Genomic DNA, 70,795 nt, shown 5'->3' on the forward strand with positions numbered 1-70,795 from the left:
TGGGGATAATAATAGTGCCTGCTTCATGGGTTTTTGCACAATTAAATGAATTAATAAATCTACAGCATTTAGCCCAGTGCTTGGCATTTGGTAAGTGCTCAATCAATATCAGCTACTGTTAAAATGTGAACCTTTGAAAGAGCTGATTCCAATCAATTGGTTGCTGCTACGTTTTGACCATAGCAATCCCTTGTACTTAGGATAAACAATCAGATGCCTGATGGGATGACTTTCCTCTGCTGTATGTTGGGGTAGAAGAGCTTTTTGAGAGCCAGAGCTTCCAAGCCCACACGTGTTCTGAGGCCCAGAGAAAATGCCTCTTGATGGGACCATGCCAATGAATCAGGCAGAAAAAGCAGTGATGTATATGTCTCATTTGACTGAGTGACCTGGCAGGTCCCTCAGTCCCCATTCTTTCTTTCACCAACCAAGCATGTGGTGTTTCTGATGTCACTCTGGGGAAGAAAGCTCTGTGTTCTATTAAACTAAGGTTGGTGTTCAAGCTTAAGGTGATCTTACTATCTTTTGACCATAGCAACCAGCCTTGAGTGCCATGGGCTGTTAGAGGAACTTGGACATTGTGCTGTATACTTAAAATGCATGTAATACTTATTGGACATTCTCCCAAATAGTTCTAATGGCATTATTGTGTTTGGAATTTATGCACATATACATCAAAACAACTAGTTTGCATTTCAATTTAGGATTTTTATTTTATTTATATTTTGGGTGGGCAGCAAAGCAGGTTTATTGAGTGATAGTACAAAGCTCCCAAAGAGGGGGGGGACCAGAGAGGGTTGCCCTAGGATTTTTTTTTTAAAGGACATATTCTTTTTAGGCCCTAAGAATCTTAAATGATATATATTGCTTACAGGTAGTGAGTGCCCTCAATAGGCAACTACACTTTCCCCTCCCAAGAAGATTTATCCATGTCACCCCACTTTCACTGATAATGATCACTGTGATAGAGGACATCCTACAGTGCTAGATGTGAAAGTCTACCAAGGGCTCACATGAACATTAAGCTACATCATTTGAACGTCACAGCAGCCTTGTCAGATAAATCTGAGGCTCTCAGAGGCTGAGTCCCACTCAAGGTTTTTCAGTTGGTAAGCAGCTTAATTTGGACCCAGCTCTTTGGCTTCAAAGCCATACTTGATCCTTTTAAGTTTGTTTGTTTGTTTGTTTTTTAAGATTTTATTTATTTATTTGGCAGAGAGACAGCGAGAGAGCTCAAGCTGGGGGAGTGGCAAAGGGAGAGAGAGAAGCAGGCTCCCTGCTGAGCAGGGAGCCCGATGTGGGGCTCAGTCCCAGGACCCTGGGATCATGACCTGAGCCAAAGGCAGACTCTTAACCGACTGAGCCACCCAGGCATCCCTTGATCCTCTAAGTTTTAACACTTTCTCCCTTTGCTCTATGTGACCCGGTGGCTGGAGTAGGGATCACTGGTTGTACTTCTAAGAGCCCACTTCCTTCTTCCCTGGCAGGGGCAGAGCCCCAGTTTATTTTGTTCAGGTACCCATGCCTCCTCCAAATGACTAAGCCAATCACCATCATCCCAGCACCCTGGCCAGAGACAGGCCTAGAGGTGGGCATGTGACTCAGTCTGGCCAATGTGATGTGAGGGGAGGCCTAAGAAAGAGGTTTGTCACCTTATACATTGAGTAGGGAAAAGAAACTGTCTTCTTTCTCTGATGGGCAGAACTCTCTATTTCCACTGGACTTGCTTTATTTTGATTCCTACTTTATGTGGTCCTCTTTTGAAGAGCCCCTGGCTAACTTCCTCTGAGTCTGGGCCCGCAGGCCTTGGCTCATCCCTGGATGGCACCGAGGCTGGGTCTATGGTTGGATGGCACTTGGCACCATTGCACCCAGGCCAGAGGCAGGGAGCCTCGCCACCCCTGGGAGAGGGTGCAGCTGTCCAGGCTCGATGTGCCTGAGTGGCTGGCCCAAGGGGAGCATTGTGGACTCAGGACCCCTGGTTGCTCTCAGAGGAGGCTGACAGCCAAGCCCCAGACCAAGCAGGCACTTTACCCTGATGCTTCACTAACAGCGGGAGGAGGGGTGACAGGCAAGGATACCCTCTTTAAGTGAGTTTTCTCTGAGACCATGATTACTAAGCACTGTGGCTTGGAAAAACCCTTTCTTCTTTGAGAGGCTCTGTCCCAAATAAGAAACCTCCAATAATCAGAAACTAAGTTTTTATACATGGACATCAACCCCTTTGTTCCTAGTACCCTGGCCAGTTTCTCAAATGGGTTTAGTAATCTTAATTGGAGGATAACATTAGCAGCACAGAATGATCGCATGGAGTTTCCATTTCTAGAGTGAGTCTTCTATTGGTTCTATTTATTCTTTTGTCAACCCAATAAAGAAGATAAGGAAGGAATTACCAACAAGTCATGCGACACTGGGAAATGCCCTTATGAGTACATACCCAACCGTCTGCAGACTGTGGGTGAGGCGCATCATATGTGGCACCATTAGTCTTCATGGCGACCCTACTTAGTAGGAATTCCTACCTTCACTTTACCTAAGTGTATAATGAACCTCAGAGAAGACACTAAGTCTTGGGGCTGGGATCCCAATCTAGCCTCTGCTGCCCATGTCACATGACATTTCTGGGTCTCAATTTCCTTAGATGGGAAGTAAGGGGTTTATAATATGGACTCTCTAAGGTCAATTTTACTCCAAACTCCATGATTCTATGAATATTCTCCTCTGCCATAAAAAATGGAATTGAAGTATAGAAATGATCTTTGCCCAGCACCACATAAGATGCTAGACGGGTAAGTGAGCGCTCCTCGAAACCAGATCTCTGGGCTCCCTTCTCCTTGCTCGAGCAGTGAACAGTTGGAGTGGTTCCTGGTATTAGGGAACTGAGATCAACTTGTTGCACATCCAGCTGGCTTTAGCGTCCTTGTCTATTTAGCTTCTGGGCAGTCTTCATTGCTGCCAATGCCTTGTCTCTTTAAAAAAGCTCCAGCTTCTCCTCCCAGGGAAGCAGCAGCCTGATGCTGACCCAGGCTGAGTTCCAGGAGCCAAGACTGGACACCTTGTCAGGGGAGATCCAAACTCTAGCATTCAAGAGGCCCCTTCCTGGGGCGCCTCAGTTGGTGGAGCGTGAGAATCTTGGTCTCGGGGTTGTGAGTTTGAGCCCCACATTGGATGTGGAGCCTATTTAAAATTAAAAAAAAAAAAAAAATATATATATATATATATATAAAAGAGCTCCCTTCCTGAGCCCTTACTTGTTTTAAGCACTGTTCCAAGAGCTTTCCAGACGGTAACTCTTTGTATATTTATATATTTAAATCTTTTTTTTTTTTTAAAGATTTTATTTATTTATTTGAGAGAGAGAGAATGAGAGAGAGCACATGAGAGGGGGGAGGGCCAGAGGGAGAAGCAGACTCCCTGCCGAGCAGGGAGCCCGACGCGGGACTCGATCCAGGGACTCCAGGATCATGACCTGAGCCGAAGGCAGTCGCTTAACCAACTGAGCCACCCAGGCGCCCTATATATTTAAATCTTTATAATACCTCTCTGAATCCGATGTTATCACACTCACCCCATTTTAATAATGATGAAATTGAGCACAGAGAGGTTAAGTAATTTGCCCAAGACCACACAGCTAGTGTGCATCAAAGACAGGATGCAAACAGGGATAGTCTGGTTCTGGAGTCCACACTCTTTACCACTAGGCTTTATGGCCTTGCATGCTGCATTAACCTTAAAAGACCAGGTAACTAGCTGAAAACCACACCTATGGCCATGGGTGACAACCTGAGACACCAAGATAGTGAACAAGTCTGAGAGAGCTAGGGCTGGGCAGTGGAGATGCCCTGGAGCACTGACTCTTTGACCTACCAGAAGAAGGAGCAAGTCTCCAAAAAGGTGTTTTTTGTTTGTTTGTTTGTTTGTTTTTTTAAAGCAGGCTCCACACCCAGCATGGAGCCCAACACAGGGCTTGAACTCAGGACCCTGAGATCAGGACCTGAGCTGAAATCAAGAGTTGGATGCTTAACCGACTGAGACACCCAGACGCCCCTCCAGAAAGGCTTTTAAAGGACACTTGCCCCTGTGCCAGGGAGTGGAATAGGCCTGGGGGCACCAAGCTGATTTTGATAAGAGTTTCTGACAAGTTGAGGAAGGTTGATTCTGATGGTTTCTGTCTCTGTCTCATAATAGCCCTTAATTCTCCTTTGCACACTTGGAATCATATAGTTAATTAGCTAATTATTCATTCACCAAAGAACTGGGCCAGTCTTATTCTTAACTGTATTGCTACAGCCCTGCACATGTAGATAATCCAGTATTTGTTGAATGAATAAATGAATGAGTGAATGAATGAATGAGTGAGTGAAAGTCCAGCCCTGTGGTCTGAAGTGCACTTTCAGCCAGAGCTCTTGGGGAAGGCTCTTGGAGGGGAGGGCGCAAAAACAAGTTGGCATTTGAGGAAGTATTTAAAAGGAAAGGCAGGCTTTAAAAAAGAGGAAGGAGAGGATTAGGGAGGTGTATTTAAGAGATAGAGAAACACTGGTGGAGGCGAGAGTAGGGAAACGTGGGCATGAAACCTGAAAGGGAGCCTGTGAGCCTGGCCAGGGCTACCAAAGAAGCCCTTGTCCGGAGGCCTCCCTGGGCAGGACGTGAGGCCTCCCTCAGAGCCTCGTCCTGAGACCAGCCCAGAGATTTCTCCTGGTACAGAAGTGAGATCTAATTGTAACTGTCTTATCCTCAATTACGCAAGGACAGCAGATTCCCCCTCGGTTCCTGGTGTGGGAAACTCTTTTGGTCCCTGGCTGAGTTTCTGTGAGTCTGGCCCAGGGACTCCCCCAGGCCAGGTACCAGCTGGGTGAGTGGTGCTCTCTGGAAAGCCCGTTTGGGCCAACTTAGGGCCTTGCTTAGAAAAGCAGGCGTCAAAACCTGGCCTGGACTACCTGGAGCTGGAAGAACTTTCCTAGAAGTGAAAATCCCACCCCTGCCCCACACACCCGGCCCACACAACAGCCCAGTCATTGGGCCCCCTTGGCTCCTTCCCACACCTCTCTCTACCACACCACCAAATTGTTGAGTGTAAGAGGAAACGCCACCTCCCACAGAAAACCTAGGGGACTTTTTTTTCCCTTTGAATAAACATTTGCTGAAATAACTTTTTATTGGTGGTTGTTTTAAAACACACAGCATAAAAAGCGTCCTGAGAATGATTCCCATCATAACTTTTGTTCGGCTAGATCTGTGTCATCAGTGTGGGCCTCAATTTCCTCAACTATAAAATGTGGCCCCATTCTCATTTAATATCCTACCAGCGAGTGCTGCACGGGGAGTGACTGGTCATCACATTCTGCCCAGCACCTGTTTGGTGAATTTTCAAGTGCCAAGAGCCCAGCCTGCTTTCGGCATTACTGGAGATACGAAAGAAGTTATTTGTTATTTCCTAGCCCCCGCCTCTCATTTATTAGAGTGCCAACGGTAAGCTCAGTCTATGGTAGGTGCTATTGAAGTTTTAAAAATGTAAGGTGTTGTCGCTATCTGTAAGGGAACTTCAAGCCCACTGGAATGACAATACGTGTATGAAATAAAGAGAATAATTTAAGATAGAATATGATTTTTTTTAAAGGAGATAGAAGTTTATTGACTACACCGCAGGGAGCAGCGGGTGGGACAGCAAAGGAGAAGCTGTCTGCTAAAATAACATATGGTTAATGTTAGATGGGCAGGGAGGCGCTCCTTAAGTTTAGAGGATGGAGAGATCACTGTGGGTTTGACAGATCTAAGAAGACTCCATAGAAGTAGGGCTTGGGTTGGCTAAAATATGATGTTGATGGTGATAATGATGATAATGATGATGATGATATGAATATAGCCACATTTATTGAACTCTCAGCATGTGGCAGGTATTGATATGGTGCTTTATAAGTATCACATTTAATCCTCACACCAACCCTCTAAAGCAGGCACCGGTATTATCCCCATTTAACAGATGACGGAACTGAGGTCCAAATAGTTTATCGAGGAATCTGACCAACCCATAGTAACACCTTCTGGAAGCAAAGCAGATCGGGCTTGAGAAAGAAGGAAAGAATGGAGAAGGGTCTTCAATCCCTCTAGGAGCAGTATTAATGTGGGTGCTAGGTGGAAACATCTTTGTAACATAATGTCTACATTTTTAGACTAAACTTCCTCTTTTAAAAATGGCTTGAGGCTTCTTGAATACACATCCCTAAGGTTATAATGTACCTTTCCGGTCAGAACAAATGCAACTGATTCATCTCAAATCTGATTTCTCTGTTTTATGTGACCATACTGACAACCCATTTTGGCTTCCCTGACAGTGGGAAGCCCACTCCTGTCGTCGAGGGAGAGAGAGGACTTGAGGAACTTTGAGGTTTTGTGATCCCGTGTCTGTGCCTTCCTCTCTTCTATCTTCTGCGGCACCCTTTGTCTGCTAACTTCTTTGCTTCCTCTTATTTCTCCAGTTTGTTCATTATTAGCATCTCCTAAGACTGAGTCATAGACCAGCCTCTGCTTATTCATTAACTCAAAACTTTTTAATCACCTATCATTTGAAATTTAATATTTCTAAAAATCATCTTTGATCTGAGGGAGTTTGGTGATTCTATCTAACAATGCTGGTGTTAATTTCAGGGAGCACCTACGTATGAAGGACTTACACAATGCCACCCCCAACATGATCTTTCATCTTCTCCCCGGGTGTTTTCAGGACAATTTCGAAACACAATATTATGGGTGCAGAATGTATCACATTTCCCCCAGATCACTCAGGTCCTCATTTCCCCCATTTCTATGAACATCATTCATCTTCCTGGTCTGTCATCCTTTCTAGGCAGGGATGATACCTTCTTTTTGCTTTGCATCCTCAAACAGAATGGCAAATGGTGTGTGGCTCATAGCAATATTCAAACAACGTTGTCTGACTAAATTATTTAAATGACTAACTGAACCCTGAGCTGTAAGAAGGCAGCTCGGTGCAGTTCTGTATTTAGTCTCAGATGGTTGAGTGGCATTTGATGGATGAGGCAGGAATAGTAAGCAGATAAAATTCCCCAGTGTCAGTTCAGCTGTCCTTTATAAGCTTGACTTCGGGCCATTTTATTCCTGTATTCTTCAGTTTTTTTTTTTTTTTTTTTTTTTTGTGGCAAGTGTCAGAAAATCCAACTTAAACTATCTCAGCAAGCAAGAGAAAGGGGATGTATTGACGCCATCACTGTGAAGTCCAAAGACTAATTCAGCATGTTTTTGTGGTATGTTAGGTTCAGGGATTCAAATGATGACCTCACAGCTGTTTCTCTCTTTGTATGAGTCGGCGCTCTTTTCTTCTGTGTGTTGAGTCTATGCTCAGTCAGGTTCTTGTCACATGACAGGAAAAATGGCCACTGACAGCCACAAACTACATGTGTTTTAAAGGAAGGGAGTGCCCCTCTTCCTTAACATTCACATAGCAAATCTCAGAGAAGACTCTGATTGGCCCTGTTTGGATCATGTGCACACCCCTGAACCAATCACCACAGCTTTGAAAATAGACTACTCTAATTGGCCAACTCCAGTCACACACCCACATTTGGTGGGGGGATAAGAGGACCAGGACTGAGACTCCTCCAGGGCCACAGAGAGAGGGAGAGTAGTGGTTCTCCAAATAAAAGGAATGCTGAAGAGAACAACATACACCCACTATACTTCTCTCCCTAATTCCACCTGGCCCAGGATTTTAACCAGGGAATTTACTATCTCTTCACCCTCTAAAGACTTATTGTGCTAGATTAAAGAGAAAGTGTTGGGCTTTCCCCAGAAATGGCTGCATTTCTGTGGGTGCCAATTTATTATTAAACCTTTAGATAGGGGCACCGGGGTGGCTCAGTCAGTTAAGCGGCTGACTTCGGCTCAGGTCATGATTTCAGGGTCTTGGGATTGAGCCCTGTGTCGGGAGTCTGCTTGTCCCTCTGCCCCTCCCCTTGCTCATGCTTGTGCACTCTCTCTCTCTCAAATAAAATCTTAAAAAAAAAAAACCTTTAGACATACCTGTTGTTTTATAAAACTCTCATCGGTGGTTATTGGAAGAAAAGCATTCTCAGTCTCAGCTCACAAATTTTCGTCTCAAATACTTCAGCCTTGAAAAAATATATATATCATACATATTTTAATCTGATATATTTTATCATATATATGATATATTTTATTACATAGGATAATATATATTTTAATAATATATAATATACCAATGTATATTTTATTATATTTTATCATATATCATACATACTTTTTTAATATATCAAATATGTATATCTTTGAAAACTTTAAGCCAAACCACTCCCCAAGATCACTACCATGTAATTTCTTCTCCCACCTGAAGAAAGAGAGTGGGAGGTTCATTTCTCCTGGTCTCTTCTGGTAGGTGTCTGCTTGAGCAAGAGAAGAGCAGGAGGAAGAAACCATCATGAATAGGTCTCTGTAATTTGCAGAATATATAACAGCTAGTTTCAACTTTTTGTTTGATTTCATAATACCATCCTGCCCTGGACCAAAGAATTCTTTATGGCATTTTCTTTAAAATTAGCAAATTAAAAAAAAATACCTGCTTTTGAAAAGTTTGTGATAATTCCATGAATCACCAGGGACACAGAAAAATTAATATTGAAATTGGCTTTGTCTGTACCAGGAACTGCAAAATCAAATGCCCCCCACCCGCCCTGGAGCCCAGCTGGTCTTCTAAAGGACCTGGCAGGCTGGGTGGAAACTGTCAAACTGGGGTGTTTAAGTCTCATCTCAAGGGGCAGCTTCTAGTGGGCTGCAACCCACTACCGCCATTAAGGAGTACATGCTGTGGTAGATATTAATTATTCACTAATACATGGTTCCCTTCCCCTCCATGGTACCTGGGATGACTGAACTTCCTTATCTCTTCGAGATTAAAAATGGTCATGTGACTTGCTTTGGCTAATATAAGCTAGAGTGACATATTTCTTTTTTTTTTTTAATTTTTTAAAAAATATATTTATTCATGAGAGTCAGAGAGAGAGAGAGAGAGAGAGGCAGAGGGAGAAGCAGGCTCCCCGCCTAGCAGGGAGCCCGATGCAGGACTCAATCCCAGGACCCCAGGATCGTGACCTGAGCCGAAGGCAGACGCTCAACCATCTGAGCCACCCAGGCGCCCTAGAGTGACATATTTCACTCCAGGAGGAAACCTCTAACTGCTGGTGCCTGGCTCTCTCCAACCTCTCTCTCTCTCTTTCTCTGCCACTGCGGCCATGGATATGCTCGTTGATATGGCGGTGCAATACTGAGCCATCCCCTGTGGGACTTCTGCCCTGGACAATCACCTGGACCCACATTTGTCTTGGGTGGGTAAAAAAATAAGCCTTTCTTGTGTCGAGCTGCTGAGTTTGGGAGGATGTTTCGTACTGCTGCATTACCTATTTCATCCTATTAAATGTTGCCTGACTCATCTTTTTCAAGAAAAGTTAGAAATCTAGATTTTTGTGTGACATCTTTGATATGTTAAAAAAAAAAAAAAAAGGTAAGGTTGAGTCAGCAAAACCAAATTCAACCTGCCAGTTTGCAACTTTTGGCCTACACGGTTTGAATGGAACAACTGATGACTGCCTTTCCTATGGTGCAGCAATCCTATCGGAACCCTACAGTGCTCATCGTCTGTCACACACCAGCTCTCCGTGACTCCCGGGCTTGCTGTTCGTTAGTGTTCAAGACCGTGTTCCTAACTAAATAGGAGGCGGGGACAATGAGGAATTGCGTCTAAAACTCTGTGGACCTCACAGGCACACGATACAGAACCAACAAATACTAGTACAAAGACTCGTGGATTGGCTGATTACTCAGGACTATCATTTTCTTCTTTAATATTGGAGAAACAGGTCTGGGGAATTAATTATTTCAGCTTACCATTTCACTTTCTTCCTGTCTGCAAAGAGCTTGGGAGTCATGGATGTCCATTAAGCTTTCAAATGCAATCGTCTAAATAAGTCGGAGATGCAAAACTCACTGTGTTAATCAGGACTTTTCTAGTTGCACTACAGATCTTCCTTGACTTACGGTGGGGTTACATCCCAATAAACCCATGATAAGTTGAAAATATCAAAAGTCGAAATGCATCTAATATACCCAATCTACGGAACGGCATGGCTTAGCCTCGTCTACCTTAAATGTGCTCAAACGCTTACATTAGCATACAGCTGGGCAAAGTTATCTAACACAAAGCCTATTTAAATACTAAAGCATTGGATAGCTCATGCAGTTTGTTGAGCACTGTACTGAGAGTGAAAAGCAGAACAGTTGTATGGGTACAGAATGGTAGGTCAGTGTAGTGGTTGTTCACCCTCGTGATGGCGTGGCTGCCTGGGAGCTGCGGCTGGTGGTCGCTGCACAGCATCAGGACAGAGTATCGTGTGCATGTCACTAGCCCCAGAAAAGATCGAAATCCAAACTATGCTTTCTAATGAATGCATATGGATTTTGCACCATTGTAACACTGAAAAATCCTAAGTCGAACCATCGTTAAGGACTGTTGTAATAGGAAATCTAAATTCAGACTGCCTTAGGTAGGATATAATTCACTGATTCCTACAGCTAAAAACTCCAGAGGGAGGGATAACATCAGGCATGGCTGGCAGTGCCATTTGAACTTGATCTGTCTTTCCCTCCCTTGCTTGGCTATACTCTACTCTTCTTTGCATTAGCTTCACTCTCAGTAGTCCCCTTCTGGCAGTTTCAGGTCAAGCTTCTGGCAGCTTCTCTTCCCAGCAGAGCCTCAAAATTCCTAGCCTCATCAGACCCACTTAGGATATGTGACAATCTCTCACTCAGGCCATTGGCCAGGGGTGGGTGTATTAATCGGGCCTCTTTTAGTTGCAAGTGATAGGAAAGCTAAATTCGAACAGTCTTAGGCTGGGTCTCTTGCCTGTCCCTAAGAGTCAGTGGTAGGTCAGCTCCATCCAGCAGGGTAGGAAGAAGCAGGCCAACATCTCCATAGATGAGCCAGTGTGTGACCTCTCCCTCCAGCTACTTCCAGAGTCAATGACTATGTGGAGATCTGGGAGGGGGCAGTGTGCCTGGAAGGGAGGGCTTGCAGCTGTATTTACATGGCATTCCATATATGGCTGAAAAACATCCATATCAAATAACGGAGAAGACCTAATGGACAGTATAGGGAGGTGGAGGGGGCCGAAGATCCCCTATTTACCCCTCGGTGCCACCCCTGTAGCATATTTAATTTGTGGGGGAAGCAAAGGCCCAGTAGGACTGCCGGTGGCCCAGCCACGTCCAAAGCAGGCCCTGGAGAGGACTCGCTCTAACCACACACACACTACTTATTAGTCCCCACACATAGATCAGTTTAGTTTTTTCAAAGTCCCAGATGAAGACACATAAAGTAACATTGCCCCTGTTCAATGTTTTCTTCCATATAAACGTCCAGACCTCAGTCTCATGGGGGAAACATCATAAGGCAGTTTCATAAGGCAGCTTTGATCTTTATGCTGTAGTAAAGGTGTAGTTGGCCTTTCTGGGGCTCAGAGTCATGTTCTTCCACAAGACTATCAGATTACTACTCATTTTCCATTGTATATTCCTTGAGGACCTTACTTTGTTTTTACTTGCTCACTTCAATGTTTTGAGGGAGAGAGCTGATGGTGAAGGTGAACCCCCGGTCAGTCAGTGTCATGGGTGCTTGATCCGTCGTTCCCTGGTAAGACCAGTCCTGTCATCCAGAAAGATTCCACGGTAATGGGAAGTAAGGAGAATAAAACCTGACTGTACTCACGCTGAAGAGACAGGCTCATTCGGTTTTGCTCATCTGCTCCCATCTGTCTCAAGTCTTGTTGTTTCTTTCACTCTGAGCATCTGCGCTCCAAGAAGGCATGAACTTTTTCTTTCACTTCCTTTCTTCTCTGGGTGATGACCTGACATCACTCTGGGAAGGAGGCTGAAGGTTACCGAATATAAACACTGTCACTCCTATCTGGCTTAGGCAGAAAGGTAGGCTGGGCATCCAGGGGGTCTGGAGGTAGGAGATGCCAACCAGGGTGACAAGGCCTCGGGAGCCACATGTGTGCAGGAGGGCTCTGTGTCTCTGTGCCTTTACTTACTGGAGGGCATATTTCCTCTGGAGTCGCCATTAACCATCTACCACTCGAGGAGGATGAAAGGTGGGAGTATGTTGGCACTGGAAGTCCTAACGGGGAAGAAGAGGCCATTTGGGGTCGGCCGAGGGCCGGGTCTGCTCACGGGAGTGTCCCTGAGCCGAAAGAAGCCTGCTGGAGTGGGACAGAAAGCCCAGGGGTCAGCCTGTCCCCAGAGAAAGCGGTGGGCTCCGGCCGCAGCCCCAGAGGAGGGCAGCCCCCTGCAAGCGAGCCACCCCGGGCCGAAGGGCGCCTGCGGTGGCCAGGTGGGCTAGTAGGTGGGGGCAATCCTCCGCCCATCCTCTCCACGTTAAAATAAAAGCGGCTCGCGAGATCCTTGCCTCACTCCCTCAGGCATGCAGTGTCCAAGGATGGAAACGCGCTGAGATCCCCTCTCGGTCTGGGGGGAAGCTCTAAGGCCTGAGGAAGATGGTTCCAGGCAGGCTGCGGATGCCTCCGGGAGCTTTGGGGCTTGTCCCGCCGCGCCTTCTCCCTTCCCGCTGCCGAGCGGCGGCTCGGGTCTCGGGGTGGAAGCGGCTGTGCGCGGGGATGCCCTTACATAACCGCCCGCCGCGTCCTGCTTCCCCGCGGGGTGGGCGCCAGGGGACGCGCGGGAGCCGGGGCCGCCTCTGCCCCCGCGGGGAGAGCAGCGCGACGAGCGGCGGGAGGAGGGCGCCCGGGGCGGCGGGGGGAGGTGAAGGTCAGTGGGTGTGAGGCGCCGGATCCACACCCCCTCCTCCCTGTCCCCTCCTTCCCTTCCTCTCCCGTCCCCCTCTGACGTCTGGAGCTGGCAGCTCGGCGGGTTCCGCATTCCCGACCCCTCCCCGCCGCCCGGGGGCCGCTATATAGCCGGGGCTGATGCAACCCGTCCCGCCGCCCGCCACAGCCTGCGGGAGGGACGCTCGGCGGCCGCGACGGGGGGCGCTGGCGGCGGCGGACGCTGCAGCGGCGGCGGGGCTGGCGCCGCGGCGGCTCCCGGGCCGGGACGGGCCTGGGCACCGGGCGGAGCTCGGCGGCCGGGCGGCAGCGGCGCTGCGCGGGCACGGCGCCCGCAGCCGGGCCCCGGCCCCGGGGGCGCCGCCTCCGCCCGCGGCTTGTGCACGGTGGGTGCGAGGGCGCGCGCCGGGGGGCGCGGGGCGGGGCGGGGCGGGAGGGGCGCGCCGGCCGCGGGCACCTGGGACGGCCGCCCCCGCGCGGGCCGAGGCGGGGAGGCCCCCGCAGCCCCCGGGGCCCGCGAGCCTGTCCCGGGCGGGGGCGCTGCAGCCCGGGGCCCCTCCGGCCGGACGCCGGGGAGCCGGTGGCTTGCCCTTTGGTTCCCGCCCTGGGACGGTAGGCTCCGTCCGCTCCCGGGGCAGCCGGGGGCGCTCCCTCCGCCTCCCTCCCGCGCTCTCCTCCCAGTCCGTTTGCAGGGAGGTGCTCCCCTCGGGCGGCGGGGAACGCGGGTGAGTGGGGAGAAAACTGCCCCGGGGGCAGGGTGGGGGAAGACGGGCGGTGGAGGTGGAGATGGAGGCCGAAAGGCCAGGGAGGTGCAGGGTGCTGGCGGTGGAGGGATGACAGGGACCTGCTGGCAAGTCGTGCCGGCGCCCACCCCCCTCGTTGGGAGGAAGCGCGGCTCTCAGAGGACCTGAAGAAGCGCTGGGGCTCTCGATCCAATGGAGAGGGCTTCTCTCAGGGCCATTGCCCCGGGGTACTGGGCTGGGAACGGGCGGGGCGGGGGGGGGCGGCGTCCCGGGTCCCCTGTGGGCTCCCCTGTGGGCTCCCCCTGGCTCCCAAGCCAGGTTACATAAGGAGGCAAGCCTGCTCCTCTAGGTAACCTGCTCCTCCTCTCCCGCCCAGCCAGGTTTAGGAGAGTCTCTTCTGCCCCGCCCCTCAAAGGAGGTTGAAGGATTGGGCCACAGGGCCTGGATCGCCGGACCCTGGGGTAGCAGACCCAGGCTTTGCCTGGGTCAGTGGGAGGAGCTGGGAAGATGGGAGGCCTTGGCTCTTCGGCAGGGATGGATGGGCCATCCTTGCGGCTGGAGTGGCTGGGAAGAGGAACTCAACTGACCCCTTGGGTCAGGTCCAGCTGCAACGTTGCCTGACCCTTGCTCAGTGTAAGGCTCTCCCTACAGTCTAAGTCCAGGGCGGCCGGCTATGACCTGACCACATGTGCTCAGGGCAGATGTGCTCAGGTCTGTCTCTCAAAAAAGGGCTTGCAGACTGTGTGGGCGTGTGTACCCAGGTCTAAATCTTGGTGGACTCCCCTCAGGGTCTTACTTTGAGGAGCATCTGATCTGAAGCTTTGAACCACAATGGGGTGCCCGCTTGTCCTTTAAGCCCTTGCTACCAACTGTGTTCCCAGATCATCTCCCTTCCCCCCCCCTCCCCTGAGGGTTTTTAAAAACACCTCCCATTGCTTTCATCTTTCCAGCAAATCTGGCTGCAGCTTGAATGGATGCCTTATCTTCCTTTGCAGGTTTCTAGGGGAGAGTTTAACCAGGTATCAGGTGTGAGCATGGCTCTGGTTTTTATATAAACCTGAGGACCAAAGAAGAGAAGCAAGATCTATTCTCGTGCCTCTGGCTGGTGAAGGTTTTGCCTTGTTCAGAATAGGGAGGACAGATTTCTCAAAGACTCTTCTGTTCCTCTTCTTCTTTGGCTTTGGTTCAGAGCTGCCAGCACTCCAGAATCTTCCTGAAGAGCTGGGTGCTGTGAGATTTGAAGGGCTGTTGGAAGGCATGGGCGTTGAGGCCTCTGCCTTTCCTCCTAGGTTGGTTGCAGCAACCTCCAAGGAGATGTGTTGGCAAGTGCTAAGTGTCCCCTAAGGAAGGGTTTGGATGAGGATCTCTCTTCTCACTTAGTGCCTAGCTTTTGCAGCCACCAGGGTCTGCTGTCTCCCCCACCTGTTTGCGGGACCTGTAGGCATCCTTTCCAACCTGCAGAATCCTTGGCAGGATGGGAAGGGCCAGGATCTCCGGGCCGTCTGTCGTGGGGCTGCTGGTGTTGCGGTGGGCCGCCTCTCACACCCGTGTCTCTGTTTCCAGCCCGGCTCTGGAAGAGGGGGGCCCGTGCGATTCCAGGTTGGCCTGCTCTGTGTTCATTCTGCCCCAGCTCAACTTGAGCAACCAGAGCCAGGGCTGAGGGCAAGCTACATTCTTTTCTGCTTTTCTGCTGCAGGATGCAGTTTGCTTTTTTTCCATGTGAATGAATTATGTTTGAAACTGAAATGGGAGGAAGAGAAAAATAGAGTGAGTGTGTATGGGTATGTGTGTGTGCAGACCTATATAGGCGGGGGGGGGGGGCAGCAGACACATTATTTTTCCATTTTCCTTTAATTAAGGCTCTGTGGAGGTGTGTTTGAAAACAGAGGGTCTCCTATGCCTTTGAGGAGGGTGAGAACACTGTTTTGGCTGCGTCCCGGGCCATATGCAGCGTATGGTGGCCAATGAAACTGGGCCTGGCTCATTCTGTTGCTTGTCTTGGCAGTCGGTTCCGTGGCTTGTGTTACCAGCTCTGGAACTTACGGTCTGCCAAGCTCTGTGTGCCTGTGTGTGTGTGTATGTGTGTGTGCACACTCGCGCGCGTGTGTTCACTCTTGTGCATGTGTGTGGTTTGGCCTCTCGAAGCTCAGCAGAGACAAATGCCTTAGCGACCCAAGGTTGGAACGTTCAGTCTGTTTCTTTACACTCATTGCTGGCTGTGGGAGGCCCGGCCAGAGCCCACTGTTCTGGGGTGGGGTTTTTTTTTTTTTTTTTGTATTATTATTATTTTTTAGTCTGTTTTCATGCTGCAGCTCATGGGATTCCATTTGTGGAGCTCGATTTCCAAAGCTAGAGCTGGCCAATGGCATTTTTTTCAAAGGGCCCAGAATTTGTCACACAGTATGTGCATGTCCGTGTTATGTACCATACGATGAACTACAGACACCAATGAGCAGAGCTAGGGTGAGGTGGGAAGAGAAGAGGGAAAGCTGTCCAACGGTAGTACCTTCCCAGCTCTTCACTGTTCGGGATAAGGACCTTGGCAGAAATGCCTTAAAGTGTATTTATTGAGCACCTACGTTAGGCAGGGGAGAAAGCTGTATTTACAGTCAGGGCCTTATCAAAAACATTTCTCTGGTCCCCGGGGAAGAATCTTTCGGGGGGGGGCGGGGAGAGGTTCCAGTTTCTTCTGTGGCTGGGATGGCCATGCAAGGATCTTGTGGAGGTGGCTTCTCCTGATCCTGCCACCCCTCATTCTCTTCTTGGGAGGAGGTAAGGACTGACCCCTTCTAAGCAGTGCAGGGATATAGGAGATGCTGGCCCGCTGCTTCAGGGTGGAAGATCCTGGTGGTGTCTTGTTGCCAGTGATCTATGCAGCTGTGTTCTGGCAGATGGAGGAAACCTTCGGAGAAACCAAGGCAAAGGTCAGGTGCTGGGCCTCATTTCTGCACCTTTGTACCCAGCACTGATCTGGCATCCTTTTTTTTTTTTTTTTTTTTAAAGATTTTATTTATTTACTTGAGAGAGCGAGCCCAGGAGAGAGCACAAGTAGGGGGAGTGGCAGAGGGAGAAAGAGAAGCAGGCTCCCCGCTGAGCAGGGAGCCCGGCACGGGGCTCGATCCCAGGGTCCTGGGATCGTGGCCTGAGCCGAAGGCAGATGCTTAACCCACTGAGCCACGCAGGCGCCCCTGATCTAGCATCCTTTGTTTCTCTTCTGCAGTAATGGCCTGGATGCAGGATGGTCTTGCGCCCTTAGGGTTCACAGCTGGAAAGTGGGACAGCAGAGAACCCTCCGGGGAAGAATCCTCTTCACAGTCCTAGGAAAGGGAGATCAGTGCTAGGTGGGAACCGTGTGGAAGGGAGGTCGAGGGGTCACCCAGCACTCGTGTCCCTCCAGGAAGGAAGGTCTTCGTGGCTGCACTGACTTCACGCTCACCGGGTGCAGGCGCTGCTCCAGGTACTTTCCAAGTATTAACTAATTTAATCCTCTTCTCAGCCTTACAGGGCAAATAACATTATTTATTATTCCCACTTTATAGCTGAGGAAAGTGAGCTGTGGAGAGGTTAGGGAATTCGCCCAGTGTCACACAGCTAGGAAGGGGCAGAGCTTGGATTCACCTTCAGATGATTGGGCTCTGAAGTTCCTACTCTGTACCACACTGGGGCCATGCCCCTGTTCTCAGTCTTAGAGATTTCTCCATTCCTTTGCCCCTTGCCTTCTGGATTGTCTTATCTTTTGGAAGCTGTTTTACCCACCTCATTTCAGATTCCAGGAGTGAGATCATTCCAGATGATTCCTTAGCTCCAAGAACAGGTTTGGTAGTTAAGTCACTGAGATTCACGGTAGTTAATACTCTGTTTTGTGATCACTGGCCTGGCACCTTTCTGTCTGCCACCCTTCACCCCTTCCTGCCCATGGACTTCTGTCCCCCCCACCCCTCTCCCATTTTCCTCCAGGCTGTGGCTCCCAAGACCTCCCACCCCGTCATGCTGATTCTCAGTCGCTGGCTACCTGCTCTGTAACCCCACTAGTGTTCCTGGGCCCTGACCATGAGCAGCCTTGCTCCTTGACCTGCCCCCACTCACCTCCACTTTCTCTTAGTGCTGAGCCTTGGGGCCTCAGGCCTTTTGCACTCTTTACACACCCATTCCTGGCTCCTGGTGCCAGCCCAGGCCAGCTGTTTGCCTGGAGGGGGGCTGGCCTTCCCAAAGAGGCCCAGGGACTTTAGAGCCTCCCTTAAACTTTTATTTCTATGGACAGAGAGTTCATGATGCAGATCCTAACTTTTTATTAACCTACCCCTCCCCCCTTTTAATCTGTCTTTGCCATTCTAGATGAAGAAGACGATTAATGGGCACTTTCTAACAAGAATAGCCCTGTACAAGCTTGACCTATCACAGCAAGACTGTTATTTATTTGTAGATATTTCCATTAAAAAACTATATCTTACAGAGTTACATACAGTACACAAGAGAAGAAAATAAGAGGGGGAAACTCTACCTTTCCTTCTTTGGGCTGAAATGATTCTTCATCTTAGTATCTTCCAACGGGACCCGATATCTGGAATTGAAGCGTACTGTGGCTTTTCTTCTGCTTGTATAAGGCAGTGCCCCAAACTGTGTGCCCACAAGCCCCCGAGGAAGTCAGAACAGGGAGATACAAGCTGTCGGATCTTTGTTTTAGGTTCTTGCCTCTTGGACCCATCTGGTCCCTATCTTCTCCAAGCCCGCTTTTAGGGAGCTGCATTAAGCCTCCCAAAATCTTAGGCTCCAGAGCAGCTTAGGGTCCACTGTGACCTCCTGAATGCTTTCTGTCTTATTCGTGCCTTACTTGTCAGTCTCATCTCGGATCTGTGCATTACCCAGTTTTTCTTCATTGGCTAGTTTCCAAGTTGTTCCTGGTCAATGTCCCAAATTGCCCAAATCTTCTTGGATTCTGGGCCTGTCTTTTGAGGTCAAGCCCCATTTGCCAGTTTTGGTCTTCTGCCAACATATAGAGCTTGCTCTTTATTTATGCATCCCAGTTACTAATGGAGACATGGAGGGTGTTTATCTTCCTTTCCGACCTCCTGGGCCCTGAAGGGAAAAATCTCTGGGTTCTTCCCCTAAAGCTTTTAGTGCATAGCTCTCCTTTTCCTCCTAAATTGTTTCCGTATGGAAGAAGCAGTTTGGGAGATGATTTCACCTCTTGTCATCTTTCCTATGTCTTCCTTGAAGTGGGTAAATTCCTCCTGGCTGTTATAGGTTCCCTGCCACTGCCCCCCTCCCCCATTTTTATAGATCCCTAAATCACATCAAATGGTTTTATTTTTCAAATCACCAAAGTTGCCTTTCAACCTTGGCTTGTCAGCCAGCTCTTTCCAGTTAATGAGGACCTGGTTATGAAAGGCAGCCGCTCTAGCCCCTCCATCTTCTGCCCCCCCCGCCCCCCCTGCCCCCCCAGAGCCGTTTAGGATGACTTCGCACTGGTGAATGTCAGCTGTTGGGATTGTCTCCTAGGAATGGCATGTGTTAAGGACTTTGTGGTTTGTATCTGAGCAGTTAGGGGCGCCCTTGCCAGGGGGGGTGGGGGTGGGGTGCGGGGTGGGGAGGAAAGAGAGGGGGATTTTTACTTCTGCAGAGGAAAGCCTGGTGTCTGATCCTCCAAGTGAGGCTTGCCATTGGGATGGGTTCACAGGGGAGCAGGAATGGCAAGAATTTATGGGGCTGCTGCTCCCAGGGGGCGGTTACCCCTCTGAGGGGGTTCCACAGTAGCAAAGCATCCATTATATTTTGGGATCATTTGTTAGTGTGTCATTTATACTGTCTGTATGAAAATAAACAGAAGCTGCAAGCAGAGCCTATCATTCCCGGAATAGATCGGGGTCTGGCTTCCATCCTTCTGAGATGGCTTAGGCAGAGAAGCATACAGAAGCCGCTGGAGTATTTTTCTTGGGGTCTACTGTGGGAACAAATAATCTGGAGGTGGATAACGAGCATCTAAACTCCCAGAGACAGATCCTTACCCCACTCTCTGATTTTTGCTCCACCATGAATTTTTTTTTTATCACTTGTTCATTCATTCATTTTTATTTATTAATTCAACAAGTATTTGTTGATTACCCTTTCTGTGCCAGAAATGATGCTAGGCACTGGGGTTCCATGGGGCAGCAACTAGCCATGACTGCTGCTTCCCCCTTGAAATCACCCATATGCTTGCTGAGTGCCCACATGGCACATTTTGCCCCGTAGGAATTGGCCCTTACAGGACAAGAAGGTTCGGGGGCTTCTGGCGAAGGAGGAGATTCTGTATTCTTGCTTGACTGTATAGCAGGGGTGTGATGCCTCCATCCCGTTAGGGGTTTGTGTCCAGCTGAAACACCAGGCACAGGGCGTTTCCCCGCCTCCCATTACCCATCTGTTTTGACTAGCTCAAGCATCCTTTTGGTGGGGGGGCACGGGGGGGCACTGACTCCTCGTGGCATGAGTTCAGGTCTGGCAGAGGGCATTTTGTAAGTTTTTCTCCTCTCCTGGAAAGGAGATGTCAGTTTGGCTCAGGTAGCCTGAAATCACTCCCCTCTGCCTGCCAGGTGTACCTATAGCTGGGCCCAGGCATCATTTTGCCACCTAGGAAGGAGTCCTTCCATTGGCCCCTTTCTCATTCTCCCTGGGGGAGGCCCCAGGATATATGCAGCTTATCCACTCGGCCCCAGAGCCACCTTCTGGTGTGGAAACCTGCAGCCCTCTCTGCATTGCAGGCCTGGCTCTGGAGGGTGGCGGGGTGCCTTCAGTACAGTTTAGGCTTAGGGAGGGTCACAACACCTTGACCCACTGCGTACGAGATGTCTTAGGGGCCATGTCCATGTCTGGGCTCCCACCCAGCCTACCATGGGTTGTTCAGGGAACTTCCTAAACCTGGATCTGCGTGGAAGGCAGAGTAGAGGGTCCTCGGTGCAAGAGAGTGATCCTCCGCTAGGGGCTGGTGTCTCAAAGTCCACCATTGGAAGGTCATTAATATCTGCATATATATCTCTTGAACCCCAGGAGGGGAAACAAAAAGGGCAGGGTGAGAAAGCTCTGGTTCTAAAATCCAGGGACCAGGAGTCCAGCCCTGGCTTTTCCTCTGTGTGACCTTGGGCAAGTCATTTCACCCCTCTGAGCTTTAATTTCCTCATGTGCAAAATGAGGATGTGGTTTAGATAAGCACAGGGCCTCCTCCAGCTCTAAGACGATGACTTGATGTGAATGAGTCTCAGATCCTTTTCTGAGACGGCCCGGGGGACACTAGGTGCTAAGGAGGGGTGAGGGGCTGGGTGTGGGAAGCAGAGCAGGTGGAGCACAAACAGAGGGCCTGGGGTACCAAATGTGAACTTGGGTGCCCGGCAAGGAGCTCTCTGCAAACGGCTTCATAGGCAGGTGCGCTAGGGTGCTGAGGGCGAAATGGCAGGTCCATCGTCCACTCACATGCACCTTTCTTCAAGGGAAGTGATGTCCAGGGGAAGTCTTTGTGGTTCAAGGGTGCAAATCCCTCACATGCTTTTCCCCTCAGAGTGCAGAACCTGTTGAGAAAGGGATATAGCGTTGGATGGGGAAGCAAATTTCACCTTTAAAAGAGAACAGAGATGGAGAACATGGTGTGTGCTTGTGGCCGACAGGGCCTCCCTAGTGGGCCCCTGTCCTGTACTCTAGACCTGGCAGCCTGGATGGGGACAGACAGTTGTGGATTACCCCCCAGGGCCACTCTTATGGGAGGCAGTGAGCCCAAGACAGCATGGCCATAGGAGAACATGAATTCTGCCCAGCAGGGAAGTGCGGTCCAATGGATGTCACATCTCCCCTATCTCACCAGGTACATCCCTCTCCATGGAAGAGACTGATAGAGGTAGAAGGGTAGGACAGAGGTCCCCCAGGATTTCCAGGACAGTTGAGGTTTTGATTTTATGGCCCTATGCAGAGAGGTAGGAAGGGAGAGAAGTTCCCTTTTGCAGGACTGGAATCCAGGAGCAGCTCTGTACTAAAATGTGACTTACAAGGCTGTACACATCCGATCTCCATATTCTCAGTGACTCCTGGCTCATAGGTGGTCAACAATTGGAAGGGTGAATGGATGGATGGATAGATACGAGTCCTCTAAGGGACCAGATGAGTCTGGCTTTCTTGGCAGACATGCTTTCTTCACTGCCATCTGTGTCTCAAAGTGACCATTTCTTATCCACCAGCTTCTCCCCGTAGGGAGAAGGAATAAGAGTTCTCTGGTGTTGACCTGTCTAACTTCTGTCTTTCTTTCATGCCTGAATCTGTCTTCCTTTGCACACCTTCTGGGTCTGGCTGAGCCAGAATATGTGTTTGCTCTGAGAATGAAGAGATGGGGAGGACTTTTCTGATCCCTTGCTGCGCTGGGAAAGCACAAGCTAATGCATTTCATCTTTGCCTCTCTGTCTTCCCCATAGACGCCAGATGCACACACTCACACACACGCTTACCTTGAACTTCGATTTGCTTCATTTCGTATTCAGGGTGTCTTAACAAGTATGCAGAACGGGATGTGTGATTTGAGGGGAGGCACCGTGCCCGAGCAGAAATAGCTCCCTCTCAATCAGGTGCGAAGGGGCCTGAGACGCCACCGTTGTAACCCGCTTTCTTCGGAGGCAGCATGGTGCAGTTTAAATCCCGGCTACTCCAGTTTTAACTGTGCACAATCTTGAGCGAGTTCTCTTTCTCAGCCTTGGCTTCCTCGTCTGTGTAATGGGTCTGACTCCGTCTCGTGGGGCTACTGGAAGGATTCCCGCAGCGCCGAGCACATAGCACATACCGAATCAATGTGGCCTGTGCTTGGGTTAAGCCTTGCCTTCAGTGCCAAGAATAACTGCTGGGCATTAATTGATCAGAGTTCTTCTCTATAGCAGAATGGATGGAAGGGCAAGAGGAGCAACTGGGTGGGGAAGGGGTTCAGGGGAACATTAGTGAAAGAAAGGAAGAGGCCCCAGCAAGGCATGGGGGCTTAAGCCCCTCACGGAACCCCTCACCTGGCTGATGGCCCGTGTCCCGATCTTCTCGCACCCACTCTAGGCTGGGCTGCCGCTCCTCCTGCTATGATGCCTGGGCAGATTCCAGACCCTTCCGTGACTGCGGGCTCTCTGCCAGGGCTCGGCCCCCTGACCGGACTCCCCAGCTCAGCTCTGACTGCAGAGGAGCTGAAATACGCCGACATCCGCAACATTGGGGCCATGATCGCCCCCTTGCACTTCCTGGAGGTGAAACTGGGCAAGAGGCCCCAACCCGTGAAAAGTGAGGTGAGCAAGCCTTGTTCCTCTAAGTGGACTCCAAGGGGAGGATGCCTGGGTTACAGCCCCAGCTCTAGCCCCACATTCGCCGAGTGACCTCAGCATTGCTGTTCTGCGTGGGGTCTGAGGACCAGTAGAATCCATGTCACCGTGCAGCTCGTTAGAGATGCAGCGTCTCGGGCCCCGCTCCAGAAACTTCTGCATCAGAATCTGCATTTTAACAATCTCTCCCGGAGGGTTCATGGACATGTTAAAGTTTGAGAAGCTCTGGGCTAGGGCAGGATGCTGAACCTGTGTCTGGTTCTTCCAGGGGCAAAGGAAGAGTGATTAATAATAACAATAATGAATAATAATATACTGGCAGTCTCTCTGGGCTGTTGGGAGGATCAGGGGAGATCGTGGACACATGCACATGCTTTGGAAACTATACGAGAGAATGCCAATCATGGATTACCTTTCAAAATTATTATTGTGAGGCACATCATTGCCTCCACCCCTCTTGGCCCCAGGCTGGAGCTGAAGGTAGGCACTGGGGGAAGGGTGGTGTGGCATCCCTGCCCCAGCAGCTGCCAGAGACGGGCATGGAGGCGGTCCCGCAGCACCATCTGCTTTAGATGATGTTTGTAGAGGACCTGCATGTGAAGCACTCCTTCCTCGGGTCCCTGGAGGCTGCAGCTCCCATGAGCCTTCCTTGCAGAAGAGTAGCATTTCCCTGGGGACTGGTGAGAAGCAGAAGTCCTCAGCGTGGGTGAGCCTCAGTGCGTGCACTCCCCCAGCCTCTTCCCCAGGGGTGGCAGTTTGTCCAAAGACCTGCCCCAGTGAGGTTCCCAGCAGGGCCATTTTTTCCAAGGCCTGACAGAATAGCTGCCGACCTAGAAGGGGGAAGGGGCCAGCAGTGGGAGGCCGAGAGGGGTGGGGATGGGGGGAGGACTTGGGCAACCGCGAAGCAAAGGAGCTCGCTCATAGGCAAAGGTGCGCCTGGATGTGGGTCCATCCCGCAGCATGGAGCTCAGAGGGCTGGACATTCAGGCAAGAGGGACTCTTGAGTGGGGAAAGGTGTCTGGGTACTGCATTGGGTTTATTATACAGCTTCTGCTCTGCCCCCCGCCCCCAATCCCCAGGAGTGCCACCAAATTGCAAAGAGGGGCTGCTGGGGGCTTGGTCAGGGGTGACAAACTGGCCGTTTGTGGGCTGGATCTGGCTCTCAGATGTGTTTTGTTTGGCCCGCACAGTGTTTTAAAAGAAACCTGAAACAATATTTCACCTGAAAATTTGGATTTTAATCTTTGATTAAAAACTTGGGAGATCTGGTCACACTGTACCCCATTGTGGCCTGGCCACAGCCACATGGAATGGAGAGCCCCCCTCACCTCTTTCCTCCCTCCAGTTTGCCACAGGCCCACACACCTCCCTATTGTCCTTGGTTTTGTTTACACTGTTGGTTTTGCTTTTGTTACCACAAGCTGCCTCCATTTACCTCAACTGCCTGGCTCCCACTGTAGATGTTTGCACTGGGGACACCTGGATGAGGTGCATTGTAGGTGCCCATTAAAGACTGTTAAGTAGGAGATGAAAGTTGACGGTAATTATATTCTTCTGAGTTGATAAATCAACGTGCTGTTAATAGTACTTCCTGGCTTTTTTAGTGCTCTGTTTTCTTTATGGAGGGCCCTTGTCTTTGGTCTTTTGCTATGCCCTTTCCCAGGCTCATAACTTGAAAGCATCCGTTTCTGGGTCGTTCCACAGTATAATTGCCATTTAAAACCAGCAGCTGAGCAGTTTCACTGGGGCACGGAGGCTGTGGGACCAATGAAGAGTCAGGTAACTTGGTCCGGGGTTGGCCCAGCAGGGATTTGCCCTGGGGGCTGAGTTACCACCCCTTCCCTTTCTGCAAAGAGCGCGGAGGAGCTTTCTTTTTCTTTGGAAAAGGGCTTTATTTGGGTTGGGTATTTTTACATTTCACAGCCTCCCCCGGATTGGTGGCATATGCCCTGTACCTGACAGTGACTGTCTTCACAGGCCCCCACAAACACGCACCATCCAGGCCGTGAAAATAACAAGCCGTTTTTAGGGCATATTTGCATGTCCCCTCCCCAGCTGTCAGACTGCAGCTTCGTGGGGGCGAAGAGGCAGATGGAGCAGTGCAGACTGTGCTGGCGTGGGGTGAGGTCAGCCCTGCACTGGGAACTGACCTCCACATGCTTCCTAGGTCAGACCTAAGATTGGGGGAGGGTCATTCTGAGAACAACTGAAAAATAAAGGAGGTGGGGAGAAACTTGCAGCTCTAGAACCTTCTGTCCCGAAGATTTCTTTGCATATGGCGAACTGCCTTTGGAGGATTTTCACGTTGGCATTTTAGCCTAGTAGAAGTTTCTTGAAGGATAATAAGATACTGGCTCACAACTATTAAGCATTTAAGATGAACCGGGCCCTGTGCTAAGTGCCAAACGTACGATCTTGCTGATTCCTTATTACCCTGTCTTGGTGCTCGGGTTCTCCGCGTTGTAGGGAAGAGGAATTTGAGGTCCAGGGAGGAAGAGATCAAGTCACTCAGGATCACACCGCTGGAGAGGGGCAGAGCTGGGGCTGTCTGGGGTGGAGACTCGCACGGGGCGCGGTGCTGGGCGCTCTTCGTCAAGTGTCTCACTGAACCCTTTGAAGTGATGGTTACCGTGGCGGTGGTTTATGCCCACGTTACGGATGAGGTCAACAAGGCTTAGAGAGGTCCGAGGTCGTGCAGCTGGGAAATCAGCCCAGCGGTCGGACCTTATAGAGCCAGAGCATCAACCTTAGACTGTGCTGCACCCCCCGCCCCCCATGGCTCTCTACATCCTTACACGCTTCTCAGCAGCCCGCTGTCGGGCTGGGGAGGCCGGATGAACCTGGCCCCAGAACACTCGATCATTTTGATGACATGGCCCGGTTAGTGCTGAGCCCTGCACTTCTGGAGCCTCGTCGTCTCCCGGGCCCTGGCGAGAAACCCGGGCCGAGCTGCCGTGCAGGCGGTCCTGTCCGAGCTGGCTGCTGGGCGGGCCACCTTGCAGAGGCCAGCGGTCTCTTGGGCCGTGGCCAAACACACGAAGCCGTTTGGTAAAAGAACATTGGAGGAATTAAGTTAAACGACAGGTTTTGTAAATGATAAAGTGCCCTGTGCTGATGTTATTATTACGTGGTTGACACTTCAACTGTTTTGGTGCCAAGAGCTTGGCTGCAGTCCACTGGTCCGGCAGATAGTGCTAAACAACTACTATGTGCTTGGGCCTGTGCCAGGCACTGGGAACCGAACCATAAACAAAGTAGACGAAGCCCCCTTCTCTTGGAGCTGTATGTCAGAGTTGGGGGCATCCAGAAAGACAAATACGCAAAGTAGTGTATGATGTAAAAGGTCAGGTAGTGGTCAGTATTGTGAAGACAAATTCAGTTGAGCAAGCAGATGGAGAGTGGCCAGAGGGCTCATTTGGCTGGCTGGCTGGGGAGTCTGGGGAAGTCATATTCTGGGGGATGGGATTTCTAGAACTGATGCTTCTTCCTAGCCTCTTTGTTCTTGCCTTTCCAATAGTCCTTTTCAAGACAGTTGTGCTCTCTAGCTTCCTCTAGACTTTTCCTTCCTTCACTTTTCATTCTGTAGCCCCTTCCAGCCGGACTCCTCAACCAACCAGCCGCTATTGGCCTGAAGATCTTGGCCCTCCCCAGGGCATCTCCAAGTGGGCTGCTGGGGCCACGCCCTGCCTCCGACGAGCCTGGAATACATTTCCAGTAGGGACAGCAGGGCAGCCAGAAGCCCCACCCTTGCACGCATGAGGGCACACACACACGTAGACACAGACACAACCCCAGGCACTCACTTAACCTGCTAGATGGGACCCCTCACCCTCTGTGCCACTCTGCAGGGCTCTAGAGGACGTTTGAGTTCAAGGGAGTTTGGACTGGATGACCTTTTAGGAAAGAGGCTGCAAACTGTCATTCCATGGGCAGGAGTCAGCCTATGGATGAATCTCATTTGGCCCTGACAGTGTGGTTTGCTTTCTTGCTTTCTTGCTTTTTTTTTTTAATTGAATGAGTTATTATATTTAAAAGCCGGGAAATGTGGACTTTCTGGCTCCTTTAAAAAAAACCCAGAATATCTGGCCAGTCTAGGCCCACACCCTTATAAGCACCAAGAAGCTGGAGCTGAGTAGCAAATGCTCACTGTATTAGCACACAGCCTTTAGCTTGCCACAGTCCCCACTACTCCCTGTTGCCTTCCACAAAGCCAGTTTTTGAGTGTGCGTCCTGTGTGTAGGCCCCAAAGACAGGGATGACATCTTACATTTCTTTGTATTTCCAACAGATTGTGTGCAGTGACTTGCATAGATTTCATGTTTGATACGTGCTTGTTGGTTTAAACGTTAATTAGCTATGTCAACTTAGCAAGTCACTTAAACTCTCTGTCCCTTGGTTTCTCTGTCAGTTCTTATCTCCAAGCATTGTCCATTTGTTTTTCTATTCCTGGATTTACGTGACTTTAGGCAGAAAAAAAAAAAAAACCCACCATGAAAATCAAACCAACTATTTCTAAAGCTTAGCTAATCATCAAAACCGCTTGGAAAACTTTATAAATACGTATTTCCAAACCCGACCCTAGGTCCATGGACTCAGAAACTATGAGAGCAGAGTCCAGGGAATCTGTACATTCAGAGGTTCCTCAGCTACCTCTGGGTACCTGACTTTCACTGTTTATACCTCTCCTCGGGCTCCGAGGCCTTCACCTTGAGGAATCCGTGTGCACATTTCAACATGGGCTGCCTTTCCAGCACACATTCCACATGGTGACTGGGTCCACATCCTTGTCATCTTCAGAGCAGGAGAGACTTCGCCGTTGGTGAATTTCACACTGGTCATTTCCCAACTTCTGCTGGGCCCTAAAGAACACTTAGGGGGTTTTCACCTTTGATGAAGTGTGAATTTGAGTCCATGGATTACAGGGCGGTCTTGGAAGGTGTGCTCATTCTCAGCCACAGGTGGTCGTCCCAGAGTTTGTTCACCAAAATGTTCGCCCATGTTTAGCCTGAGCATACAGAGTTGCCCCAAATCATCTGATGTGCTGGGTAAATGTTGGCGTAAGCACACTTGTGTTTTTAGTGATTTAAAACATAAAGCCCACTGACATTTTTTAGCAAGCTTGCATAATTGGTTTTTAATTTGTGGCTCTTTGAAATAGCATTGGCCTTCTTCCCCCCTGACTCACACACTTTTTCTGTCTCATACTTCTTTGGCAGAGAGATCCAATCTGTCCCTTCTTGGAATAGGAATCTCCCAGCTCATCTTTGAAATCCTGAGTTTCCATTTAGTTCCATCACTTTGTTAGCGCATTGTCAAAAGCCATTAGCTTTTTTATTTCCTTTAATAGTTTCATTTGAGGGAGAGCGATTGATCGCTAAAGGCCGCTCTTGGTATATTTAACGTTGGCCCCTGTGTTACTGAGTCCTGTTTGATGTAGGACCCCAAGCCTTCACAAGCGTTCTGACGCTCTTTGTTCACCTCATAGGTTGGTCACACCCGCTATCGTTTGAGGACAGGGTCCCTTGGAAAGATGGTGGTGGGGACATGGCTGAATATGTGTGTCCTTAGAAATCAGACTTCCTCTGCAAAGTTCAGGGAGTCCTGTGTTGCCTTCTTAGATTCTCTACCTTAAGATGGGGATAATATTAGTACCCACCTCTTAGTGCTGCTAAGTGCTTAGTGATCAAACGAACGAATGCAGGCCAAAGGTCTCACGTCATGCCTGGCACTCAGTAAGATACACAACAAATGTAAGATTGTTGTGCTTCACTTTTCCAATGTGTTAATTATGCAAGTTAGTTTTTATTTTATTTTATTTTTAAAAAGATTTTATTTATTTACTTGACAGAGAGAGACACAGCGAGAGAGGGAACACAAGCAGGGGGAGTGGGAGAGGGAGAAGCAGGCTTCCTGCCGAGCAGGGAGCCCGATGTGGGGCTCGATCCCAGGACCCTGGGATCATGACCTGAGCCGAAGGCAGACGCTTAACGACTAAGCCACGCAGGCGCCCCAAGTTAGTTTTTATTATTGATTCAAACACTGTTCCTTGGGCTTTCCTTTCCTTGAGGGTATTTTGCCCTTGGACGTGGTGAGTGGCCTGAATGTGTGGAGATCGCAGGTGTCAGGGGTGCAGGGCACCATGCTGGCTTCCTAACCAGAGGGGCTGCTTCTGGGGCCTGGGAAGAGCTCCGGACTCTGGCTCAAGCTTCTGGGTTTGAAGTCTGGCTCCTTCACTCACTCCCGGTACAACCTTGGACAGGTCAGCCGTCTTGCTGTTTCTTCATCTATAAAAGGAGGAAACTCATACTCACCGAGTTGCATCACGAAGATTAATTGAGGCACTGTGTAAAAAGATGACCTTGACTCCAGCACAATTTGATTGTAAATTGCCTCTTTAGGGGCTGTGGCCCATGTGCAGTGAATCACACCACACACTGTGACAGCATCGGCCTTTCCAATGTGTTGCACCTCTGACCTGGATTTCAGGGAAGCAAGCAGACCTTCCTGTTTCTGGTTGCTCGTGCAGGTTTGATGCAACCAATTTTAGTTACCATCGCAAACTGTAAATGAGAAGGCCCTTCAACCCTCTGTTTTCCCCTAAGCTGCTTTGTGTGACCCCTTACCTTGTTTCCTGTGGTGTTAAGGTCTCCGCTGGATTCCCGTGAACCATCAGTTTCTTAGCAGCCGTACGAAGTGGCCTCTTCTGTCAATGCTGGCCATCCTTCTCTGGTGTCCCCGGGTCCACTGGCAGCATGGACTCAGAGTTGGGAAACTGGGTCATCTCACTGGTGAGCTCCGCTGGACGAACACTCTGGAGCCAGCCAAGCCGCTTTCCCTTCTACCGTGCCCCAAGGCACAAGACCACTTGGCCTGAGGTTGGAGCTCTGAGACTTGGGACGTACAGGCAGATTTGGGCAGGCTGCGGAGATGCTGGGAATCAGGTCACCGGCTTCCTCTGGGTTTAACGTCCCCTTGAAGCTGTGCACATCCTGCCCTGTGCTGGGGCTCATTGTGCTCTGCTCTGTGGCTGTGACTGCAGGGTTCCCCTTTACTGAGCACAGTGTCTGCGCATGTTCTGGATGGCAAGCTCCTGCACAGTTTGCCTCCGTAGCTCTTCTTCCTGCCCCTCCCTCTGCCACCACCAATAAAAAACTTGGCTCTTTGGGGGCATTGTAGCAAAGCAGGACTGGGGCATTGGAACAGTTTGGCTCTGGAGAGGTTACTAGGCATCTGAGCTTCAGTTTCCGCCCTTGTAAAATGGGGGAGACAGACCTCTATGTCACACCATATACAAAAATTAACTCAAAGTGGATCCCAAGACTTAATATAAGAGCTAAAACTATAGAACTCTTAGAAGGAAACAGCCGTTAATCTTTGTGAGCTTGGATTAGGCAATGATTTCTTAGCTAGGATACCAAACCACCAGCAACAAAATAAAAAATAGATACATTTGACATCATCAAAATTAAAAACTTTTGTGTTTCAAGGGACACAAAGTAAAAAGATAGCCCACAGAATGAGAGCAAATTTGTGCACATTATAGATCTGATAAGGGACTCATATATAGAATATGTAAAGAGCTATTCCAACTCAATAATAAAAATGGGCAATGCACATTTCTCCAGGAAGATATATGAATGGCTAATAAGCACATGGAAAGATGCTCAACATCATTGGCCATCAAAGAAATACAAATCAAAACCACTGACATACCACTTCACATCTGCTAGGATGACTATAATAAAAAAGAAAATTTGTAACAAATGTTAGTGACGATGTGAAGTTGTAATCCTCATACACTGCTGGTGGGAATGTAAAATGGTGCAACCACTCCAGAAAACAGCCCTCAGAAGACTAATTCCACTCCTAGATAGACACCCAACAGAAAGAAGCACATGTCCACACAAAAACTTGTACATGAGTGTTTATAGCAGTATTATTCATAATATCTCAAAACCGGGAACAACCCAAATGTCCATAAATGATGAACAGGTAGAGGAAATATGATATATCCGTATAGTGGAATATTACTTTTTCATAAAAAAGGAATAAAGTACTGATATTTGCTACAAAATGGATGAGCCTTGAAAACAATTATGTTCAGTGAAAGAAGCCAGTCACAAAGAACCACATACTGCAGGATTCCATTGATAGGACATGTCCAGAGTAGGCAAATCCATAGAGACAGGAAGGAGAACCACTTCCCTGGTGCCTGGGGCTGGGGGAGATGGGAGAGGGTGGGGGGTGACAGCTAAGGGGCATGGGGTTTCTTTTGGAGTTAATGAAAATGCTCTAAAATTTATTGTGGTGATAGTCGCACAGCTTTGTGAGTATACTAAAAGCCATTGAGTTGTGTACTTTAAGAGTGCAAATTGGTGAATTTTATCTCAGTAAAGCTGTTTTTAAAATGAGGAAGAATAATATCGATGTTGCATAGGTGTGGGGAGGATTCAAAGATAATCATGTAAATCACCTGGCATGTATCAGGGCTCCAGAATTAGTAGCTATAGTGATTAAAACCCCCTGTTAAGCCAACAGCAGTGAAAAAGCCAGGATCTGGTTAGGGGCATTTTCTCCTCTTTCCTTTTTATTGCTAGTGGCCATCCAGAAGCAATGAGAGCAATCTGGCAGCATTTTGCATGGAACTTGGGAGGAAATATGAAGTAATCCTGGCTACTCATTAGAGTCCCCTGGAGAGTGTTTAAAAAAATACTGACGTGGAGCCCAGAGATTCTGATTCAAGTGGTCTGGGTGGGGCCGGCAGGTGGTTCTAGCCTGTGCCGTTGGTTGAAACCTCTGGTACAATATAAACCGGCCCAGGTCTTTGAAGGAGTGAGGACATCTGGGTTCAGGATAGAAGGCTCACGCGAGCAATGCACTTTATAGGTTGGTAAACTGCTTTTGTAACCATTATCTCTTTTGATCTGTTTAACAACCGTACAGCAGGTAGGTGTTATTAGTGCCATTTGTTGTGAGAGAACTGAGATTTCGAGAGGTTAAGTCATTTTTAAAGCATAATTTTATTCTTTTTTTAAAGCAAGATCCACACACATGCTCATACTTATTAGTTATCAAATCTAACACCTTGGGGAGCACCGCCAGGTCGATGCCTGGTGCCAGGTTAATCTATTGTGTGTAGACTTCAGAACAGAGCTTTTTCTGCTCCTCTTTAACTGATGAGAGTGCAGGGCAAGCTGATAAAATGTTATTTACCTATGTCCATATTTACACACATGCCACTTGTAATTACTGATCTGTGTGTGCAGGGGAAACATGAGATGGGAATAATTTGGATCCCGAGGCTGTCAGAAACCCACAGCTGTTCCCCGTAACCTGAGCGAGAGGCTTTACATCAATCACAACACACCTTATTGTTCTCACTGAATGACTATGATACAATGTGAGCCCCTTAATAAAATACCACCTGTATCTATTTGGCATAGAGTGGTATCATCTGAGCAAGAGACTTCTGCCGAAACCACTCTGAAATCTACTGGCTTACATTGGCGCTACTCGAAGTGGGGTCTGTAGAGCAGTGGACCAGAATTGGGGAGCACGTTAAAAGTTCTTGGGTCTCACCCCGAGACTACTGAAGCAGCTGCTTTAGAGGGTGGAGTCCAGAAATCTGGGATGAAACGAGCCCTCCGGGTCATTCTGATGCTTTCTGCAGGGTTGGTTTTTTTTTTTTTTTTAAAGATTTTATTTATTTGAGAGAGAGAGAGATTGAGAGAGCGAGTGGGGGAAGGGGCAGAGGGAGAAGCAGACTCCCTGAAGAGCAGGGAGCCGGATGCGGGGCTCGATCCCAGGACCCCGGGATCATGATCTGAGCCGAAGGCAAACGCTTAACCAACTGAACCACCCAGGAGCCCTCTCTGCAGGTTTAGATAACCCTAACGTCCCTTCCAGCTCTGACCGGCTATGATGCTGAGAATGCCTATGAGGGTCTAAGACCACGTTTTTCTCCAAAGTGATCTCAAACTTTCTAGAGGGACCCACACGCCATCAGCTGTCCATTAATGTGTGTGGTACTTGAATTTGTGTAAGGCAGGGTTGCCATCTGAGTCTGCAGACATTTCCAAACCAGTTATTTCCAGGTATTGAGAACCTCACCGCACCAGCACTCGCACCCTAAGGGATTTCCCAATTAATGAAGCTGCCAAGCTTATCAATAGGCTGGCTCTTTTATAGTTTTAGAAGGGAGGATCAGATAAGCTGTTCATCCATCGCTGTAGCTGGCGGGAGTTCTCAGCTGCTCTGGTCTGGGAACTTGGGGCTGCAGGAGCTCTCCGCCTCCCTCCCCCTGTCCCCCCTCCCCCACCCCTCCCCCGTCCCCCATTCCTCCCCGCCCCCCATTCCTCCCCCCTCCCCTATTCCTCCCCGTGCTCCTCCCCCTCCCCCCTCCCCCTCCCCCCTCCCCCCTCCCCCTCCCCCTCCCCCTCCCTTCCCCTCCCCTCCCCGCTCCCCCTCCTCCCCCTCCTCCCCCTCCTCCCCCTCCCTCCTCCCCTCCTCCCCTCCTCCCCCTCCTCCCTCCCTCCTCCCCTCCTCCCCTCCTCCCCCTCCTCCCCCTCCTCCCTCCCCCTCCTCCCCTCCCCCTCCTCCCCCCCTCTCTCCCCCCTCCTCCCCCCTCCTCCCCTCCCTCCCCCTCCTCCCCTCCCTCCCCCTCCTCCCCTCCCTCCCCCTCCTCCCCTCCTCCTCCCCTCCTCCCCCCTCCCCCCTCCCTCCCCCCTCCCTCCCTCCTCCCTCCCTCCCTCCTCCCTCCTCCCTCCCTCCTCCCTCCCTCCTCCCCTCCCTCCACCCCTCCACCCCTCCACCTGCCTGGGTGCTGCAAAGCCTTTCCTTCCCCATCTCTCAACTTCCATTGCATCCATTTCATTACATATATCACTCATGGTGAAACCCTTCCATCCTCCAGGCCAGGTATCCCTGGTTGTGAATTCATCTGGCTGTGTCACCTGGGTGGGATTTTTATTAGCCAGAGTTCAGTACTCACAAAATAGAGGTCACCTGTTCTGCTCAGTGATTTGTCTGTAATCTGTGCCTTATGCCTGAAAGAAATTGGCTGGAATCCGTGTTTTAGCTGCACACCCTGCATACAGATTAAACAGAACTGCATTGGTGGAGAATAATTAAGCCAAGGACCTTGTTTTTCACCTTCATGATGAAAGACAAATGACTTCCAAGGCTTAAATAGGATGATGGCACTTGAAATGTTCTACTATGGCCAACTCGGGACTTTCAGAACAGCCCTGTTCATGAATATTCTTTGCAACAACTGCATTTTCATTTAATTGTAGGTAGTCATTTTGCAGGAACTCTTGTCTTTTTTTTTTTTTTTGCCTTAGTATAATCAAGCCATGTTACACTGCTGTTGTTAAAAATCGGTTTCAACTGTATTAACTCTTTTTGAGAAAATTGATTTTCCCTGCCAGATATATTCTGCTTTTTACCAGTCTTTTGGGGGTGTGGGGGGGGGAAGTCTTGTGGGGGCCACTATTTCTCTCCCTTTCTCATCTTTTGAATCGAATGTCAATTGGACAAGAAAATTGACTGATTGCCTAGTGGGAAACCAAACCTCCAAACCATAAATATGAAGCAGGCCTGAAATAGATAGACATATTTCAACAAAAGCCATCATTCTTCAAATAGCTCTTCTCCAGCAAAAGGGTTTCCCGGCAATCATCAGCTCCTTTCTGTTCAATGCTAGGCTTTCTGTCCCAGCCAAGATGATTTTTCCTGTGTCTCCTGGCCTCTAGCTCCCTTTTGCAGGAACAGCGTTTGCTGTTCCGTCTGCAGGACCACAAATGGGTGTCACCCTGCCCAGCTGGCTTGTTCAGGCTTTGTTCCAAACACAATGCTGTCTTTTCTTAGCAGTGGAAATGGGCTGTTCTCCACTGCTTTCTGAGAGAATGGCCCTTCCCTATTCTGCTCATATAAACCAGCCCCAAGCCTCAGCAGCCTATTGTTTTACAGGTTCTCTTAACCCAGGAGAAGGTTCTTACTGAGGACAGGGGGCTGGGAGGGCCAGGGTCAGGGGGACACTTTGTCTTGCTGAGATGGGAGGAGACAGATAAGTCAGTTCAGTTTGGATAGATTCCCCCCATCCCCCCGGGGCTCTGATGCCCCACGATGGCAGCAGCATCAGGCTTTCAGTACAGAAAGTGTTTCCTGCTTCTAGAAGGTGTTCCAGGAAGCGGCGGTGTTCAGGTTGGTTCTGCCACCGTCTGACCGGGGACCGAGGCAGACTTCCTCCCCTTCTTTGAACTTGAGCTTCCTGGCCTGTGGGTGCCGCAGGGTGCTGCTAGCTAGGATCTCTAGGTCTTCTCAGTTCCAGAACCTCAGGACGGGGCTTACTTTATAGCTCCATCACTCCCCGCCATTTCCTGTAGACGCCGAGGGCGCTGAGCCATTGCCTCCCCACCTGTGCTCCCGGCCCGCAGAGCCGAGGGAATCCTCTTGGCGGGTGGAGCCATGGCTTCTAGCAGCCCTTGTTCACAGCCTTCACCTGGTGGTTGGCTGGGCTGGTTTGATGCTTTGAGTGAGCACGGCGTCCACCACGTGGGTTTTTTCATAGGTGGATGTGTTTGATTATAGCCTTGCCAGGGGGACATCCGGGGTGAGGTGGAAAGGGCACAGACTGGGAGTCAGGAGTCTCGCCCAGGTCACCAGCTCTGTGGATCAGGCTTCCTTTTAGCAAACATTTATTGAGCACTCCACGTGGCCACAACCTCAGCAAGGTGCAGGGCACACAAAAAGTCAACAAGACACAGGTTCTGCTCTCAAAGAACTCCCAGGTTCGTGGAGGGGGCAGAAACTAAGGTCAAAGTACAGCACGGTGGGGGCCAGCATAAGCTCAGAGTTCTGTGGGAGCCCAGAACAAAGGGACACCTCCCCAGCCTGGAAGGGATGAGAACTAAGGAGGGCTTCCTGTAGGTGGTGATGCTTGAGCTGAAAGTACAGGGTGAGAGGAAGCCAGGGAGACAGGAGGGGCAAAGGCTTGTGGCCGGGAGAGTGTGGGGCATAGACAGGCCCAGGGCTGCAGCAACATGGAGGGTAGGGGAGGATAGATGGGAGCTGAGACCAGAGCTCGTGAGGGCAAGTCACAGGTACCCTTACTTGACACATTAAGGAGCTTGAGCTCTATCCTGAGGGTCATGAGGACCAAAAACAAATAACTGGATCAGATTTGCATTTTAGAAAGATACCCTCCAGTGGCTGGGATGGAGGATGGCCATGCAGGGTCAGGAGGCCTCCTAGGAGGTAGTCCAGGAGAGAGAGGGAGAAGGAAGGCTGGAAAGTGGCAGTGGGGAAGAGGAGGGTTCAGGATGTAGAATGGGATGGCCTGGGTAGCCAAAATTGGACATAAAGAGAAGGACAGGTGAGCAAGTGGGGAGGGCTGAATGTCTAGGTCCAGTGAGCGGGTAGGCAGTTGTGCTAGCCTGGGGTAGAGAGTAGAGAAGAAGTAGCCGATTGAGGATAAAGACTGGGAGGCGCCGAGGGACATCCAGATTGAACGTCCAGATTGGCAGTTGTATGTTTTGGCCTGATCATAAAGATCTGGTTGGCGTTCACATATAGATGGTGGTCAAAACCACACAAGGAGATGAAAATGATGATCCATAGGTGGTACACGTGGAGTGAGGCCAGGGGTAGGGCCCCAGGAGAGAGCCTGAAAGGGATGGGAAGAGGGTCCTGGGCAAGGGACAGAAAAGGAGAGGCCAGAGAAGTAGGATGGGGACAGACGAAGTCAGTGTTATGCATCCAGAGCATAGAGAATTCTAGAAAGAGGGAGTCAGGTGGAGCCAGAAGGCCCCGGGGGGTTGACCAAGCAGCATCCTTTGGACTTGTCCATGAGGACCCAGGCCCTACCATTGAGTGTGAGTCTTGGAGCAATCAACTTCCTTCCCTGGGACTCAGTTTCCTCATCTATAAAATGCAGGGGTTGGCTTAGGGGCTTCTCCTTTCTGGCTCTAAGAGTCTGTAAAGTAACTATTTCTGAAACTTCTTAAAAGGGAAAAGGTATCCTTCCCACATCCTCCTCCCTCTCCCCTCAGTTAAGCCAACACTGCCCTTGAAGTTTGGGTGAGTAAAAACCCAGGGACATCAGAGCTAGCCAGGACTTGGGGGAGCTTTTACTCCAGCCCACTGTGGGAAGGCAGCATGACGTAATGGATCAAACCCCTGTCTGCTCCCGGCTTAGCGACCTCGGGCAGACACTTCACCTTGTTTCTTCACCTCTGAGATGAGGCCCCTAAAACCCACCTTGCAAAGAAAGGTGTTTGAAGGTTAGTGAGAAGTAGGAGCTATTGTGGTTATCAAAGATGAGCCACAGGTCAGGAGAGATGAGTTGATTGGCCCACGGTCACAGAGGGGGACATCTCAGTGACTAGAACCAGGTGTCTGGTGACCAACCTCGCCGGGGTCTGTCACCTGCTGGGGGTCCTAAATCAGCAGCCCACGGATGTTCGGCCCACAAAGCATTTTTTCAAGATGGAATTTGTTGACAACATTAAAAACTGGAAGGTTTTACTTAGAAACTTGTATTTTCAGCAAGGCTTGAAAACTTAGAAGATTTGTCAACCCTGAGCCCCTGCTGCTGTGGTGGGGCCAGCTGGGGTGTCCTGTATGCATACCACAGCCCCATCCAGCCCTCCTCCCTCACTAACAGTTACTTGCTTGGGCCCTGGAGGTGATCTGAGTTTGCAGCTCGAGCCTTAGACTGACCATTTGGCTTGAATTTTCTCTTACAGCCCTGCCCAGTGTTCACTGAAACTGCGCAGTATTTCACAGCTGAGGTCCAGACCGTGGCTGTTGAGAGAGGGGGAGGCTTGGGAGAAGACAGGAGAGGAGAGCAGAAGGTTCCAGCAGCTTGGCCCCAGGGGAGATGCTGAGGGGGAGGGCCTGGCCCCTGTGGGGTCGGGGTCGGGGGGTCAGCCAGGGTGTTGGACAGAGGGCCCCCGCCCCCCCGGCCCCGGGCTTTCCTCATTCCTCCCTGCAGGGGTGTTGTGGGCCTGGCCATGCTGGCTTGCAGAGGTCTTGCCCCTGAACTGCCCTACTTTGTGTGAGGATGCGTGGCTGGACAGGGGAGGGGCGAGGAACCGAAGCCCCTGGCTCAGTGCAGCCGTGTTTATGTGGGGGAATGTCTGGTATGTTTGGTATTTGGGTGTTTACTTCCCAGGGTGCTCATGGGTCCCTGGTGTTGAAATGTGGCTCCTCCTTGTTGGGGGGACCCTAGTGGGCCCGGCCGGGGCTAGATGTGGAGGCTGCCGGGCTGTTACTCCGGGGCTACTCATGGACAGCTTGTGTGCCTTGAAGTAGCACCCCCTCCTGCCTCCCCCGGCCCCACCCAGATCTCCTATGCCAGATTCCGCTGCATGGGGATTGGGTGCCCCGGGCCGCACTGGCACTGCCTTCCCACTTCACCTGGGAAGGCAGACCCGCAGTCGGGCCCTGCGCGAACGCTTCCTGTGTCCCAGGCCCTGCACTGGAACTCAGTCCTTGTTACAAGCTTGGCAGCTGTGCTCGGTACTTTCCTTGTGTGGGTGAGACACAGAGGCTCAGAGAGGCCACTGACTTGCCCAGGAGCACACAGGCCTCGGAGACCTTAAAGGCCAGGCTGACAACCCCTGATGCCATGAGTCTCCGCTCAGCCTGCTTCTCTCTGTCCATGCTGCGGTTCTAGCGCTCGATACGGGCTTTCAGGCCTTCGGCACTCTGGCGAGGGCTGGGGGCTTGTTCTGGATTCTTCCCCCCTCGGTTCCTGCTTGTCGCCAGCTTGATTGCTCTTACCTTTATGGCTCCGTCCGTGTGAGAGCGGCCATATGCTCAGTGCCTCGGGTTACAAAGCGTCATCGCTCTTTCTCATCCTATCTCTTTGTGGGCCCTGCCAGATGTATTTTTGGAAATGCTTATGAAATATCAGAATGCAAAATCAAGTCTGGGCGAAGGTTGCCACCATGTGAAAGCCACATGGCTTACGAGAGGGGAGTGGGGGGGGCCCTCCTGAAAACCAGTCAGCTTGAACGTGACACATCCAGTGTTCCTTGTGCAATGAATTGTTTTTATTTTAAAAGACCCAAATCAGAAAAAGAACAACATAGTCATTGCCCTCAGAGCCAGAAGCTTTACAGTCCTGTCAGCAGGATGGAGCGGAAAGGACAGGGGGCCTGTAACATAGACCACCAGCCCTTCAAAGAGCAGGAGGCACTTGGGCTCTGGGGCCAAAAGGCCTGGATTCGAAGACGTCCCTGACCCTCCAGGCAGCCTTGATATCTTTTGTTTTCTCATCTGTAAAAGTGGGGAGGGTAACAGGACTGTCCTAGATGGTTTACTGAGACTGTTTAGCCTGCTGGGACTTCTAGGCCTGAGGATTTGATGCTTGCTGAGGTGACCCACCTCTGGTTGCTCAAGCCCTTCTGCATCCAGGCTCTGCCATTTCCCCAGCTGTTCTAGAAGCATAGCTCCTTGGTGGTAGTCATTCCCCTACTGCATCCCTGGAGGACACCTTCTGCTCCTTCATTATCACCTGGCATGCCCTGACTTTACAAGGACGGGACCCTGGTGTCCCAGAGGCAGAAACCTTCTCAAACTCCCTCCAGGCCAGAGGAGGAATGTTTCAGGATAGATCCAGGGGTATGCACCATGGACCCAAGGGGCAGGAAACGCAGGCCCCTCCAGGGGTGGAATCCAGAGGATTCTCCATGTGTGCTTTCTGTCTGTCCTCTCAGCCCGTCTGAACCACTGACCTCTGTTCATGCCTCTGTTTTCTCTTTCTAATGGCTCTGCCCCTTTGTCTCTCTGTGTTCCTCTCTTTCCTCTTGGTCTCTGTCTTCACCTTCTCTGTCTAGAGCTCCCTCTCTCTCTCAGGGCCTGGACGGGGTGAGGCAAACAGGATGCCCTGCAAGATGGCATTTAGGGAGGCAATCAGTCTTGGGTGCCGGCCCTGCCCTTGCGTGAGCTTGAGAGTGAGTGTGGACACCTCACCCTGGTGCAGGCCCTGCTTTCCTCTCTGTCACCCACTGCCTCTTTTTGTCTCCCCGACACGCCTCTATGGCTGAGTGTTGGTTTCTCTCCTGACACATGGCGTTTGGTTTCTGCTCATCTGCAAACATTAGCAGCCTGATCTTTCTGCTTCTCTGGGCACAGGGCTGAAGCTGGCTGCCCCCTGGTCCAGCAGTCTGATTTCAGATTTCAGGAGGTGACTACAGCCCAGCTTGGTCAGCTGTTCACACCTCGTCCAGTCAGCTGTGGTTAGGGGTCCCCCAGCCCAGCAGCAGAGCCCTGAAAACAGGCTCTCTGAGGAGGGACTGCTCAACATGAGGACCCTCTCGGCCGTGGGTCCCCTAGCCTGTCCCTCCAACGTGAAGTGTGGCCCAGGGGTACCCCTCGCTTCTCCCCCCAGAACGCAGACAGCTTTGCCCCAGGCCTTCCTGGGAATTTGGGAAAAACAGAGCCAGAGCTAAGTTTGAGAACAGGCCCCCATCTCATGGGGCTTTCAATGTATTGAGTATCAAGCCGCCTCCCTCTTAAATATTCTCGTCCTTCCAGCTGTATCTGCAGAAAAAAATCGTCATGCCCCATTTTGGGGTTCCAGTTTTAGATGGCTAAACTGTGTGTGGCAAAAACACTCTCTGCTGTCTCACCCCCTCCCGGCCAAATGCTTTAGAGACTCTGGGGAACATCAGGGAGCAGGGGCAGTGGCCTCACTGTGGTGAGGGAAGGCCGGGAGGAGGCTGGCGGCGGCGGTCCGGGGGGCGCACAGAGCTCCCGTGGGGCTTGGGCCACAGTCAGCCTGTGGGGATGAGAAGGCTGAGGGCACTGCCCAGCTCCCCTCTTGTTTCTGGCAGGACTTCAGCTGCTGTTTTCCAAATTTCCTCAGCGGCTCTTACATAGCAGCAGGAGGATTTGGGGAAGATGCTGCACAGTGTCAATGGGGAAGGTGTGGTAATGGGGCTTTGGGGCCATTTCTTGCCTTATTGGGAGATGTCAGCTGAGGTGGAGCAGGGGTGCAGGAGAGGCCTGGGGACGGGCTTGGAGGCTACTGGGGGCCCGTGGAGCTTTAGCAGGGGTTTGCCCAGCCCAGACTGTGACCCGACCTATTCAGGATTTGTGCAGACCTGCCGTAGCCATCAGGGGCCTGCTCCGGGTCGAGGCTCCGTCTTTGGTCAGTGTGCTTCTGGGGAAGACAGGACCGAACCGCCAAGCTTTGCTGGCCTCCTGCACAGACAGAAGAGGCCAACCCTGGTGGAAAAGTCTCCTTACTAGCACCAGGGGAAAGCTTATCAGAGGCAAACATAGGCAGTAAGTCATTTTTATAATTATAGAATCCAAGCCTGGGCCATCTTTCCCTGGAATCTTTTATTTCATTCATTCAGCTAACACTTGCTGAGCCCGCATGAAGTGCCATGTTCTATCCAGGCGTTGGGGATGCTCAGGTCCCCCATCCTTCAGCCTAGCAGGGAGGACAGATACCCACATAAACGGAGAACTCTGATGGGATGTGAGAGAGATTCTCACAGCCAGGTGCTCACAGGGAGGGTGATGGCTGAAGGGGATGGATGAGGCTGGACAGGGAGGCTGGCGCAGCCCCCGATGGGGGCATCAGCCTGGCCCAATTGAGCTCTTACACGCCCAGCATTGAGCCTCTTTGAATCTGCAGCTGGAGCTGCTTCCGTTTGCCCTTGGCTTTGTGCAGGGCTGGGGTGGGGCACAGGGTCTTGTAGGACAGAGCTTGTGTCCCCCCGGAAGCGGCTGCTCTGTCAGAACCTGGGCTCGCTCCGGCCCCATGAGCCCCGCACTGCCTGGGTTGCACACATCAGCTCGGCAGTTTGTGGGCAAACCCTCTTGGCCGAGGGGAGATTGCACCGCCAGCAACTTCCTCCCGTTCCTTCCCTCTGCCTGTCGTCAGGGTTACCTCGGCCGTGTTGGGGGTGAGGTTGAGGTTGGGCGGAATCAGTTCTGTCCTGGTTTCTATTTTCCCAGATGCAGGTCAGCCAGAGGAGCTGTCACTTCTGGTTCTGTTTCAAGGGAGGCCAAGGGGTTGGGAGGTGCTTGGGTGTGGCGTGGTTGACAAGGTGCCTCTCCAGCCGGCCTCCCAGAAGGGGTGGGAGTGGGTCAGGGAGAAGCTCAGAGGTGGCCGGGAAGGAGAAAGGGCCGCCTCACCAGGGCCTGTGCTGATGGCCATGGGTGCTGGTCTCTGGCCAGGCTCTCGGTCCTAAGCTCCTAGAGCATGCCGGGAGTGCACGGAGAGAGGCTGTTTATTTTCCTGGCCTGGGGCCCTTTCAGCTGAGACCTTGTTCCAGGCCTCAGGCTGCCAGATTCACCCCCACTGGCTCAAGAAGTGAGAGAGTTGGCAAGCCCAGAGCAATCCAACGACTTCTCTAGTGGCCTCTGACTCTAAGCTGTCCTCAGCCCAGCTGGTCCCGTGTGTCCTCCAGATCCTCCTGGTAGCTAACGGACAGCGAGAGGCACCGCATCAAAGTGATCCTGATGGGTTAGGGCTGTGTCGGCCTGTGGTCAGTCAAGAGCAGGAAGGTTGAAGTCAGAGAAATCCAAGTTGGAATCCCGACTCTGCCATTTCTTAGTTGGATGGCCTTGGGCAAATGGAACCCTGCAGCTTCGGTCCCACCAACTATAAAATGGGACAGTAATAGGACCTTCCTCATTGACCATGAGGATAACATGACCTGTGTGGAAAGCATTTAACAAATAGGCATCAAAGAGCAGTTGTTGTTATTATTAAGGAAATAAGAGAACCTGCAACTTTCATTGAAAGTCAGGGTTGGTGGGCAGTGAGTTCTTCCTTCCTATTTAATGGGCCCGGTCTTATGCATGGTGAACTTTCTAATGTGTCCCGGGGAAGAAGCAAGCAAAGCTGGAGACTCAGGAAGCCTGTCTGCTTGTGTCCCGCACAGGGCACTCTGGGGCGCCCTGGGATCCTGGGATACAGGTGGGCGTCATGGGGGAAGAGCATGCAGAAGCTGGGAAAAGGATCAAAGCCGGGTGAGGAGACTGGGGAGACTGGTTAGGAGCACCAGGAGGTGGATCGGAGTCTCTGGAAGAACCAGGAGGGACGGTACCCTGGGGAGGTGGAAGAACATGGGGGTAGAACGTGAAATCTGTGTTCATGCTCAAGGCATTTCTTAAAGGAAGTATCTGGGGACCACTGGCCTGGAAAATAGTACCCAGAAGGCTCAGGCTGGGCAAGAGAACAGACCGTCACTGCCCGCTGGGTGTCACCTCTGTGTGAGGAGACTTGCCAGGCTCGGAGCCTGCTGAACTCTGGCAGAACCCAGGCAGCCCTGCCCTCCCGGGCCACCGAGCCCTCCCAGGTTTGCCCACCTGCTCCAGGAGGACCCATGGGCCAGCTGGGAGACGCTGCCATCCCACCAGCCAGGAAGCCGGCGGGCTGGCAGGCAGGGCTGGCTCGCCCACCACCGAGATGTGGGTTAGGAGGGGGATTGCCCATCTGTCTGCATGTGTCGGGAGGGAAGCTGTCCTCCAGGCCTGCCTCCGTGTCTCATCGGCGGCTCTGTGCCCCTCACAGCTAGATGAAGAAGAGGAGCGAAGGAAAAGGCGCCGGGAGAAGAACAAAGTCGCGGCGGCCCGATGCCGGAACAAGAAGAAAGAGCGGACGGAGTTTCTGCAGCGGGTGAGCAGGGCAGGGGCCGGGGCGGGGCGCCTGTCTCGTTCTTCAGAGCGGGCTCGGCACCAAAGCCTGTGGAATCGAGGTGGACCGGCCCGCATCTGCCCACGGGGCCGCCACCCCTCTGTTCTTCCCTGCCTCCCATCCAGTGCCCTTTCCCTGACCCAAGACAACCCAGGGCCTCTGGCCTCAGGTCCGGCCCAGCCAGATCCCAGAAGGCCAGAGAAGGTGGGAGGAGCCAAGTCCCCTCTCTGAGGTCAGACCCTGGTGCCAATTGACCCACATGGCCTAGGACTGCAACTACTCCTTTCGAAACCCTGGTGGCAGCCAAAGTTGTCTAGGGTGGATGTTAACATAGGTGATAACCGCCCAGCTTCTGAGCGGTGGATGAAGCACCTGGAGAGAGAGAAGTTCCTCCCTTAGCTGCAGGGGGCTCTTCCAGCCCTGCATCCCTTCTGGCTGCCCTCAGCCCCCCTGAGGGTGGCCCCCAAGCCTCTGCCCCCGGGGACCAGAGGTCAACTCTGCACTCGAAGGCCGGCAGAGGGGATCACCTCCCTCCCCAGGCCTCAGAGCGGGTCCCCGCCCTTACACCTGGACTGTGCCAAGCAGGGTGTTTGTTCTTTTCCCCTCCGGAGTTCTAGCTCTTAGGCCTTCGCTGCGTCTCAAAAATGATGGATGGCAGTGAAGGGACATGACCAGGAAAGCTAATCAGTCCAGGCTGGTAGTTTCCAGCCTCCCCACTCTGGATCACTTGTTCATTACTAAGTAATGATAGTCGCAATAATAATCCATGGGTCCGGCTCTATTCTATAGGATGCAGCAAGTAACAGAGGTTGCTAACATTTGTAAAGTTGGGCAGAGTGCCAAGTACTGTAAGCATATTATCTCTTCGTTGGCATATTAACTGTATGAGGTCAGTGCCTTCATTATTGTCTTTCTACAGATGGGGAAACTGAGGCATGGTGGGGTTAAGTTACTTGCCCAGGTCCCTCAGCAATGGAGTGGTAGAACTGAGATTCAAACCTGAGGCTACTTCAAAGCATTTATTCTTAACACTCTGCTATACTAGCTCTAATTCATTCGTTCATTCGTCCGTGTGTTTGTTCATTCTTTCACCCAGTCGTTGATTCGCTAACAAGCATTTTTATCCATATACTCAGTGCCCAGCACTGTGTCAGGTGCACTGGGGACACACAGGAAGGAGCAGACATGGTCTCTCCTGTGGGAGCTGGAGACACAAGGCTGACATGGCCTGGGTTTTCCCTGATGCTGGGGAATATATGGGTCTCTTCTCATGCTTACAACCAGCAGAGAGAAAATCCAAGGTCACAGGTGTAGACAGCATGGGGCCATGGGTACACCAGTGGGCTCTGAGTATCTGGGGTAGGTGAATGGCCATTACAGGTGGAAGTTAGACTCCGAGAGCTGGGAGCCTTCTTGGAAGAGAAGGTGGACCAGCCCTGGGCTGGAAGTTTTCAAGAAGTTTCCAAGGCACAGGTCTCACACGGGCCTTGTAGATGGATGGAGAGTCCCACACCTCATTTCCAGCCCTGAGTGCCCGCAGAGCTGGGTAAGGCACAGCAGGGAGCAGAGAAGTCTCACACCAGATCTCTGCCTTCCAGGGCTTGTCAGCCAGTTAGCAGGCAAGATATGCCAAGTGAACACACACTGGTGCGGTGAATGGCGCCAAATGAATGGTGCTAGTTGTTCTGCACATTCCAGGAACATTTGCTGAGCACTTACTGTATGCAGATATTTCACATGCCTCATTTAATCTTATAACATTCCAATGAGATAAACATTGGTTATCCCCATTGTAGAGATTGACCTATAGCTCAGAAGAGGTCACACCAGAGTCACACTGCTAGCAAGTGTTAGAGCTGGGATTCATTTATCCCTTTGCTTATCCATCCATCCATCTGTCCATCCATCCATCCATCCATCCATCCATCCATCCATCCAATCAGTGTGTAGTGAGTACCTGCTGCAGAGCGGACAAGCAGGCGATGTCTGCATCGGACAGCAGATAGAAGTGGGGACTGGTTAATGTGTGCTGCACCTCGTGTTGGGCAAGCCCGGTGGGCCGTGAGAACACACCATGAGGCCCTATCCTAGCCTCGGCTGAGGAAAGACTGCTATTGAGACATAGACGAGACGTAGGAGCTAACAAGATGAAGGTCAGGGATGGAGGGGTTAGCAGGGACAGTGCAAGCAAAGGCCAGAGGCAAGAGGTGCTTAAGGATGTGATTACGGAATTGAAAAGAATGTCAGTATAGCGGGAACTTAGAGTACAAGGAGGAGAATGGAGGGGCAGGCAACCGCCCCCCCCTTGCTATGTAGGGTGATCCTCTGTGCTTCGCTCTCTGGGGCAATCCCCCTTTATGCCTCTGGTCCTGGCCTATTTATTAATAGCACCTGCTTTTACTCTCACAAGTGTCCCCATTATGATGATGGATTATGTAGTGATGGCGAGCAATGGAAGGTTTCAGTGGGAGAGAGACACACCTTGGAAAGATCCCTCTGGCTGCAGTGTGGGGCAAGGACTGGGGCAGCGGGAAGACCAGTTATGTGGCTGTGGTGCTGTCCCTGGTGGCCTCAGGGTCTAGGAGGGAGGTTTGGGCAGGCCCGTCTGGGCGCATCCCAGTCCCCCTCTCCTCCCAGGCTCCCCTCTTTCCCTCTGGCCTTGGGAACAGAGTTTTGTGTGAGGTTTAGGACATGGATGCCGATGGCTGTGTTGATAGCCAGTGCCCACAGACCTGAGGAATTCTCTTGTAATTTATTTATTTATTATTTTTTAAAGATTTGTTTATTATTTGAGAGAGAGAGAGAGAGAGAAGGAGCAGAGGGAGTGAATCCCAAGCAGACTCCCCACTGAGCGCAGAGCCCGACGTGGGGCTCCAGCTCACGACCCCGAGACCATGACCTGAGCCAAAATCAAGAGTCGGATGCTTAACTGACTGAGCCACCCAGGGACCCCTTGTAATCTATTTTTTAACAGGTAAAATATTTATAAGGCTCAGAGGTACAAATGGATATGTGTGTGTACCTCCCCCCCCCCCCCCACCTATGTATAATGTAAAAAGTCACCTTCCCATCCTTGACCCCCAGACACCTAGAGCTGCCCTGGGAGACTCTTAGAGCCTCTCCGAGGTCGCCCGCCTGGACCAGCCGAGTCCTTGAGGCAGCCAGGGCGACCTCGGTACCTCCTCCGTCTGCAGTGAGGGGCAACAGCCCCTCCGCTTCACCCTCCGGGAACTGCTGCGCCTGTCGCACCTTCATTCCCAGGGCTTCGGTAGCAGGAACCCCAGCTCACACTCCCATGGTGCTCTGCACTCTTCATGGCCATTCTCCAAGCCTTGATGGTCACAAGAAGACGGTGACTCTGGGAGGAGGCGAGGCAGCCCCCACTCCTCTGACGAGGATTCTGAGACTCAGAGAGATGGAAGTTTGCTCAAGGCCCCACAGCAGCTGAGGCAGGACTAGAGCCCAGGGCTTCCTCTCCTGCTCCGCACGCTGTTCGGGTTGCCCGGGCTCTGGGAAATTGGGGATCTGGTTCACAGTGACATAGCTCAAGTGGCAGAGTCAGGATTTTAATTCAGACCGGTCTTTGGGGCTCAGAAGTGGCCACACCAGCCTTCTTCCCAATACTTACCCAAAAAGTTGGGAAGTAGAACTCTATTTTAAGTGGATTAGGGTAACTATTTTTTAGAAGATAAAATCAGAGAATCTTAATGCTTAAAGTCCCCTGGGCCAATCATTATATTTTCTGGGAGGAGACGGAAGCCCCGAGAAGGGAATTGACTTGGCCAAGGTCCCACAGCCAGGATGAAAAGCCCGCACACCCAGCCCCTTACCTGTATTTTTTCTCCCGCCTTTGCTAAGCATGATAGTAGAGACAATGTTCTTTCACTTGCACTAATTCTATTCTAAAACAACAAATGGTTTCGTTTTCTCTAGGGCAATAAATATCTACCAGAAGGCAAAACGATAAACAAAAATGCAAGCAGAGTTATTTGCTTTGTAATTAACAGGTGAAGATCCTAGCCCACGTTTCTTAATTAATTAGGAAAACAGATCAGGTGATTGCTGTTATAAAACCACAGATGACTTCTACAATCATGGTTAAAAAAAAGATTCTTCTGAACTCATCTTCTACTTACACAATAAATAAAGACGTAGCACCACCCAATAAAACTACAAAGCAGTCAGTTACATTCCGACAGCCAGCCGGTCAGAGTTTAGGATATTCCATGATATACTCTAACATTTTAAAACCAACAGAACGCCGTGCCATTCCGATGATGAATGTGTGCGTGAAGCCACACGCCTATTTGGGTTTTTGTGTGACACAGATGTTCACCCATGAAGTTCGTTCGACATGCATCATTTAAGGAGGTAGATTGGTGCCTAGTACTGAATGCTTTGGGTCTGACCCTGGCCCTTGCACGTCCACTTTTAACGTCCACTCACCTGCAACCCAACTGCTTCCTTGCCATCCCCCAAATGGCAGCCCCTTACCCCACTGCAGCCCCCCCCCCCGCCCCCCGCAAGGTCCACAGGCAGCCTCTCTCATTCTCCAGATCCAGCCAGTCACCTGGACCGGCCAGCCTTCTTTGAACCATCCTCCTCCTCTGCTGCTTCTTCTCTTTTTCGTAGGTCTTTGCTCAACGCTAAAATAAAAAATTCCTTAAGCCTCCCTAACCTTTCAGGTGACAAGGGGCTTTTCCTGTGTGAGTTCATTTAATCCCCATGAGCATCATCTTTTTATATTTAAGATAACTGAGACTCAGGATAGTTAGGAAACTTGCTTTAGACTCTGATTCCAGACCCTAAAGCTTTGCCTGATGTGGCTCTAAATCTACCTTCCAGAAGGCTCTCTACCCTTCTGTCCTAAAGTGACCTATGGTCACAGTGGAAGATTTCATCTCCTAAACACATCTTAAGCTTATTTCCCAAGTCTGTGTCCGTGTCCACTCAGGGTTCCCTTCCTGATGTCCCACCTCCTCCACACCAACTGACCTTCTCAACCCAACCATTTTTTATACCCGAGGCCAGACCTAGCCATGTAGCCCTCCTGTAAGGCCTTCTAGCCCCCTGCACTCCTGATGAACACATAGTAAGCTCTTCCCTGCTGTATGGACCCTGATTCCCCCAGACATTCATTATACCTGCAAGTCCTCAGCAAATGTGGATGGGTGGATTGAACAGAGACTCCTAGAGACAGAGGCTCAGAGGATTCAAACTTGGAGCTAAAACCTTGGCTCAGGGGAACCAGATGGTCAGAGGGTTTGCGAGAAGTCCCCAACATCACGAGCTCATCAGATCCAGTGAGCAGGCAGCTAAGATTAGCACTTAACTGCCCCCAGCTGATGGGTCATAGACTCATGGTTTCACTTGGCGTCTCTCTCCTGGCTTCCAGAGATGGCAGTACCTTGGAATTCTGAGAACAGGGGACAGGGCCAGCCTCCCTGTCACGCTTCATCCTGTTGAACCAAAAACCACCATAGCTGATTTTTAATATTTTCCCCTTGAGCATTTTTTTCCTTTTTTTGAGGCTGTTCTCCTTCAGTGTCTGGTCACGAGGACTGCACGTCTCAGCAGTCTGAGCTGCCCGGGCTCTCATGCTGTGACCTCAGAGACCAGCACAAGGACAGTTCAGGCAGGCCGGCGGGTGAGAGGCAGACAGCAGCCCTGGGATGTGTGTGGGCCCCACCGAGGGCCCCGAAGACCCCCCAAAGGGGGCTGAGCTCAGCCCGGCCCTGCCTGCCGGAGGGCCTGGCCCCTAGACCCCAGCCAGCATCACCCCGCTCAGTTGTCACACATGCAGTGGCAACCACAGCTTGTTCTTTGCCTGATACGCTTTGCACAACCTCAGCTGTTGACATTTTGTCTAGATAGTTCTTGTTGTGGGGCCGTCCTGTGCAAGATGGTTAGGAGCATCCCCAGCCTCCACCAACTAAATGCCAGCAGCAACCCCCTCCCCACTTGTGACAACCAAAAATGTCTCCCGGTAGGCAGAATCGCTCCTAGTTGAGAACCACTGGGCTAAAACTTTGCTGGCCCTTGAGTCAATTCCAACTCTCGAACTGGTTGCCCGTTTTCAGACACAGTCCAATAAACATCATTCAGGAGCTTTCCTGTCTTAACTGTTTTGACCGCCCCCCCCCCCCAAGACTTGAATTGGTATGCTCATCACCTACCCACCCTCTGAACAGGTGAGCTCCCCCCAAAATCAAATCGCCAGTGTTGCTTCTTTTCCTTGGAGTCTCTCCAGCTGAGCTGGAAGTTCACTGGGAATCTCACTTGAGATGTAAAACTTTATTTTGGATCCAGAAGGATGACAGTTGATTGCCTCCCAATGAGCAAAGCTTCTAGATAACAGGGGATAAAGAAGAGGCTGTTTAAATAATTGGGGGCTAATAATCAGGAAGCCCACGTTTTAGGAGGACTGACATGACCACACTGGGCTCGAGATCCCACAGGCCAAAATATCCCCAACATACCTTTACACATCACACATCCAAGCACTTTGCCACCCACTGCCAACTGTGGGCCACATCCCCTCTGGACCCTTCATGCACCTGCTCTGGTGCCCGTGGGCCTCGATTCTTCTCCCACCCTTTGTTTCTGGGGCGAGGGCCAGGAGGCAGGAGAGCGTTGGCATATTTGCGCGATTACAAAGAAGTCACTGTGGCTGGAGTGGATTGAGTGAGGGGAGGGAGGTGGGACCCGAGAAGGGCCGCCCCCAGAATATAACCTGGGTTCATCCCCCTTTGACCCTGGCCCAGGTCACCGGTGTGATGGGCACCCCTGCAGGAAGTCACTTACTCCAGTGGGAACGTGGCAGGCAGAAAACAGGCAAGGGCCAGCTGGGGATGCCTTGGACCTCCCCAGAGGCAGAGCTGGTCCCCAGCGAAAGCTTACAGCCCGTCTCTGTTTCTGTGCTCCAGGAATCTGAGCGGCTGGAACTCATGAACGCGGAGCTGAAGACCCAGATCGAGGAGCTGAAGCAGGAGCGACAGCAGCTCATCCTGATGCTGAACCGGCATCGCCCCACCTGCATTGTCCGGACGGACAGCGTCAAGACCCCCGAGTCGGAAGGCAACCCGCTGTTGGAGCAGTTAGAGAAGAAGTGACCGTGGGCCAGGAGCAGGACGAGGAGGACGAGGAGGACGAGGAGGAGGATTTGGGAAGAGGGGAGAGACCGAGGGCTCCCAGAGGGCCCTTCCTTGCTGCATGACAAACTTTACAACGAGGCGCAGCCCAGCCCGCTGTGGCCGGGCTTTTTTTGTGAAACTCCGATCAGCCACACGAGGGGAAGAACTGGCTGACGAAACCAGAAGGACCAAGCGCTGAGACCAAAGTAGACGCTCGGGTGGGGCTGCCCTGCCTGGGGCCCAGCTCGAAGGAGGCAGGACAGAGACCCCTGGCCAGAGAGACACCCGCACCCAGTGGCCTGGGGCGCCGCTCCGGCCTCTGCACCAGGGCACCCACGGAGGGACCTCAGAGCAGCCAGGAGAAGCCATGGGGTTGCAAACGAAATGCGGCTGGGGATGCAACTCCGAGTCAGACTGCAACCCGCCTGCCCCCAGCCCTGCCTCCTGACCCTGCTGCGAGGCCGGAGGTGGGGAGGGGCCTGCTGTCCCCCCCCATCCCCCCCGCCCCGGGGTCCAGCGTGGGCCCTGCCGGAGTGGCAGCTGGGACACACCCTCGCCGGCCCCGCTGGAGTTTGCTGCGGGCACGAGGCGCGGGCGCCCTTCCAAAGCACATACTCACCGAATGTTTACAGACTGGCTGTCCTGGCAGGGCTTTCAACTGCACATGTTTTTTTATACTTTCTTTTTTTTTTTTTAATATTTTTTACAAAAAAAAAAGATTTTATACAAGCAATATATATATGGATTTCTATAATCACTCGATGTGATATAGTATAAATATGCTATGGTTGGTTTGTTACGAACAGATACCCAGCAGTTATGGCCATTGTGTGTAACTCCTAAGTACTGTAGTAGTCTCTGGGTGTTGGGGATGGCTGGGGCGGGCAGGGGGTGCATTTCCATCCTGGTAAACCCTTCATAGTACTCAGTCCTGTATCGCTCAGTAAAAGTTACTCTTACTTACTTGGCTGCCTCTTGTGGTGTCTGCCTAGGGAATGGGGTGCAAGGCACGCTCCATGGGCCTCCCGGTGTGCGGTGTCAGAGGATGTTTGGAGCATCTGCTATAGGCCCTTGGTTTTCACAACAGCCCTCCCAGGTAAGTGTCTATATGCCCATTTTACAGATGGGGAAGTTGAGGCTCAGAGAAGTTTAAGAAATCTGCAGTACTTCCTTTGTCTCTTCCCTCCACGCGTATACCCAGTGCCTGCCCTGTGTGTGCCGGGCAATCTACAAGGGGCCGAGTAGTCACCATAAAATGATAATTACCTTGTTCTCTGCCAGTGTGGATAGTTGCTGTTTACCACATAGTGCAAATGATTTAATGTCTTCTATTCTCTAAAGGTGGCTGCAGAGTTTGTGTTCTGGCCATGTATCCAGTTCCTCTAGTGATAAATGCTGGGATCCAAGATGCCTAGGTTCATTCGGCTCCTGCATGGCCACAGTCATCTGTGTTGGGCTCATCATCCCCTCCCTGGGCCTCCCTATGCCTTCCTGCCAGGTGGTCATAAAAAAGGCCTGTGCCCAGAGTTGCTATGAGAATCGACCATGCAATCTATAAGAAGGACAAGACCCATTAGCAATCAGATGGGCAGAAACCAGTATGTGTTGGTCAGGATACGAATTACAGGGAACTTACACAGGCCACTAGTGGGAAATCGGTGTGAGCCCGGTGTAAAGCAATTCGGCAATAACCGGAGATGCTGAAGCTAAACACGTCCTTTGACCCGGCAATTTCCCTCCTACCTTGGAGGAACTCTAGCACAGGGACCCAAGGAGAACGATAAGAATTTCACTGAAGCTCTGTTTGTAATAAAGAGAAACTGGAAACGACCTAAATACCTATGAACAGAAGAGCAGATGAATTGTATTTTTATAAAATCAAATATTATTCAGCAGTTAAAAAGAATGAACCAGAGCTCCATGTATCAGTGTGGATAAATCTCAGGAACACAGTGTTGAGCTGGAGAGGACAGCAAGTTGCAGAAGGATATATGCAGTGTACCATGTATGTAATCTTTCTGAACATGTGAACTAATATTTTACTGTTTACGGGTACACACAGAACTGGATAGTAGAGGTATAAAAGCATGCATAGGCCTCCTATCAAAATCAAATATCAAAATAAGTAATGGGGAATGCTCCTGGGGGAGGGGAGAGGGGGTCGAGGGCAGGATCTGCAAGGCTAAGAAGGACACTGGGCTTCAACTGTACGTGTAATATTTCATTTATTTTTAAAAATCTGGATCAAATGTAGAATAATGTTAGAATTTGTCAGAGGTGAGTGATATTCTTCACATTCTTCTGTATGCTTGGTATGTTTTATAATAAAAGAGAACAAGCCACAGCACAAATAGGTTTTGTTTTTCCATTCTTTCCTTAGCAAACTCAGGAAATAAAAACAAAATCTAAAATTACAATGGAGTTCCAGCATATGCTCTTTGAATTGATGCAAGTTTAATTAAATGCCTAGAGGGAGAGAGAGACCATTCAAAGGGTGTGATTTGTTTAGGGGGCCTTATAATTAGTAAGCCCAAGCCCAGGGGTGAGGGTGTCCAGGGGTGAGGGCACCTTGGGTAGTGTTGATCTGCTTCTTTCAGTGGGTCCTGGTCCCTGCTTTCTGCAAACATTTCTCCTTAAATGCTGACTTTTTCATCCCAACCCCTATGTAAAATGCAATCCACTGCACCTTTAAGTTAAGGTTTGAAGCAAAGCAAAGGGGAGGCATTTTAAAGACCTGAATGCAGTTTTCACAGACATATTCATTTCTTGTTGTTGCCCTAACAAATTACCACAGATTGAATGGCTTAAAGCAACACAAATTTTATTATTATTTTTAGAAGATTTTATTTATTTGTTTGACAGAGAGAGAGCACGAACGCATAAGCAGGGGGAGAGGCAGAGGGAGAGGGAGCTCTGCAGGGAGCCCAATGCGGGGCTTGATCCCAGGACCCTGGGATCATGACCTGAGCCAAAGGCAGACGCTTAACGACTGAGCCACCCAGGTGCCCCAGCAACACAAATTTTAGTATCTTAAAGTTCTGGAGATCAGAAGTCCAAAATGGGTCTCACTGGGTCAAAATCAAGGTGTCAGCTGGCCTGAGTTTCATTTGCAGGCTCTGGTGAGGGAAAATCTGTTTTCTTGCCCTTTCCAGTTTATGGAGGCTGCCCACATTCCTTGGCTCGTGGCCCCTTCCATCTTTAAAGCCAGCAATGGCTGGTTGAGTCTCTCTCACGTCACATCACTCTGACACCGACTCTTCTGCCTTCCCTCTTTCATCTTTTTTTTTTTTTTTTTAAGATTTTATTTATTTGACAGAGAGAGTCATAGCGAGAGAGGGAACACAAGCAGGGGGAGTGGGAGAGGGAGAAGCAGGCTTCCCGCTGAGCAGGGAGCCTGACGTGGGGCTCTATCCCAGCACCCTGAGATCATGACCTGAGCCGAAGGCAGACACTTAACGACTGAGCCACCCAGGAGCCCCCCTCTTCCATCTTTTAAGGGCCCTTGTGATTATATTGGGCCCACCTGGATAATGAGGATAATCTTATTTTAAGGTCAACTGATGAGCAACTTTAATTCTATATGCAACCTTAACTCCCCCTTGCCACGTAACATAACATATTCACAGGTTCCATCCTTGGGAGGCCATTACTTCGCCTCCTGCAATAGGAGTTTAAGAGTTGGAGGTTCTTACAGCTCTCCTCACTCCCTGGCAAGTTAGGCTGTTTTCCATGTAAGTGCTGTGAGAATAGTCTCTACACGGGGCGTCCCTAGTGCCTGGCACTGTACTTGGCACGGAGCTGATGGTCAATACACAACAGACACACGACACACACGCACTCGCGGATACACTCCCAGATGTGTGTGATACAGTGTAGACACGGACAAATACACTATACACAACACGCAGATACACGGACACACATTTATTCATGTCAGCTGCGACTGAGCATAAAGTAATGAGATTGATGCCAGTCTTACTCCTTTATATTACATTTCTACAATTTTGGAATGAGCTTCTTCTCCATACTGGCAAATCATCTTTCTTTGGGAAGAGCTAAATTATGGTTAATGACAATGTTAATTAAGCTGGGCATACGGTTTTGGCTTACAAACGGAAATATGTCAGACGCTGAGTTTCTCGTTTGGTTTCTCTGCTGCTCTGTGGGCAATTCCTGAAGAAACAAGTCGAGTCCTAACGCTTTGGGCCACCTGCAGTGACATTAACATTGAAGCATCAGCCTCCATTGCTCTGCAGGACAGTCCTCACCTGGGTGGACAGTCCTCACCTGGGTGGACAGTCCTGGGCACCTGTTGTGCCCCATTAAAAATCCTCACACTCCAGTTCTATTGCATGACCGGGTCTGAGCCGGTGTGAACAACCTCACACAAGTGCAAGCTGCTGGTGCCTCCTCCCCCCCCCCCCCCCCGCCCCGCCAGGCATGCCCTGGATCTCCCACTTCCTGTCCTGGGGGACATCCATGGTAATCCCCTTGGCATTTACACACACACAACCTGGAAATTTGAGGGAGTTGATTCCTTTAGGGTCTCCATTGACTAGCTCGGGGGAGGGAACAATGGATAAATGCTTTTCCCTTTCATCCACCAGGTGGAGAGTGTCCAGGTGGAGAGTTCTGGGGTGTGTTTCCTAAGCTTCCTCAAAAGGTCTTGCAGGGGGCGCCTGGGTGGCTCAGTTGGTTAAGCGACTGCCTTTGGCTCGGGTCATGATCCCAGAGTCCTGGGATCAAATCCCGCATCGGGCTCCCTGCTCAGTGGGGAGTCTGCTTCTCCCTCTGCCCCTCCCCCCTCTCATGCTCTCTCTCTCCTCTCATTCTCTCTCTCAAATAAATAAATAAAATCTTAAAAAAAAAAAAAAGGTCTTGCAGGATTAAGCAAGACCTGTAGAAGTGACCTGCAGAGTTGGCCCAACTCAATAGTGCGTCTTGTATTGGTTTTCTCTCCTGCCCTGTTTCACTCCTCTGCTCCCTGGGATCACTTCCCAAGTAAAGCACCTGAGCACAAGCATTGGTCTCGGGGGGAACCCAGGTGAGAAGAGTTGGTGTCAGAAGTAGCCCTAGAAATCCGACCCTCGGGATGGGCTATGTGGAGGGATTCACTTGCCAGCCAGATGTGTAAGTGGGATGGAGAGAGTCCCTGACCTATGGAAGCATCAGTTACTCAGTTGTCTCCTGTGTGGATTGTGATGGGATACAGGTGGGAGGGGAAGTGGTTATCTGTGGCACCTGTGTGGTATGAGGCTAGGGTATGAAGTTCAAGTGGGCTGCCTTTTGTTAACTGTGTTGGAAGTCCTGGGGGAAAAAAGGCAAAACTTAGTTTGGCCAACCTTAAACTCAAGACATGCACAAACCCAGAAGACCATCTTTGGCAGTATTTAAGGAGATGCTTGGTTCTTCCAGTCCTAGGACACTGTGCTGAGAATCAGGCCCCGAATCTAATTGCCAAGGTGGCAGACTCATTAAAGAGAATGAATGTTTACCCTTAAACAGGTTTCCATATCAAAGTCAGTGTGCTAAAGGGAAAAACGGGGCCATTTGGGTAAACATGACTCTTGAAACCCTTGAACCCTCTGGACTGGCAGAAGCAGCCCCTTGCCCCTTACTAGAGGGGAGCAGCTTCCCTGTGTTTGGAGACCCTACAAAGATTGCACTCGAAGCAGGTACCCTGCAGCACAATGTTCATCCTCGAGATCCGCCTCTGCCACACTCATGACCTCCAGGCAGACAGACAGGATCACGTGTCAGGATAGTCCGAGTAGGAGAAATACAGTCGCTGCTCCATAAGGAAATCGCTTATTTGTTGAAGGACCTATAGAACCTGGCTGATGTGGATTCACAGGCACCAAGGGAGGCGTATGGGAAGGATTGTGCCTCGAGGGTGTTGGACCAACAGGGCCTGGATATCAGTCGGGGAAGGGGACGATTGTGCATGAGAGCTCTCACCTGTGACTCCGGGCTCAAAGCCATGGCACTGACACTGGGAACGTACCTTAGTACATTGCCAGGATAGCTCCTCGAAGCTTACTCATGGCATGAACCCACAGTCAGTGAAGTGGAGATACTGAAACAGCCTTGGCAGAGAATCAAGGAAGGGGTCAGAATGTCCAGGGAGGAGGCCATGTTCACATGGGTTTGTTATATGAGACCGGAGGCCCCATCCCCTGACCGTGCTCCTCAGGAGGACCAGAGGAATGTTCACGAGGGCAATGACAAGCTACTGGAGAGGGGCCACTAGCCTCCTAGAGGAGCTCTGAATGGGTCTGGGTTGATGGAGGAGATGGGGCTCCCTAATATCAGTAGGGATTACGGAGTTCCAGAATGGTAGAAGCCAGGAGAAGGCAATTAACCGGCATCACGGACAGCAAGGCCCTCATCCACTTTCTAGCTCTAAGTCAGTTCACAGAGCCAGAACCCACTGACTGCAGTGTAGGCTGCGTCCTCTTGAGGAAGACCCTGCATTATTACACATACTCAATAAAACATTCAGGAACCTTCCTAAAGGGTAACTAGACAGTGAGGAAAGTGGAATTCTCGCATCTCTGGAGCACCATTGCATCCAACATCCCCATGAAAACTCCAAGTATGAGATAACAGTGATGCGGGAGTATCTGAAACTCGAGATGCTCCTCCGGCTAGAGATGGGCTCAGTCAAGCCGGGAGAGCGAGGGTATTCCAGCCAAAGTCTGCCTGTCAGTGGGTTCAGCGGGCCCGCAGACCCTCCCTGTAGCTCTTTACCCAGTGCCTGACCGGTAAGAGGGTTTTGATAGGAGAACCTGAGCCAAAGTGCTTGACTGCCCCCCTCCGCCATCCACGTGAGTGAATCTGAAGTGATGGTTCGTGCTCCAGGCTAAGAGCAGCTCCGGAGAACAGCGCCACCATCCAACACTCACGGGATGAAAGGAGATGGGGGTGGACTCACTTATTGCGGCGGGTGGGCGGGGGGTCCCTGTGAAGACCCCGTGGATTGTGCCGGGCAGTGGTGGGCTCCTGGTACTCCGTGTCACCGCTGCCGTATTTGATGCCTTAGCATTGTTACAACAGATGGTCCAGCCTCTGGCATTTGGTAAGCAGCTATTAATTGGTAGATGCCTTCTTCTTAATTCCCATCACTAAGGAGAATCAAAAACAGCTCACTTTTACCACAAGGAAGGCTGAGATAGCATTCACTGTCTGGCCGGGGCGGGGGGGCGGGGGGGCTGTATTAATTCTCCAGCTCCCCATCGGAATCTGATCTTCCAGAGCTTTGATCTTTCTGTCACTCTGCGGAATCCAACTGCTCGAAGGAGGTGGGAGCAGTGGTGAAGGGGTAGGAAGGCCTAATGACCTTGAGCTGTTAGAGTTCTAAGCTGGCTTTGGGCATTCGAGTCTTTTTTTTTTTTTTTTTAAGATTTTATTGATTTATTTGACAGAGAGAGACACAGCGAGAGAGGGAACACAAGCAGGGGGAGTGGGAGAGGGAGAAGGAGAAGCAGGCTTCCCGCCGAACAGGGAGCCCGATGCAGGGCTCGATTCCAGGACCCTGGGATCATGACCTGAGCCGAAGGCAGATGCTTAATGACTGAGCCACCCAGGCGCCCCTGGAGCCCTTTTCATGCCCTCAAACTGGAGAAGGGTCCAATCACCCTGGCACTCTTCCCTTACGATTTAGAAAGCCTGTATTTGCATAGGGCTTCACATCTATTGTGCTTTGGTGTTTCAGTTGAAACTTAAATTTTAATATCCTGGGCACACTGTTTCCTGAGTTAAAGGGCACCCTTGAGCAGACACCATGGTTCACCAAGGAACGAAAGGACAGCTCCTCATTTTCATTGAGTATCCACCATATGCTCTTGTGAGGTGGGTGTTAACAGCTTCAAGTCCCATGTTATTGAGGAGGAAACTGAGGCAGTACCGCTGGATTGGATCCAAGTAACACTTACTGAGCCAGGCAGGAAGACAAACAGGGACCTTTGAGAATCTGCCTTTGAGGAGAACAGTCCCTTGGGGAGACAGAGCAACAGGTAGGGAGATTCTACCTGGGGTCAGGCGACCCTCGAGCTGTGCCCTTTCCTCCTGAGGGAAAATAAAACCCCGTTTTGGCTGGGCATACACCACAGTTTGGTGGCCGTCTCACCATTTTACTCCCCTAAAGTAGCTTTCACACCAGTGTTTAATCTTAAACGGCTGCCCAGGCCCCTCTTCGGTGGCCAAGGGTCACCTTGGTGGCGATGGCAGCAAAATGAACTCTGTCCTCAGAGAGGCTTCCCTAATTGGTGCCGGTTACAGTCACTCAATCCCAGCTTCTACTGTCCTCTTGTGAGAAGAAACCCTGACAAACCAGCCATGGGCCTCACAGCTGAGTCAAGCTCTCTGAAGGCCCCAGAGTCTTCCCTTCCAGCCCTATCACTGTGGTATTTATAGCCCAAATGTGAAGGGTATTATTATTCTCCTTCCTCTGCCTTTCTTTGCTTGAAATGAAGACTCAGTCCACTCTTCTATTAAGCCAGATTTGCATAACACCGCCTGGGAAGAAACCTCCTCAGGGCCCAGGGACCAGAGCCTCTGAACTCTCTCTCTATACAGGGTTTCTGAAAAAGCTCCATTCCTCTTTGAAGGTACAGGGGAAGCCAGGAGAGACTTCCCTCAAATACATTCCCTTTAAGTAGCTGAACCTTTGCATTTTCTTTTCTTTTCTTTTTTTTTTTTAAAGATTTTATTTATTTATTTGAGAGAGAGAGAATGAGAGACAGAGAGCATGAGAGGGAGGAAGGTCAGAGGGAGAAGCAGACTCCCTGCCGAGCAGGGAGCCCGATGCGGGACTCGATGCGGGACTCGATGCGGGACTCGATGCGGGACTCGATCCCGGGACTCCAGGATCATGACCTGAGCCGAAGGCAGTCGCTTAACCAACTGAGCCACCCAGGTGCCCAACCTTTGCATTTTCTAAAGCAGCTTTGTAGCCCAGGCTCTAGGGACTTCCCTTCCCTCATCAGAAAAGGGGGGGGAGGGGGTGAGTCCAAGGTCACCGCTTGTGGGTCTCATGAAATGAGCTCCAGTAAAATGTTCACTTTCTTGGGCACAGATTTGCGGGGCCCCACTCTATGTCAGGTAGGTGGAGGTACGGGCAGCCCCCTGCGCTTGGCCTCCATCCCTGCCCGGGCTCCCCACCAAGGAGCAGATGACTCACATGGGTCCCCTGGAGTCCACAATTTCTACCCCTCCCACATACTAGACTGTTGTTCTTTCTCTAGGCCTTTGCAAAAAAAAAGGGGGGGGGGTAATTAATGGAATTTACTAAATTCGTTACAGAAATACAAAAACTGTTTACAAGCATAATACATAGGCGTGGATTTCATTTTGCTGCCAATTCCTCTTCACTAGGAATTAGTACTAGTAGTCCAGCCAGGCAAGGGGGCTAAAGTAAGTCATTCCTGGTCACCTTCATCTTCTTTACTTGAACACTTACTTGAAAAACACACAAAAAGTGTTTAAATGACCTATAACTGAGAGAATGAAAAGACAAGCCACAGACTGGGAGAAAGTATTTGCAAAACACATATCCGAAAAAGGACTTGCATCCAAAATATAACAAGAACTCTCAAAACTCAACCATAAGAAAAAAAACTATTAAAAAATGGGCAAAAGATATGAACTGACACCTCATCGAAGAAGATACATAGAGAGCCAACAAACATAGAAAAAGATGCCAGTGTCGGATGCCACTAAGGAATCACAAATTAAAACAACAAGGAGATACTGCTACACGTCTATCAGAATGGCCAAGATCCAAAACACTGGTCACACCAAATCCTGATGCAGATACAGAGCAACAAGATTTGTTGTTATTCGTTGCTGGTGGCAAAGCGAACTGGTGAGTCTCTCTGGAAGACAGTTTGGTGGTTTCTCACAAAGCTAGATGTATTATACAACCCAGCAATCGTGCTCCTTAATATTTACCCAAATGAGCTGAAAACTTATGTCCGCCCAAAAGTTTAAAGCAGCTTTATTCACAATTGCCAGAAATTGAAAGCAATGCAAGATGTCCTTCAGTGGGTGAATGGATAAACAAACTGTGGTGCATCCAGATGACGGGACATTATTTAGCAGCGAAGAGAGATGAGCTGTCAATCCGTGAAAAGACGTGGAGGAAATTTAAATGCATGTTACTAAGTGAAAGAAGCCAGCGGGAAAGGGCTACATGGTATATTGTTTCAGTTATATTTCGTTCTGGAAAAGGCAAAGTATAGTAGGAGTAAAAAGTTAGTGGCTGCCAGGGGCTCAGGGGGAAGGGAGAGCTGGACGGGTTGTGCCCAGGGTATTATTAGGGTGGGGAACTATTCAGCATGATACTGAAATGGGGGATAATGGTGCATCTATGACATTATACCTTTGTAAAACCCATAGTTCTGTACAACACAGAGTGAACTCTTATGTAAACTATAGACTTTACTTAATAACAATGTATTAATATTGGTTTATCAATTGTAATAAATGTACCAAACTAATACAAGATATTAATAAGGTAGAAACTGTCCGGGAAGGGGTGTGGTGTGGAGGGAAGAGGGAGTATATGGGAACACTTTGTACTTTCTGCTCAACTTTTCTGTTAACTTAAAAGTGCTTTTTAAAAAATCTATTAATTTTTTAAAAATCTGTAATTCCGCCTTTTTAAAAAAATCACATAAAGTAAGAAGTAGCCATTCCAACCCATTTCATCCCCCCACTCTACACCTCCCCAATAAGGTAACCACTGTTTATAATTTGGTGTGCATGCTTCCTGATTTTTTCCCCTAAGTGTCCATAAATATATCTATATATCTATATTTGTATCTAGCTATCTATAGCATCACACATTAAAAAAAATAAAAATGAAATCATGATTTCCATACTATATTAGTCTGCAACGTGCTTATTTCACTTATGTTATGGATCTCTTTCCAGGCTGTACATGTGGATGTAACTTTTTTGGAAACTGTCCCGTCCAATGGGCACTGATGGTTTGATTGCTGAAGAAGATTCCCAAGAACCAAACCGACAATGCTGGCAAATCTATAGTTTATTGCAGGTAAAGCATTAAAAACACTGAAGCAAGACAGCGAGGGTTCCAGAGAGGCCAGGTGTAAGCTTCAGTCGGCCTCGCCTGCAAAAGCCATACAGATGCGCTTTCTGTCTTGGGTAGCAGATGTGTCCCAGAACACCTCAGAACTAGGACGTCCCATATGGAGTTGCCACAAAGACTTCTTCCCTGCTGCCCATCCAGGCATATTGCTTTCTGTGTAACCAGCCCCAGCAGCAGAGATCTTCAGGGGTCTCACCAAAACCAGGTTCAAATCATTAATTTCATTGTTATCAAGAAATAATGCCGAAAAAGTAAAACAAACAAACAAACAAACACTGCTGACAAGCTGGTAAAAGCCACCTTGAGACTCCTCAGACCCATGGTTACAAAACAACATCATTAATCAGTGCCGTTAATGCCTGGACCAGCAGTCTGCACTATTATGAACGCCTTTCATTTCAGTAAATCAGCTCATGCCAATTTCAGGTCTAGAATGAACCCACACAGCACACCATGCTATGTATGAAACATACGCTATTCAACCATTCCCATTTGAGTTATCTCCCCGCCATCCCTCACTGCTATTATAAACCTGGCCACAGTGAACATCTTCATACATATGTGCTTTTGTGTATCCGTATGTTGATTTCTGTAGCATCCGTCCCTCAAGTGATTGGACAAATCACTTTCCTTTGCTTTTCTTGATCTGTCTTTCGTGTCTTCTTTCCTCTGTATTTTAGGAGGATAGGGACTCACTGCGTGGTATTGCTGTGCTCAGATGCTCACATTCCTGTTAGGGTTTTGCTGAAGTGTCTTTCTCTTCATCTCTCCACACCTGCTCCAGTACCCCGCTGTGCCCTGGCTTTCTGTGTCTTGATTCTCTTACCCTCTCCCTCCAAGACACGAGGAATGTGATCACTTCTCTCTGGGATCAGGGCTCTCTGCACGGTAAAAGTGATCATTTCTCTAGGGGGATTCTATTTTTTTGAAAGAAGACTGTTACCTAATAGAACATAAACCCACAGGCAAAGCTTAAGGAAACAAAACAAATCTATGTTAGGTGTTCATTAGGTGCTGAAACAGATGATCTCCGTATCTCAATGGCTTAATTTAAGAAGAATTCAATTCTGCTCTTCGAAAGCCCCAGTGGTCACAGAGTCGGGAACTCTGCTTGTGTTCTCACTCAGGGATCCAGGTCCCTTCCGCCCTCTAGGACTTTAGAGTCCTTTCCATTCAGCCAGCACATGGGGACAGAGAGAGAGATGAGGACCGCACGGGAGATTTCATGGCCACAACCGAAAGTGTAGCAGATTGTGGTGGTTTTAAGATATCTCCACAGGGGCGCCTGGGTGGCTCAGTTGGTTAAGCGACTGCCTTTGGCTCAGGTCATGATCCTGGAGTCCCGGGATCGAGTCCCGCATCAGGTTCCCTGCTCAGCGGGAAGTCTGCTTCTCCCTCTGACCCTCCTCCCTCTCATGCTCTCTCTCTATCTCATTCTCTCTCTCAAGTAAATAAAATCTTTAAAAAAAAAAAAGATATCTCCACAGATTCCATGATATTCTTTCCTTCAAGAGCTAGAGGTGAATTCTCTCCCCTTTGAGTGTGGGCTGGACCGACTGACTGACTCACTTCTAACAAATAGAAGTCAGGAGCGATGGGCAAATTCAAGATTTGGTTATAAAAAGATGGCAGCTTCCATCTTAGGTGCCGTCTCTCTGTCTCTGTCTCTGTCTGTCTGTCTCTCATCCCTCACTCGGAGGGAAGTCGTGTCTTACACAGTCCTGTGCAGAAGGTGGAGACTGCAAGCCCCAGCGAATACAATGACTGCCACCTTGTGAGGGAGTCTGAGCCAGAACCAGCCAGGGAAGCCACGCCCGGCTTCCTGACTCTCAGAAACTGTGTGAAATAATAATTATTTGTGTTTTTTATTTTATTTTATTTTTTTAAAGATTTTATTTATTTGACAGAGAGAGACACAGCAAGAGAGGGAACATAAGCAGGGGGTAGTGGGAGAGGGAGAAGCAGGCTTCCTGCCGAGCTGGGAACCTGATGCGGGGCTTGATCCCAGGACCCTGGGACCATGACCCAAGCCGAAGACAGACGCTTAACGACTGAGCCACCCAGGTGCCCCTATTTGTGGTTTTAAACTGTTAACTTCGGGGATAATTTGTTGCACAGCAGTGGACAACTAATACACCTTTCCACCTGCATTTCATCGGCCGGAATTCAGTCCCATGGTCACACCTCACTGTGGAGAGGCTGGGAAATAGTCTGATCGTGTCCCCAGAAGGAAAGGGAAAAGGGTTTCCTGAGCAGCTAACTTGTGTCTGCTACACCACGGAACTTCTGGGATTCTTCTCTCACTTGGCAGAAACAAAGGTCAATTCCATCAATTCCTGAGACACAGTAAGAGCCAAAGGTCTCACTTCTGACTCTACAACAGCCTTGGATATCTAGAAGGAAGAAGGAATGCTAACCCCAAATTTACATTTTATTTCACATATTTTAACCATAGTAGCAATACTTCTAATTATTTTATTATTTTTCTTAAATCTTCTACCACCTTGTTTACAAAATATGCATGATATATGAGATCAATATTGCAGGGGGAAATACGCATTCATATGCAATGAAAAAAGACTGGGAAGAAATATACCGAAATGTTAAACAAGATTATTCCTGCGTGGTGAGGTGATCAGTGACGTTCACTTAGTTTGTATGCATATGGATTAGTATTTTTCCAATTTTTCTAAGATGAAGATATGTTTGCTATTTTGTAATCAGAAAAGATAATTATTATAAAAATAGAAATAATCATTATGAAAATAATAGAAATGTTATTATAAAAAACCGATTCCTCTGTACGTTTGACAGCTGCGAGAAGCAAGCAGGGAGGCGGGGCCAACTGAGAAGCATCTGTTTCATTCAGCTTGAGGCTGAACAACTGGATGACCTTGAGCTCTGGGGAGCCCCCTCTGGGCTTGTCAGTTCTCCCACCTCAGAAAGAAGAGAACTAACCAACTTCCCAGGGTGACTGATCCATCCTGAGGAGAATCACTCTTGTGCTTGATGTGGTCAGATCATTCTCTCTACCTGAACTCTTCCCCCTTCAAGAGTGGAAAACATTTGTCTGCTAGGAAGACTTCTCCCTAATGACCTCTGCCTCCCCAATTTCACAGCCACCTACTCAGAAACAAATCTTCATTTCAGTTTATCAGAGTCACATTGAGGGGTGGCTTCCCCTGGGTGTGGGGTTCAAACCCTAACACCCACCCACTCACACACACCCACCCACTCTCACACACACGGACACTTCCTACTATGTGATTTGGAGCAAGTCTGTTAACTGCTTAGCCTTAGTTTCTTCATCTGTGAAATGGGGCTAAAACCCTTCATAACTGATGTCACACATTGAAAGCATTTAGGACAATGCAGGGCACATAGTAAGAGTGTTTTAAAGGTTATGTGTAGGAACTGAAGTTAGACAAAATTCCTGCCCTTGTGGAGCTTACAGCTTAGTGGGAAAAGATAGACATTGAATACATAATTAGAGATGTAGTGAGTGATTAAAAAAATGGGGGGGTGGAATGACATAGGAGGTAGGATTTATCAGATAGCCCTTTTTTTCAGATGGAGAAACTCTGGCTCAGGGAAATTCAGTACATTTCTCTAGCTCACACTCCTAGCCAAGTGGTGCAGCTGGGACTCAGACCCGATATCCTCATCTCCAGCCCCTGTGCTCAGGGCTGCACGGTGACTCTCCAGAGTCCTATGCACTTTGCCTTTGTGGGTCTCTTGCTCCATTAAAAAATATATTAAAAATTATATTTTTACAACTGTATTGATATAAAGACAACTATAATCCCGGCTGGGTTATTTTCATTTTTTCCCTTCTGATCTTAAAAGAAATCACAACATTTTCATGGCCTCCTAAAAGTATCATGGGCCCCAGGCACAGTCATAGGAAGGTGAATAGGATAATATCTGGTTCCCTAAGGAGTCCAGTGGAAGAGACATAAAAAGAAAACAATTAATATTCGTAACAGTGATTTTAGTTTAGATGTATTAAGTGCTTGTTCATCTCATTTAAGTCTCTTAATAAACTAAGAATTCATAACTAATGTTAGCTTCACTTGGCAGGCAAGGACACTGCGACCCAGAATGTTGCCATTGCTTGCCCAGAGTGATGCACTTGTCGGGGACAGGAGTAGGATTCAGTCTGCAAACCACATTTCTGGATTCTTCCCTGTCGTGCTGCCTCCCAACCGTAGCGCCGAAGGCAGATGGAATACCTGCCACATAGAGGCATGAGCAAGGCGCTCAGACTCAGTGGTGCATGCTGACAGAGCAGGGTCAGTGTCTGGGCACACTGAGGTCAGGGGACACTTGGCCTCTGACCATTGTCTCTCTACTCAGCACCCAGATGTCCCCAACCACCAGGATGGAGGCCTCTTTCCTTTCCTCCCACTGGCTTACCCTCTGCACCTCACCCCAACGTGGCTAGTCCGAAGCCGGCCAGGAAGAGGTTAAGAAGCACCCTTTGAGCTGTGAGTGTGGGCACAGTAGATCTGAGAGGGGGTGAACCACACACACCGGGAGTGTTTCATGGAATGAGGAGGCGTGTGGGAAACCCTCCCGCCTGCACCTGGGAGCCGATCATCATCACCCACATACAAGAGGACGATGCCAGTGACGTATGTTTCTAGTTAAAAAGACTTTCCTCAAACACATTTTGTTGCTTCTAACCAGAACCCTTGTGAGATTGGTAAAAACAGACCATATTGCATATTATTGCGTGACTTAACCCTTCCTTAAAATCCTGCCAAAGCTCCTGCTGGCCTTCCCCGGTGTGGCATTCAAGGCCATCCTCCTGGCTCCCTGCTGCTCTGGCTCCTCATCCTACCCTCCAGCGGGGCTGAACAGCGGATGCGTCCTTCCAAAACTATTCCAACCTTGTCACCTTGAACCCTACCCTAGAATAACCCGGGTTATGTGACTTGCCCGAGGACACACAATTAGGAAGCGATGAAGCTGATTCAGAACTAGATTTGTCTCACTCCAAAGCACATGCCAAAGAGAATTCCCTTAGGGGATCAGTGGTGTCCCATCTAGTCAAGTGAATTAGGTAAGTGGCTCATAAATCCAGCTGGCGCAGTGCCCCCCCACCCCGCCCATCCCTTCACCTGGGGAACACTTGTGTCTAACCTACGACTCAATTCAGTCACTGCTACACTTTCAGTGGGTTTTTCAGGTTTGAAGCTCATTTAATAATGATCAAGGGGGTGGCAGAATCAGGATGCGATGATTTTCTTTGGGGAGAGATGTCACACCTGAAGATGAAGAAATGGTGAGGAGGCTTTGCATCTGGAAAGAACAGGCATGCCTGTGGCCGCTGCCTGGACTCCCGGCACTACGGGGCTTCTGGCTGGGGTAAAGGACAAAGGGCTTGTGTAGAAGCAGGAAGTGGTAACTCCTTAAAACTTCTCAGTCCTTCAAACCTTCAGTGTGACTCATTTTGTTGAAATTCAACGAACTCTGAGCACCTGCTCACTAAGTGGAGTCTTTTTTAGCTAGAGAACTCCACAACCCCCCTCCCCCAAGATTGCAGGAGCTTAGACCCAGCAGAGGGGCCAGTGGACCTCAGAGGACACTGCGCCTGCCCAGCCAGCCCTCACCTGCCTGTGCCTGACCCCTGTCTGGATACAGGGGGACTGGCTTTCCAGGGGCTCACAGGTGAGGAAGTGAGGGACACTTGGGCAAGAGAATGCCATATATATATATATATATATATATATATATATATATATAGCTATGCACATTTTTGTTGCTGCTGTTGAATTTTTAGAAAAGGACAACCAATGTGTATATACTGACTGGTATCAACTTCATGAAGCCAAAAAAATATGTAAATCTCTATGTGTTTCTGCATCTAAATCTATATCGATTTCTACATCCATCCAGAAGGATATTCATTAAAACAACAACGTAGATGGAACTAGAGCGTATTATGCTAAGCGAAATAAGTCAATCAGAGAAAGACAATTATCCTATGATCTAAGTCATATGTGGAATTTAAGAAACAAAACAGAGGAGCATAGGGGAAGAGAGGAAAAAAATAAAACAAGGCTAAATCAGAGAGGGAGACAAACCATAAGAGACTCTTAATCATAGGAAACAAACTGAGCGTTGCTGGAGGGGAGGGGCATGGAAGGATGGGGTAACTGGGTGATGGACACTGGGGAGGGTATGTGTTGTAATGATCACTGGGTATTATATAAGACTGATGAATCACTGATCTCTACCTCTGAAACCAATAATACATTATATGTTAATTAATTGAATTTAAATTTTAAAAAAGATTAAACAATGTTAACTAACAGAGGTTTTCTCTGGGTGGTGGCATTACAGTGGTTTGCTTGACATTATTTCTGCATTTTCCGATTTTTCTACAATTACCATTCATTAATTATAATGATCTGAATAGCAAGTTCAAAGCCAATTCTCTCTTAGATGGCTAGGATCCTGAGCCTAGGAAATGCTCCTTGAGTGACGGAGGAGGACATTTCTCATTTTTCCTGTTCACCTTCCACCCTTCCACGGTCGGAAGAACCTCAAGCGAGCCTCTGCCTTCTCTGACCAATGCCTTTGCTGCCCTCTGGTGGTCATTTGGGACCTCAGCAAGTCCAACGACTACCCCACCACAACCTCACCCTTGGTGGGCAGTTACTTCTACTTCCAGATTTGCCCTCTGAAGTTCCATTTCTTTCTTTCTTTCTTTCTTTTTTTAAATAGTATTTATTTATTTGACAGAGAGAGACACAGCGAGAGAGGGAACACAAGCAGGGGGAGTGGAGAGGGAGAAGCAGACTCCCCACTGAGCAGGGAGCCCAATGTGGGGCTCGATCACAGGACCCTGGGACCATGACCTGAGCCGAAAGCAGATGCTCAACGACTGAGCCACCCAGGTGCCCCTGAAGTTCCATTTCTTAGAACTGTTTTTCTCCCCTAAGGTTGAACATCCTTTTAAAGTCAGTGAGGTTTGCTCCAGCGTAAGCTTTAAAGCTCCTGTAGAAGTGTCATTTTTGTAAAAACCAAAGCCCCTGGGCCTTCATTTCACAGCCAGAGGGCTGAGTGCCATCATTGGACAGCCCCGGAGCGCGCTCACCTGCGACGTTCTCACAGTTGCCGAAAGCAGCCTTTGGTTTTGGTCAGCATCATTACTCCCGAAGCCACCCGCATGCCTGCAAAGGGATGGTGCTTCTCACGGTCTGAGGAGGCGGCTCTGTTCTCCGCCAGAATCACAAGTAATTAGGGCCCCCAACCTGGGACGTTTTGAGATCCTGTGGCTTTAAGCAAATTGTGTGACCGCGCGGTTCGTTCAGCTGTAACATGGGAATTGTAACCACGCCTGCCTGGATTTACCAGGCTCTACCACTTCGCAGCTGTTAACCTTGAACACGTTACTTAACATCTCTGTGCCTCAGTTTCCTCATCTGTAAAATTGGGGGAAAGTAGTGCCTAATTCACAGGGCTGTGAGGGTGGAATTAATTAATATGTGGGAGTGATTAGATGAGTTCCTGGAACATAATTAGTTCTCAATAAATGTTTTATTATTATTATTACCATTACCAGTTACCAAAGCATATTATTAATTCAATGTCATTCTAAGAATGCATATAGTTAGGAGGAAGGGATTTATTATTTGGGAAGCCTTTCATGTATTAGGAACCATTCTAGGTACTATTTAATCTTCACTGCAATCCTTCAAGGAAGGTGTTATCTTCATTTTACAATCGAGGAAGTTGATGTTCAGAGAGGTTAAGTAATTCACCCAAGATCACACAGCTAGGAAATACAGAACATGAGTTTGATCCCATTGGTTTGGCTCTGGAGCCTCTCTGTTCTTTCCTGTTTGGTTGACTGCGACCTCCTAAGGGTAGGTTGTTTCTATTAATATTTTTTTCTAGGACACTTTATCCCCCACTCCTACTTGATTATAAGTAGTACCAGTTGCTGTCACACAAACCCCAAAGCCCATGGCTTTACACAATAGAACTTTATTTCTCATGTGTGCAGTAATTCTCATGAAGGCATTCCCGTTTGGTGGGAAGGCCTTCCACATGGTGATTCAGAGACCCAGGCTCCTCCTGTATAGTGGTCCTGTTCTTCCCTCGAGGGCTTTGGAGTCCTCTGCATTCAGCTGGTGAGTGAGCGAAGAACATGGAACCCGCCTTAGAGTGGTTCTAATCGACCCCATCTGTAGTCCATCAACATAAAGCTCGGTCACAGGGGAGGCTGGGCAATGCAGCCTGACTGCGTCTGAAGGCAATGGAACCCGGACCTGCCAGCCAGCCTCTGCCACGCCTGACTTATGTCAAACAGCCTTGAGACCTGCATTTAAATTTGAATTCCTCTTGTAAGAAATCTTGACCCCTCAGATCTGGATTGGGTGCCCCTCCTCTGGACTTCCTTTCTTGTGGCATTCACTGCAGGGAATTATTAAGTATTTACTCGTCTATCCTTCCGTTCTTCTGGGGGCTGCATTAGGGCAGGGGTTAGGCCAGCCTCCGCCAGAGCTGAATTCCCACCATTTACACGGAGCCTCGCACAAAGCCGGCGCTCAATAGTTGTTGAATGGATGACGTCTGGGGCAAGTGGCTGAGGAGGCAGAGGATGTGGGTGGGAGTGGTCACCAGTAAGTTTCAGAACCATGGATGGGAACAGGGCTGGAAAGCCCTCTGAGGTTGAGGTTGGGGCGTCTGTTCTTTAAGAGTGGAACCGAGACACCGCGTGTGGTCACAGGTTGTCTGTGTATCTGCACCTGCCCCTGAGGACGGCCCCACACAGACGTCTCTTCCCTCAGTTGGTTCCTATACATGTACCCTACGGGGCCTGGTTTTGAACTTAGGAAACAAACCACGGCCATCACAATAAAAATGATACATCACATTTATTTGTTTACGATTTATATCCTATCCACTTCCCCAGAAACTTCACAGGAGCTTACACAATGAATACATAGAGAGAAA

The 70,795-nt window shown here is 49.9% G+C and overlaps 1 protein-coding gene across 4 annotated transcripts; it reads left to right on the plus strand.

Annotated features, from left to right (window-relative positions):
- Positions 1 to 13,096: 13,096 nt before the first annotated feature.
- On the plus strand, positions 13,097 to 51,675 carry JDP2 (Jun dimerization protein 2). 4 transcript variants are annotated; one of them, XM_064571387.1, is made up of 5 exons: positions 13,115 to 13,252; positions 16,830 to 17,066; positions 22,658 to 22,881; positions 43,457 to 43,561; positions 50,506 to 51,675. In XM_064571387.1, exons 3-5 carry the CDS (start codon positions 22,681 to 22,683, stop codon positions 50,689 to 50,691), a joined length of 492 nt encoding a protein of 163 aa, XP_064427457.1. In that variant the 5' UTR covers positions 13,115 to 13,252; positions 16,830 to 17,066; positions 22,658 to 22,680; the 3' UTR covers positions 50,692 to 51,675. The 4 variants fall into 4 exon arrangements, with proteins under 4 accessions (XP_045757218.1, XP_064427457.1, XP_064427459.1 ...); XM_045901262.3 differs by lacking the exon at positions 16,830 to 17,066 and having other exon boundaries at positions 13,097 to 13,252; XM_064571389.1 differs by lacking the exons at positions 13,115 to 13,252; positions 16,830 to 17,066 and adding an exon at positions 13,340 to 13,591.
- The last annotated feature ends 19,120 nt before the right edge of the window (positions 51,676 to 70,795 follow it).

Source organism: Mirounga angustirostris, unplaced genomic scaffold (assembly GCF_029215605.1).
Source record: "Mirounga angustirostris isolate CCGP_5_RB_7025 unplaced genomic scaffold, mMirAng1.0.hap1 SCAF_9, whole genome shotgun sequence".
Taxonomy (NCBI): domain Eukaryota; kingdom Metazoa; phylum Chordata; class Mammalia; order Carnivora; family Phocidae; genus Mirounga; species Mirounga angustirostris.

Excerpts from the sequence above, each read along its gene's own strand:
- JDP2 (XM_045901262.3), top strand. The coding sequence starts at position 22,681 with ATGATGCCTGGGCAGATTCCAGACCCTTCCGTGACTGCGGGCTCTCTG. Across the intron at positions 22,882-43,456 it reads CCCAACCCGTGAAAAGTGAG|CTAGATGAAGAAGAGGAGCG; the intron begins GTGAGCAAGCCT and ends TGCCCCTCACAG. Across the intron at positions 43,562-50,505 it reads GGACGGAGTTTCTGCAGCGG|GAATCTGAGCGGCTGGAACT; the intron begins GTGAGCAGGGCA and ends TCTGTGCTCCAG.